Source organism: Scleropages formosus, chromosome 4, assembly GCF_900964775.1.
Source record: "Scleropages formosus chromosome 4, fSclFor1.1, whole genome shotgun sequence".
NCBI lineage: Eukaryota > Metazoa > Chordata > Actinopteri > Osteoglossiformes > Osteoglossidae > Scleropages > Scleropages formosus.
In genome coordinates, this window is record NC_041809.1 from 4,825,076 (window position 1) to 4,896,444 (window position 71,369).

The 71,369-nt window shown below is 43.9% G+C and overlaps 2 protein-coding genes across 6 annotated transcripts; one reads left to right on the forward strand and one right to left on the reverse strand.

Moving 5' to 3' along the window:
- Positions 1-3,821: 3,821 nt before the first annotated feature.
- On the reverse strand, positions 3,822-12,237 carry LOC108932763 (sulfotransferase 6B1-like). The gene is made up of 7 exons (XM_029250804.1): positions 11,953-12,237; positions 11,417-11,535; positions 10,911-11,000; positions 10,156-10,282; positions 9,326-9,420; positions 8,835-8,991; positions 3,822-4,177 (listed from the first exon to the last, which is right to left on the reverse strand). The coding sequence occupies exons 1-7, from the start codon at positions 12,107-12,109 to the stop codon at positions 4,050-4,052; spliced, it is 873 nt and encodes a 290-aa protein (XP_029106637.1). The 5' UTR covers positions 12,110-12,237; the 3' UTR covers positions 3,822-4,049.
- Positions 12,238-15,833: 3,596 nt separating this feature from the next.
- On the forward strand, positions 15,834-58,784 carry slc30a6 (solute carrier family 30 member 6). 5 transcript variants are annotated; one of them, XM_029250927.1, is made up of 15 exons: positions 15,834-16,036; positions 18,160-18,206; positions 19,277-19,363; positions 21,819-21,903; positions 35,055-35,097; positions 35,213-35,278; positions 38,771-38,851; positions 40,708-40,743; positions 41,859-41,953; positions 48,417-48,465; positions 53,353-53,472; positions 54,571-54,673; positions 55,224-55,271; positions 55,485-55,553; positions 57,007-58,778. In XM_029250927.1, the coding sequence occupies exons 1-15, from the start codon at positions 15,850-15,852 to the stop codon at positions 57,556-57,558; spliced, it is 1,668 nt and encodes a 555-aa protein (XP_029106760.1). In that variant the 5' UTR covers positions 15,834-15,849; the 3' UTR covers positions 57,559-58,778. The 5 variants fall into 5 exon arrangements, with proteins under 5 accessions (XP_029106760.1, XP_018605009.2, XP_018605013.1 ...); XM_018749493.2 differs by lacking the exons at positions 15,834-16,036; positions 18,160-18,206; positions 19,277-19,363 and adding an exon at positions 20,789-21,290 and having other exon boundaries at positions 57,007-58,784; XM_018749497.2 differs by lacking the exons at positions 15,834-16,036; positions 18,160-18,206; positions 19,277-19,363; ... (5 more) ...; positions 41,859-41,953; positions 48,417-48,465 and adding exons at positions 49,516-49,831; positions 50,400-50,584 and having other exon boundaries at positions 57,007-58,781.
- The last annotated feature ends 12,585 nt before the right edge of the window (positions 58,785-71,369 follow it).

Here is a 71,369-nt window from a genome sequence, read left to right on the forward strand (position 1 = left end):
GTCAAGTACCCCCATCCCTTACCGTTGATCACTTCCGCATTGGAAGACATTCATGGCTCCACCTGGTTCTCGAAGTTAGACCTTCGTAGCGCGTATAATCTGATCCGGATCCGTGAGGGGGATGAGTGGAAGACAGCTTTTCCCACTACGCTTGGTCATTATGAGTACAGGGTCATGCCTTTTGGCCTAGTAAATGCTCCCTCAGTCTTCCAGGCATTCCTGAACCATGTGTTGGGTGACTTCATTAAGCACTGTGTAATACCTTATCTAGATGATATCCTGATTTACTCCAGAACCTGAGAGCAACATATCCAGCAGGTGCGGGCTGTCCTCCGGCGACTCTTGCAGCACCATCTGTACGTCAAGGGAGAAAAATGTGAGTTCCACAAGTGCCAGATCTTGTTCTTGGGTTACATCCTGAGCCAGGAAGGAGTCTCCGTGGACCCCCAGAAAGTCAGCGCGGTGACGTCCTGGCCACAACACACCACGGTAAGGGCTCTCCAATGCTTTCTTGGATTTGCCAACTTTTATCACCGTTTTATCAGCAACTTAAGCACCATGGCCGCTCCCCTTACGGCACTGACCTCCAGCAAGGAACAATGACTCCCCTGGGGAGCGGAGGCAGAGATGGCCTTCCAGGAACTGAAGTCCCGGCTCACCTCTGCTCCGGTGCTGAGACAGCCTGACCCGTCCTTAGCCTTCGTGGTGGAGGTAGATGCATCGTGGGTAGGAGTGGGGGCTGTCCTCTCTGAGACAAGGGGATCCGCCGAAGTTATACCCTTGTGCATTCTTCTCCCGAAAGATGACTCCGGCCGAGTGTAACTATGACAAAGGAAATCGGGAACTCCTTGCTATTAAACTCGCTCTAGAAGAGTGGCGTCATTGGTTGGAAGGAGCTGTCCATCCCTTTCTGGTGCTAACCGACCATAGAAACCTTGAATATCTTGAAACCGTTAAGAGATTAAACTCCCGTCAGGACCGGTGGGCATTATTCTTTACCAGATTCAATTTTACCGTGTCATATTGCCCAGGTTCCAAGAACTTGAAAGCCGATGCCCTATCCCGGCTGCACGACCCCGATCATCTGCCCCCTAATCCAGAGGGGATTCTACCCAAGGGGTGTGTGGTTGGCCCGATCCACTGGCAACTGCTTCAGGACATACAAGAAGCTCAGGCCCGTTAGCCTGAACCTCCCGGCAAACCTGCTGAACGCGTTTATGTGCCCAGTACACTCTGTGCGACAGTGATGAAATGGGCGCATGAAAGCCCAGAAGCGGGACATCCAGGGATCCGGCGCACCCTTTCTCTGTTGCAGGGACGTTTCTGGTGGCATTCCGTGTCAGACGACGCCCGAGACTTTGTGCAGGCCTGCGCTATCTGCACCCAGACCCGAACCCTGCCCGAGAAGGTCGCGGGCCTCCTGGAACCCTTGCCTATGCCGACCAGACCCTGGACCATGTGACCCTGGACTTTCTGGTTGACCTCCCAGTCTCCGAGGGTAAGACAGTGATACTCTCTGTTGTAGACCGCTTCTCCAAGGCCTGCAGACTGGTCCCTCTTCCTAAGTTACCCACTGCTTTGGAGGTCGCGGAAATCCTTTTCGAACAAGTTTTTAAGCTGTACGGGCTCCCAGAAGATATCGTTTCAGATAGAGGACCCCAGTTTACTTCCCGGGTGTGGAAGGCCTTCTGGAGGCGGCTTGGAGTAAAAGTTAGCCTTACCTCGGGGTACCACCCGCGGGCCAACGGCAAAGTAGAACGACCGCACCAGGATATAGCACGGCACCTCCGAGCCTATTGTTCCCAGCAGCCGCACCAATGGGCCCATTACATGGCGTGGGCCGAGTATGCCCACAACTCCGCCCAACATGCTTCCACAGGGATCTCACCCTTCCAATGTATTTTAGGTTACCAACCTGTTCTATTTCCCAGAGAAACCCCTGAGAGTCCGGTCCCAGCCGTGGAAACCTGGCACAGCGAGAGCGCTTGTGTGTGGAGAACAGTCCGGGACCACCTGCTCCACAGTGCGGAGAGATACGAACGCCAAGCCGATCGACACCGCCGTACCCTCACCTTCGTTCCAGGTCAAAGGGTATGGCTTTCTACTAGGGATTTGAATCTAAAGACTCCTTCGAAAAAACTCAGACCCCGATACATTGGCCCTTTCAAGGTCCTACGCAGGGTCACACCGGTCACTTACCGCCTCCTGTTGCCTCCTGACCTCCGAGTACATCCCACGTTCCATGTCTCCCTGTTGAAGCCAGTGGGAGTGTCTCTACACCAGCCACCAGGAAACACCGCACCCTCCCCTCCGTTGCCTCTGGATGGTGACAACACCTACAGGGTCCGGGCCATGCTGGACTCTTGCAGACAGAGGGGTCGGCTGAAGTATCTGGTTGATTGGGAGGGGTATGGCCCGGAGGAACGTTCATGGGTGGCCCCTACTGATTTCTTGACCCTGAGCTGATAGCTCTCTTTCACAGGGACCACCCGGAGCATCCAGCCCCTCCTTCTAGGCCCTCGGGGGGGGGGGGGGGGGGAACTGTCACGACCTGCACACCCACCTCATCGGTGACACCTGCCGTTTCCTGATAGAAGGGAGCATAAAAGGGGACACCGAGGATGCCTGGGTGCGGAACCAGTCCGTCGCAAGGCACCCCAAGCGGGACTCAAACCCCAGACCCACTGGACAGCAGGACCCGGTCCAACTCACTGCGCCACCATGCCCCCCCTTTCTCCCTTTTTTTAATTAAAAAAAAGCAATCAGAAAAAACAAGCATCTGTTATCTAAAATTTCTCTCTATGGAAGCCAATATTACATTCACATGTATTTATTTAGCAGATGCTTTTCCCTATCTCATAGAAAATACAATGTGTTCATTACATTAGCAGAAAGAGACATTTAGATGCATACATGTGACTCAAGTACAGTTAGTTTATTTCTTTCCACCATATGAACCAACGTTCATCACACGAGTCGCTGCGTGAAGGTTTCTCTGTCATTCACAAGTTAAGATTTCAAAGTTATAGAGCATGAACATTTACACATGTACCGAAGAGATCAGTTGAAGCGACACCTCCATTTCTGATGTACTTTCACTGGAGCAGCGTCCAGACGCAGTGAGAGGTAGAACTGCGTGCACCATGTTACGTACATTCGGCCAAAGCACGTACCACCACAGGCTTGTTATGTAACGGCGAGATTTCAAGAACAACGAGCAGTAATGGCTCAGAGGAGCAATTATAAATGTCGCCAAGTGGACATAAAGCCTTGCTGTATTTAGACAGGTGAGCCCTGAGCTCGCTTTGGTTTGCCTGGAGGTTCAGCACCCTCTACAGCTTCTGTCTTGCGGTGGATAATTTTAGTGGTGCAAGTGAGAACAGAAACGGAAACAAAGCAAGAACAAAACGAAAATGGAACTAAAGCAATTTGAAAGATGATGAATATTTTCACAATTGAAATTTTTGACAGCAGCTCAAAAAGTTTTTGTTGTCTTCAAGAATTTTTATTTGTCACTTCACTTTAGATAGAAGCTAGAAGTTAAAATAAGCACGTATCCCAAAAATAAATGGAGGGATGTCTTTATTACTGACACTTCATTAATTGTGACTGGGGTAGAAGTAATTTCAGCTGAGGGCAGTGGTTGTGTCCTTTTGCAACACAACAATGCATTGTCATTTTTACTAATAGTATTTCCTTAGGGGGTGCGGTGACGCAGTGGGTTGGACCACAGTCCTGCTCTCCAGTGGGTCTGGGGTTTGAGTCCTGCTTGGGGTGCCTTGCGATGGACTGGCGTCCCGTCCTGGGTGTGTCCCTTACGCCTTGTGTTGCCGGGTAGGCTCTGGTCCCCCGCGACGAGCGGTTCTGAAAATGTGTGTGTATTTCCTTAATTTTTGCAGTTATGCATATGAGGTCTCATGTTTTTTGTATTCTTCTCAGCTCTTCCAACTTCTGCTCCTTCATTGAGGCTGGTCTTCATTAAAGTTCTTCCCTTTTCTCACTCCATCACCACGGTTGTGCTGCCACTGAGCCGCTGTCTAGAAGTTACTCTACTTGCAGTACGTGTCGTATTTCAACAGGGCCCCCAGCTTGGTGCCGGCCAGGCGCTTCTCAAACTCCACATCCATCTCCTGGCTCTGGCTCTCGCTGAAATGGTTCTTCCAGTCCCCGACCTCACCTGGAGTAAAAGCATCAACATGCAGAAAGCATGATACCGTTGTACAAATCACAGTACTCCCGCTGACCAGGTCACACTGAACTACATTTCCCAAATGAGAAAAGATTCACATTCTATCTTCAGAAGGAACTAAACCACAAACAGCCCATTCTAAATCATTTATATGATGATACAATTCTAAAAAAAAAAAAAAAAAAAAAAAAAAAAAAAAAAAAAATGATAAAAATAATTGTGGTGGACAGGAGCTTTTCACACCTCCATTCAAAGGATTTGACAGCCACACCTGGAATTTATCATTAAGGGGAAATGAGCACTAGGTGTGCCCAGTTCACCAATTAAAAATTTCTTTGTAAAATCTGGACTTTGGAAATTAAATAATTTTGTGTTTTGGACAGTGGAGTTTTAAATTGAGTTTCAGAGTGTTATGGGAGGTATTTAGACTTGGCAGTAGATTTGAGTTTGTTTTGTTGCATTAAATTCCAAGTAATTATTTTACAGCCAAAAGTCCATTTTCAGGAGGGGGTGCAGTGGCACGGTGGTGCAGTGGGTTGGTCTGCGTCCTGCTCTCCGGTTGATCTGGGGTTCAAGTCCTGCTTGGGGTGCCTTGTGATGGACTGGTGTCCTGTCCTGAGTGTGTCCCCTCCAGCCTTACGCCCTAAGTTGCCAGGTTAGGCTTCCGTGACCCCGTATGGGACAAGCGGTTCAGAAAGTGTGTGTGTGTGTGTGTGTGTGTGTGTGTGTGTGTGTGTGTGTGTGTGTGTGTGTGTAAGTCTTCTAGCTCATCCTGGCCACTGCCAAGACCAGACACACCCCTGTGTGTTGCAAGATATGAAAACATGGTGCCCATCTTATATGGGGGAATTGAATCATCTTCAGACAGATGTTAACAAGCACAAGCAGGTCTTTGGGTATAAAGTATAGTATTAACAGGAGAGCTGGTAGTGTAATGGCTTGCGCTACTGCCTTTAGATCCAAAGGTTGCAGGTTTGATTCCCACTTCTGGCTATGGGACCCTTAAGCAATGTGCTTCCCCTAAATTGCTCTAGTAATATTACCCAGCTGTATAAATGAGTAAATAATTGTAACCTTAACATTGGAAGTCACTTTGGAGAAAAGTGTCAACTAAATGTAATGGGAGCTGCATCCACACACACACACACACACATTGTCTGAACTGTTTGTCCCATCTGGGGTTGCAGGGAGCCAAAGCCTAACCTGGCAACACAGGGTGAAGGACTGGAGGGGGAGGGAACACACCCAGGACAGGGCACAAGTCCATTACAAGGCACCCTAAGTGGGACTTGAACCCCAAACCCACCTGAGAGCAGGACCTGGTCCAACCCACTGCACCACCATGCCCACCCCAAGCTGCATCCTATGTAGACAATTTCCCAGCTGTACCTTTCCTGAAGATGACGTTAACCATCTTCCCATATTTATCCTTGCTGCCGTCCTTCATGGTGGTGAACATGCTCTCCTGGGAGATGGTCTGGACCTGCTCTTCACTCAAGGTGAAGCCAAAGAAGTTGGAGATCTGTCGAATCCCTTCAGTCAAATCCTGAATATGGTGGAATGATGAGGGGGCAAAAATGTCCTTATAGATCGTAGTCACACAAAAAGCTGTTAATGATCTGGAAAACATCTAACATATCTGATAATGCTGTTGTTAATGCATGATGTTAGGTTCGTTGAAACCAACAAATGTTTCCCTAAGTTGAAACCAGTCATTCCACATTCAGATTAGAGATAGAGAAACCTCTGATGCTATCAGAGGTCTTGCTACTAACACGATGATCTACAAAGGGTTGGAGCTCATCCTGGAGTGGCGTGGCTGCACTCTGCAAAGCAGCTATGAAACTCAACAGCCAAAGTCTGCCTTTCAGCAGAAATTACCCTCTTCATCTCCTCAAAGGTCACAATCATCACATTGGGGTCATCCATGCGTTTCTCCCAAGCCAGAGCATGGTCAAAGTAAGAACCCAAACACACTGTCGAGAGGAAAGCAGAGAGAGGCGAACATGAATGAAGGACACTTTTAGTTCAACTTACGAACACAGAACTGTGATCATAAATTCTTTGTAAGACCAAGCACTACATCACAATTGAAGTTTACTAATTGAATTTAATCCCCCGATTTATTCAAAATGCAGGTTAAAAACATTAGACAGTGCTTCAATTAATTAAAAATTTGCTGCAAGATTTTTATTTAACTTCTTTTTTTATTTCTTATTGTTTGTTAACATGAAGCAGCATTGAAATTAATGATACTGTAGAATGCCGGAAAATAAAATACACACAATGTTCACGATTTCCTATTGAGTATGTCGTGATCGATTTTGTAGCCCTGTTTGATTCTCTTCATTCTAACAAAAAAAACTTAAAAACAGAAGGCAATACATTTGTTAGATAGTTTTTCAAAATTGTTTGCATAACTAAATTATACAGTTGCTAAAGTGCACAATTTCCACTAAAGCACATAGCAAACATACAAAAATAGGATTTACGCAGCCATTTCGTTATTTCCTGCCTTTTTAATTTCAGAATGAAGCTGCCGATCCAGAAGTTTCAGAAAGGATGAGGAAGCTTTGCATTGCACAACATTCAAATGATGTATTTTCTATACGTAGAGAACTCTTCTGTCTGCATTTTACTGCACCGACATACCGTCTCCACGCATAAACTCCTCGTAGAACTTGTCCCAGGATTCGGCAGTGGGCAGCATGGGACTGGAGTTGGTAAAGTGGTAGTAGGACACCATGGTGTCTTTGGGATTTCGGAAAATAACCAAAATCTGAGGAGTGATTAAAAGCACATATGTTAGAATACATTGAAAAACGAGGTAAAGCTCAAGGTGCTATGTTAACCACCTTAGAAGGATTAGTGCCGGAATTATTTCATTTGGACCGTTTAATTACTTGGTAGAAGTTTTCTTCAAAGCAATTCGAACCCTCGACTTCTCCATTTCTAATGGTCACATTTCTCCTAGCAATGCTCTTTGCTGCAGGCTTTGTTTGTACAGAAAACACTCAATCTCTTACATAACAAGGACAATACTTGTGTGGCCAGGATGTCAAGCTGGATAAAAACCCTTGGAAAGGAAAACTACACCTAATTTTTGTCACCCTGTCCTCAGGTTACATAAAACCACAACTGTGAAAATAAAGCAAAATAGGGCAAAATCAAGTACTGGAGTCCATAGAAATGCAGGAACGGTGCACACAGACCTTGGTTTTCTGGGCAGCGAAAGACGGCGGGATGTTGTCGGGGTGCATGTGTGTTCCAAGTAACCTTGGAGATGGAACTTCGCTCAGAGACTAGAAGGCAAAAGAGTGAAAGTCACTTGAGTGGAGTAACACTGCAGTAAGAACTGTTGCCTGGGGCACTCTCCTCCTGAGACCATCACAGCATTACATTTACTTATTTATCAGACACTTTTCTCCAAAGTGACTTCCAATGAACTCTATGTAGTGTTATGAGCCCACACACCTTATTCACCAAGGTGACTTACACTGCTAGATACACTACTTACAATGGGTCACTCATCAGTAGAAGACACACACACTCTCTCTCTCTCTCTCTGTCACTCACACACCCTATGGGGGACCTGAACAGCAGGTCTTTGGACTGTGGGAAGAAACCAGAGCACCCAGAGGAAACCCAGGCAGACACAGGGAGAACATGCAAACTCCACACAGACTGAGCAGGGATCAAACCCACGTCCTCTCCCACCACCGAGGCACTTTGAGACAGCAGCGCTACTCGCTGTGCCAACATGCCACCCAGGGAAAGTCTGTAACACAATGAAAGTGGTGGGATTCGCTGTGCTTAAAGCAGAAAGTTGCGCCTCACGACAAGGTCACGGAGGATCTTCAACGCCCTCTGGCGTTGCAGGAACCTGAGTTACTGGCTGCTTGCTGAGGCCAAATAGCAGGAGGAGTAGGACTACGGTGAGATGGTACGACTGGTGTGTAACCTGAGCGCTGAGTCATTGTTGCGCTGGTCCTACCGCATGGAGCAGTGCAAGACGGACATTCCCAAACTCTCAAGTCACGGAAGTGCTTACTCATGCAATGTTTGAGTTTCAGAGTGTTATGGGAGGCATTTAGACTTGGCAGTATATTTGAGTTTGTTTTTGTTGTACTAAATTCTGAGTAATTATTTTCCAGCCAAAAGTCCATTTTCAGTTTGGTATCACCAAATTTTTTTCTTTTAGTCAATTAGTCTTCAGTAAATTAGTAATAATGGAGAAATGTAAGTCTTCTAGCCCATCCTGGCCACTGCCAAGACCAGACACACCCCTGTGTGTTGCAAGATATGAAAATATGGTGCCCATCTTATATGGGGGAATTGAATCATCTTCAGACAGATGTTAACAAGCACAAGCAGATCTTTGGGTATAAAGTATAGTATTAACAGGAGAGCTGGTAGTGTAATGGCTTGCGCTACTGCCTTTAGATCCAAAGGTTGCAGGTTTGATTCCCACTTCTGACTATGGGACTCTTAAGCAAGGTGCTTGTCGTATCTTGCGCCAGTAATATTACCCAGCTGTATAAATGAGTAAATAATTGTAACCTTAACCTTGTAAATCACTTTGGAGAAAAGTGTCAACTAAATGTAATGGGAGCTGAATCCTATATAGAGAATTTTCCAGCTGTACCTTTCCTGAAGATTACGTTAATTATCTTCCCATATTTTTCCTTGTTGCCATCCTTCATGGCATTGAACATGCTCTCCTGGGAGATGGTCTGGACCTGCTCTTCACTCAAGGTGAAGCCAAAGAAGTTGGAGATCCGTCGAATCCCTTCAGTCAAATCCTGGATATGGTGGAATAATGAAGGGGCAAAATGTCCTTATAGATCGTAGTCACACAAAAAGCTGTTAATGATCTGGAAAACATCTAACATATCTGATAATGCTGTTGTTAATGCATGAAGTTAGGTTCGTTGAAACCAACAAATGTTTCCCTAAGTTGAAACCAGTCATTCCACATTCAGATTAGAGATAGAGAAACCTCTGATGCTATCAGAGGTCTTGCTACTAACACGATGATCTACAAAGGGTTGGAGCTCATCCTGGAGTGGCGTGGCTGCACTCTGCAAAGCAGCTATGAAACTCAACAGCCAAAGTCTGCCTTTCAGCAGAAGTTACCCTCTTCATCTCCTCGAAGGTCACAATCATCACATCGGGGTCATCCATGCGTTTCTCCCAAGCCAGAGCATTGTCAAAGTAGGAACCCCAAGGCACTGTTGACAGGAAAGCAGAGAGAGGCAAACATGAATGACGGACACTGTTACTTCAACTTACGAACATAGAACTGTGATCATAAATTTTTTGTAACATCAATCACTACATCACAATTGAAGTTTACTAATTCAGTTCAATCCCTTGATTTATTCAAAAACATTAGATAATGCTTCAATGAATTACAAATTTCCTGCAAGATTTTTATTTAACTTATTTTTTTTAATTTCTTCTCTTTTGTTAACATGACGCAGCATTGAAGTTAATGATACTGTAGAATGACGGAAAATAAAACATACACAATATTCATGATTTCTTGTTGAGTATGTTGTGATCTATTTTGTAGCCCTGTTTTATTCTCTTCATTCTAAAAAAAATCTTAAAAACAGAAGGCAACATATTTGTGAGATAGTTTTTCAAAATTGTTTCCATAACTAAATTATGCAGTTGCTAAAGTGCTTTCAGAATCACAGCTCCAACCAACACCCATCTTAATGTTGAAACAGTGCACGATTTCCACTAAAGCACATAGCAAGCATACAAAAATAGGATTTATGCAACCATTTTGTTATTTCCTGCCTTCTGAATTTCAGAATGAAGCTGTGTTTTCAAAAATTTCAAAAAGGATGATGAAGCACACCATTACGCAGCATTCGGCTGTCAGACGTGTTCTGAAGTTCCCAGTGCAGCTGTAGAAATCACCCCTGCGTGTACATCAGCACACTGCACCGACATACCGTCTCCACGCATAAACTCCTCGTAGAACTTGTCCCAGGATTCGGCAGTGGGCAGCACGGGATTGGAGTTGGTAAAGTGGTAGTAGGACACCATGGTGTCTTTGGGATTTCGGAAAATAACCAAAATCTGAGGAGTGATTAAAAGCACATATGTTAGAATACATTGAAAAACGAGGTAAAGTTCAAGGTGCTATGTTAACCACCTTAGAAGGATTAGTGCCGGAATTATTTCATTTGGACCGTTTAATTACTTGGTAGAAGTTTTCTTCAAAGCAATTCGAACCCTCGACTTCTCCATTTCTAATGGTCACATTTCTCCTAGCAATGCTCTTTGCTGCAGGCTTTGTTTGTACAGAAAACACTCAATCTCTTACATAACAAGGACAATACTTATGTGGCCAGGATGTCAAATTGGCTAAACACACACACACACACACACACACACGGGGAGCCAGAGCCTAACCCGGCAACACAGGGTACAAGGCTGGAGGGGGCACCCCCGGGACAGGACACCAGTCCATCACAAGGCACCCCAAGCAGGACTTGAACCCCAGACCCACCAAAGAGCAGGATCCAGTCCAACCCACTGCACCACCACACCCTCCTGGATAAAAACCCTTAGAAAGGAAAACTACATCTAATTTTTGTCACCCTGTCCTCAGGTTACATAAAACCACAACTGTGAAAATAAAGCAAAATAGGGCAAAATCAAGTACTGGAGCCCATACAGAAATGCAGGAATGGTGCACACAAACCTTGGTTTTCTGGGCAGCGAACGACGGCGGGATGTTGTCGGGGTGCATGTGTGTTCCAAGTAACCTTGGAGATGGAACTTCGCTCAGAGACTAGAAGGCAAAACAGTGAAAGTCACTTGAGTGGAGTAACACTGCGCTAAGAACTGTTGCCTGGGGCACTCTCCTCCTGTGACCATCACAGCGTTTTGGACGGGGTTAGTCTGTAACACACCGAAGCTGAAGGGATTCACTGTGGTCATGCAAACTCCAATTTACTTATTCTATTCAAAGGCCTTAATTTATGAGGTTGGCAAAGCATGAATCTGGTCAACTGTGAACCCTCTGCCATCAACCTAAGTGACTGGCTGCTTGCTGATGCCAAAAAGGCAGGAGAAGTAGGGCTGCAGTGAGATGGTGCAAATGGTGTGTAACTTAAGTGCTGAGTCATTACTGCGCTGGTTCCACCATGCAGAACAATGGCAAAAGGACACTCCCACTTTTTGTGGTTTTCCTGGAGTTGCACTCACCTTCTGCTTCTCTGGGTCAAAGAACTCTAAAATTGGCACAAGGCTGTCTTTGATTTCTTTATTCCCAGCTTTGGCAGCAGCCATGATCTTCAGCATCACACCCACCATCCAGTTGAACCCTGGTAAAGAGTTGTGGGAGAAACACCAGTGCGGAGTGTTGCTGGTTCAGGTACACGGAACAACCCTTGGAGTTAAGCGCTGAACCTTAGTTGTTCCACTAACAATATTGTTGGGGTCTCTTTGGTCATCTCACCAAGACACTACACATCTAACCGATGAGTCGAACACGTAGACTGAGCTGCTATGCAGTTTCCCTTCTTACATATCTTGAATCCCCTGGCTCATACAGTTCTCAATATCCATGCATCATACATTTTCATTCCCTTAATGGATTTTCTTTACTGTTCCAGCAGTTAAGCACGGCAGCATGAACAACAGACAAAAAGAAAGACCGAGAAGTGTGTGTCAGCTGGTGCAAGTCTTTCTTAACAACCCCCTACCCAACAGAACTATTTCATGGGCAGTGACATACTCACCACACTTTGGGTAGGCCACCAACATGATATCATCTGGCCTGGCTTCAAAACTTTCATAAGCTTTCAGATTCTCTTCTGGACACCTCAGTATGGGGTACAGGATGCCTTTGTACCTGAAGACTTTCTCTTCCTCTTTCATCTGATTTGCCTTTTCCATCCTGGCTTGAATTTCTGGGCGCTTATCTTTATCCGTGTTGGAAATGTACAGTGAATTCTATCCTCTTATTCTCAGGCAGACTCGGTTTGTACAGCAGGTGCGCTACGACACCTTTTTGTACTTTTTGCTCTGTGTGTGTTTGCGTGCCTCTGGGAAAACGAGCTCCTCCTACTTCCAGATAAAGCTTGCGTGAGAAGCTGTCGCTAGCTGACTTGCGCTGGCATGTCACGCAAACCTGGATTCCTCCTCGTGGCCAGTGATTGACAAGGCGAAACGTTCAACACTTGGTCTTCAAGCTTTGTTTGCAGGCTTCGTTCTCAATAGTGTTGTGGGTGGAACTTCAGTGGGTAGTTATTTCTGTGGCTGAGGTCTTTTGGGAAAGTGCAGCTGCATCCTGGACAGAAGGGAAGGGGAGATTCGTGCCATTGCTCTGGCGGAGGGAAGCTCTGCATGATAATGGCTTGAGGTGAGGGGAGAGGGACTGGATCAGGCGACTGTAGGTCTGGCTTACCACGCTGTTTAAACAAAGTCCCATCTCTCATGAGGCAGTGTGATGTGTATTACTGGGAGTTTTCAGATGGTCCCTTAGATCTTGACCAGAAAGCAAAGCTGTCTTCTAAACTATAAACTAGGGAGAGAATCTTTTAAGTAATGTTACAAAATTTGTTAAGTCTTGACCATTCCAGACCGCTCACCCAACTGTTATGTAACAAATCCCATGAAACATCATTCCTTACGTCATTTGTCTTTTGGTGAGGTGTTGTGTATCAAACTATAATTCATAGAGAAGTTACATCTTGAAGAAATTAGTCCATGAATATTAATTGATTCCGTCTGGATATTGGCAACAGTGTGGCAGTTGGCTTTCCGTTAAAGGACCAAGATTGGGATCCCTTCTGTTGTTCCTTTGACGATCTACCCTGAACTGACACAATAAGAATTAACCAGCAGTGTCAACTGTTAAATCATTGTAAGGTGCTGAACACTGAAAGTAAAAGTATCAGTTTGCTAATATTTAAATGCAGCACATACAGTATGAGTTCCATGAAACCAGAAATAAAATCTTTGGCTTGTTACTGAGGATTGTAATGAATCAGGGTTTCCAGTGTACCCTGCTTGTGGACACTTGGTTAAGCTAATTATTACCTTAATTTATCCAGTGTCCTATCAGTGCAGGCAGGCCCCGGTTACGAACGTCTCACTTATGTACAACCCATAGTTACGAACCCCCCCTCCAAAGCCTACTATATTAAAAATTTGAGTTACATACAATGATTCGTAATAACAAACGGGCGCTACTTTGCAAAGCGCATCAAAACATTGAGTGTATACAGGAGTTTGTTGGCTCTTGGTTGGGGCACGTGAGCCCAAGGTAAGACAAAGACCTTGTCCTTTTCAGTTGGACTGTCATGCCCACGACCTTGCCCCAAACATCCCTACCTACCAGAAATCAGAGCAATGGGATATGACGAAGCCGCACCTGCACACCCTGGTAGTGGAATCTCATTTCAGAAACCCGTCTCTCCAGAGCTCTCGAGTGAACCCACGACAACTTACCCATCTTTCCAAGTCCTTCGTTCTCCTCACTCCCTCATTCCCTCGTTCCTGCTCCTGACATCCACAGCTCCCGACACTTGCATCACCTCCTTGACTACGACATCGGATTCTCCCCAACACCTAAGTTTGTGTATCGACCAACCCACGCCTGTCCCCGACCACGAATCTCAGCTGCTCCCTTGTGTACCAACAATAAAAATCCCACAAATGGGTCCACACATCTACCTCAGTCTCCTGCCCGCTCAGTATGACATGGACCGTGCTGCTGTTAACAGTCTCATGTGTTATTGTATTTGGCTTTAATTTTTTTGTTTTTACCCTCCTATCCATGGCACCAAAGGGTAGATGTGATGCAAGTGAAATAGTGATGGATCAAAGGAAAGGGAAACGATCACGACTCAAACTTAAGTGGAAATAATAAAGCGATCGGAAAAAGGTGAAACGCCAACGAACACTGGAAAAGTAACCATTAAAGTTTCTTTAATGTTTTTCATACCTAAACACACATTCTCTCTCCCCCTCCTCCTCTCTTTCTATGATAAATACTATAGTAACATTTATTATTATCTCTTTCTATGTCTTTCTCTCTATTGCAAATACTGTAGTTACTATTATTTTTATCATTATTATATTACATTTATGTTTACATGTATTCATTGAGCAGACCCTTTTGTCCAAAGCGAGTACATCTCAGCAAAAGTACAATTTATGCATTACATTAAGAGAAAGAAACATAGCTGCAGACATGAAAGTCTCAAGCAAACCTAGTTGTTACCTACCACTTGCTGTGCCGAGGTTCATCGTTCAAGTAGGTGCATAAGACACAGGACAGACAAATCCCGATACCCACACCAATTTTTTTTTTTTTTAAATTAAATATTATAAGATACACAAATGCGCAGTACAATACCAGAGTAACGGCTGAATAAAGGTTGTATCTGGGCATGCTTCTGGAGTTACGATGCATGAACAGTTACACCATAGACAATCTGAAGAGATCTTAGGCGAAGTGGATCTGGAAAAGGTGGGTTTTCATTCCCTTCTTGAAAACAGACAAAGTTTCTGCAGTTCTGAGTGACAGGGGAAGGTCATTCCACCACAACGGACCCAGAACCGAGAACCTCCGAGCTTTGCCTTTCGTGCGCGGGACCACCAAGCGAGCAGAAGCAGATGAGCAAAGGGGCCTGGGTGGGGTGTACCGGTTGATCAAATCCTGTAAATAGCCGGGAGCAGTTCGATTGATGAATTTGTACACAGTATCCAGGGTTTTGAATTTGATTCGGGCAGCTATAGGAAACCAGTGCAGGGAGATGATATTACATTGCATTATTATTACTGTGTTGTTATATTAAATATGTGTTTGTGTATCCAGATGTGTTTCTTCAATGTTTTTTTTTTTATGCATAGAAAGGTACACAATATACTATAGGCTATAGTAAGACAAACATTTGACTAACTGACGTTAGACACAAACCGAACCCAACTGTTCTGACTTACATCAAAATCCGACTTAAAAACAGACTGAGGAATGGAACTCGTTTGTAATCCGGGGACTGCCCGTACTGAGATTTCCTTCTCTCGAAAAGTGACAAATTCAAGCAAAATCACAGCAGACTGCCAATAATAATCCAGGGCAGAGGACAGGGGACACTGTGGACAGGATGCCTGTCCATTGCAGGACAATCAAACGCGGAAGGCCATTTAGGGTCGCAGTGGACCGGCATTAGACACCTGCGCTACTTGCTGTGCCGCTGTTGTCCCTGGCTAGAAGTCAATTAAAGTTAAGAAAGTGATAAAAAGAGTTACAGAATATTTAATTTAGGATGGCCATGGCATGATATCCTAGGTTTTTACAAACACTAACTGAGATTAAAAGGGTGTTTCTATTGTTAGCTTTTATGGACTGTTGAGAGTTTGAGTACAAAACGGGGGAATCTGTGAATCAGGGTAGAGCTGCTACGGTGTGAAACAAATTTCAGAGAACTCTGATAGTGGAATTTTATTGTATGATATAGCATCGTATACGCCAACAGGAGTTTGTTTCACGAGCACCTTTTTCCACCCCGCCTTTGTCGCCGCCGCACTGTTTGTCCCTCCTTGAACCCCGTCCTCCACTCTGCTCCGCACCGTTTGTCCCTCCACAGGTGCCGTAGCCGGACATCGTCGGGCAGCGGACGTCCAAAATGGCGCTGGACGGTTCGTCCACGTCTCCGCTGGTGATGCCTTACCACACTGCTGGGGACTATTATCCCAGGAAACTGGGGCCGAAACCCGACGTCGTCCCTTCTGGGGTGACGGAGAGGAAAGTGGGCCCTTTGGACAAGCCTGACATGATGGTGTCCGTGGACATCATCAACATCAAAGAGCCGGGTAGGGCCGCCTTTGGCGCTAGTAGCTTAGCTCCTGCCAGAGTAGCTTTCCTTTCGTAGGAAGCGCTTCTTTAATTACCCACGGATTTATACCATGCTTAACACCACGTTTCATTTTATCTCCGCTTTTATCGGTGTCTTCTGACATGTTTAAGGTTAGCCAGCTAGTCTTAGCGTTTCTGTTAACCTCGAGTCGACTAAACGTAACGGTAACGTCTCGACCGACGACGTCGACGAGCTGAGTGCCGGCAGAAAATTTATCATGAAGAGAAGTTCAGAAGTCAAGTGGACAAAAATTACCTCGTTTTTATTCTGAAACTAGTAACTGTTTAGGAATATTCCCCCAGACAGCTAATAAATTAAGGCTAGAATCATGTAGTTAGACGTAAACAACATCATGATGTAGATAGTAGATACTTGCGTTTTTATCTTCATTGTGATTGATTGGCGCGTCAAGTTTACTTAAACTTTAAAGTCTTACGTTAACCAAAGTGACTTCCAACAAACTCTATGTAGTATTATGAGCCCACACACCTTATTCACCGTGGTGACTTACACTGCTAGATACACTACTTCCACTGGGTCACTCGTCCATACATCAGTGGAACACACACACTATCTCTCTGTCACTCACACACTATGGGGGAACCTGAACAGCGTGTCTTTGGAGTGTGGGAGGAAACCAGAGCACCCGGAGGAAACCCACACAGACATGGGGAAAACGTGCAAAGTCCACACAGACTGAGCGGGGATCGAACCCACGTCCTCTCGCACCACCCTGGCTCTGTGAGACAGCAGCGCTAGTCCCTTGGACCCGAAGGTTGCAGGTTCAATTTCCGTGTTCAATTGTAATAACCATGTACTTTCCCCAATTGCTATAGTAAAAAATGTGAAGTTGTATGACTGGGTGAAGAATTATAGGTAGCTTAACATTGTAAGTGGTTTTGGAAAAAAGTGTCAGACAAACATAATTAGCAACAATTGCGTTTCAACAGCACTTGGAATCTAACTACAGGTTCAAGTCTCGAGAATTAGTGACTGGCGCATTATTCATCCTTAAATGAGAAAGCTAAGACGTGATATGGTCGTTATTTACAGATATTTCTCCAATGAAACCTAACACTATTGAAACAAGGTGAGTCTTCACCGTTTTGGAATTGTGGGAATATTTTAATAATGAGCTCAATTAAGCTTTGTTCATGAAGTGTTGGGTTGGAAAGAAACTCACAAACACAGCGCTGTGTTCCACTGAGATGAAAAGGTTCAAGTTTGGGCCGTCAGCAGTGGCACCGAGTGTCAACACCAGTCAGTATTCGAAATGAAGAACTCTCAACGCCAACAGTTAACGTCGCGACGGAACAACGGTAATACCCCGGTATCGCAGTGAACGCCGACAGCCCCAACACCAATGCTCTCAGGTGTGCTCACAAGCCGGAACCAACACGCACGCTGGTGCTCCGCAGGATGAAAAATGATTTTATCAAAGACTCTCGGTAACTGAGGAAATGCATGCAGATATGGGGAGAACATGCAAGCTTCACACAGGCCGAGTGTGGATCAAACCTATGTCCTCTCACCACGCAGGCACTGTGAGACAGCAGTGCTACTCAGTGTGCCACCATACCGCCCTGCCAGCCGACAGGAGTTCCTTTCTCCTGTCTTAATACTTATCGTCGTCATTGAAGCTGCACAACTGTTTTCTAGTAAAGTACTCAGTCCAATTATTGATGAACCACCCAGTGTGTTTGTGTCCATTTTCTAGTTTGACACTACTGAAGTAGAGTCTTAATGATCATACAAACAACTACTTTAATAAAGAGGATGGTCTTTATAAACATTAGAATAATGTGTTTGCGTAGTGTGTGCTTTAGGTTATTTTTAAATATGTGTGCATACATCTTGAAACAGATTAGTCTTTCCAGTAAGAAATAATAGTAGCTCTTTTGGTATCCAGATCAGTGCATTACACACAGATTATCAGGGGACTGGGGAGTGGACATAGTAGAAAGACGCCGTGAGGACAAATTTTAATTTTCCCTTAGTTTACATATTCTTTCAGGTATATCATCTGGGCAAGGAGTGAATTACTGGGGAATGAGACATTGTGTCGCTTTTATTTTTCAGATCCTCCCATGCACCGGAAAAAACAAGAAACGGACACCTATGTGTTGGTCAGTGTGTACACTTTGCTGTAAACTTGAGCAGCTAATTACAGTTCTCGGGATAATTCACTATGACGTTTCCTGCATGTTCACCATTGACCTCGCCATCTTCAAACCTTATAAAAGCGTATATAAAAAGTATAAAAGTGTAACGGTGGTGAGAACTGTCACCTGGCACTCAGAGGACACAGATTTGAATAAAGCTTCTTGTTGTACCTTTGGTGGGGGTACTAAACTTGAATTGATGGAGTAAAAATTACCCAGCTGTACAAATTTGTAATTTCTTAACCATGCAAGTTGCTTTGGAGGAAAACTTAACGTAAATTCATTTATAAAAATAATTATTTTATCATCTGCATGATGAGGTGTTTAAGATAGCTATATGCAAACTATCTGATAGGACTGTATTTTTTAAAGTTAAAAATATAAACAAACCAGGCTTGAGGAGTTTTATTTCTGGACACTAGATGGCGGAGTTGTGCAGGTTAAAACCAAAACATTGAAATAGTCCGCTAAGTCGTTCTTCAATGTACTGTGTAAATGTTGTGCAATAAACTTAAGACTTACAGAAGAAGGGGTTTGGCAAATGAATATAGAAGTTCTAAAGTTAAGCATAAGAACATTAAAGCCTTCGTTCAGCTACATTGTGCGTAGTAGTATTTGATTTGGAAATGCGTAGAATTTCTGATGTGTAACGGTTGAAGTCATGCTGAGATTTTATTTTGGAGATAAACTCCGGATAGGATTATTTGCCAAGTCAAACTTTTTAGTAGTTTGATAGACCAGTTGTTCAAACTGACTTAAATTTGCAACTGAAGTGATTGTTATATTAAATTGCATTGTACGTAATTTAATTTATCCTAGAGAAAAAAAATCTGTTCTGTTCATATAAACTCAAGGCATATATTTCTGCTGTTGGTTTTTTAGGAACAGAATAAAAGCATTGGTTAAAATTTCCTGTGATCCTTAAAGTTTTTGCAGTAAAACAAGACTTCAAGAATGGAGCAGTGCTGTATCTGTGTGGTCCTCAGTGGTGTGTGTGTGTGTGTCAGTGACAAGGTGCTTGTGTTTTTGTGCAGGGCACAATTCATCCGTTCCGTAAGTCGCACAGGTCTGTCTTTGGCAAGTTTGCACAAGAGTTCTGCCTGGTGGCCTCAGACAGGCGGGTAAGTAGACCTCGAAACTCATGGAGTCTGACATGTGAAAGCTGACAAGGGGAGCCACTTTCCAGGGCTCCCCTGTCGTGTGGAATGCCCTAATCGCCTCGCTCCTCTGCCTTTGAGGTGTGTTTAGAGTTGGGACCTCTTCAGCTGCTTGCACTCTGAAAGGCATTACCCACAGTTTTTTTTTGTCCAGTGCTATTGTGTTTTCTGTTTTTAGTGCATTCCTTCACTCTGATATTTTATTAATTGGTTTAAAGCTTAAGCTGTTTATTCATCTACTGTTAATGCCTATGTCCTGACCTCCCCCTCCCTGCTTCTGTTGTTAAATGTTTTTAAATGTTTATTTTTAATTATTATTTTAAGTGGACAAGGTCTCTGCTCTTTTCTGACACTTGGTGGTTGTGCCAGTAATGAATGCTTGGGGTGCCTGAGATGTGATAGAACTGTGGATTAGTACGGGACCCAGTACAGGGGAGGATATGTAATCCACTTTTGGCTTACACAGGAGCCCTGGTTTACCAAACAAACCAGGATGGGATTACAGGGCGTAGATTAAAGAGCCGCCGAAGTTCACGGAACGTTGATTGAAAAGGGAGAATGCCCCCCCCTCCCGGTCTGGGTGCATCACACCAAAAAAGGAATGAAATGGAAAATCACACGGGTGTATGATCACAAACCCACACACCCTGATGTACTAGTAAATGTCTTGCATGTGTCTGTCAGGAGTGTATGGGGAGTGCTCCTCTGCTGGACAGTCTCCCTGCTGTCCTTCTCGAGACAGACTCACTGAAACGTTCTTACGTGACCTCGGCCAAACCCAGCAATGCAGCATTGAGAGCACTCCGAGTCCCCAGCCTCGGTTGGCAGTTGGGGGAGAGTGGACACCGTTCCACTGAGTGCACAGCCCGCCCCTCCCCTCCCCCAAAATCCCACTGACCTGCTGCTGGTGAGTCAGCGGGCAGCAGCACTAATGATCCACCTTTGATTTGGGAGTTGCTGGAGACGCTGAGCCTGATGAGTTGGAGCAGGTCATGTTCCTCATTCTTCTCTAGAACTTGGCGTGTCTTAGGTTTTGGGCGACAGTGCTGTTAATGTGGGGCCAGTTGGTACGCATCCATCCAGAGTTTGAAAGTGGATTTATCTCCTTGTCTTGGCTAAGAGGGATTTGTGACCCGGGTTCTGCACATCCGAGGACCTTCTTGTCGAGGCGGTGGCCTGTCTCGCCTGATCCTTTTGTGTCTATCCTTTCTTGCCCTGCTGGTTAGGTACATCCAGCTCTCTGAGGCCATGCTCCCTTCAATTCCCTCTTTAGGAATTATCTGGGTGCTTTCCATCTGCCAGTGCACCCCCTCCCCCTCCTCGCTCTGAGTGACTGGGAGAGGAGGCCCCTGGCTTGGCCTCGCCTGGGCCGGGGATTAGCAGCCTTTGGATAAAGGATGCGTGAGCAAGCTTTCCATATGTCAGGGTCTTGGTCCCGATGTGGCCGGCAGCCTGGCTCTTGCTGCATTCAGGACAACCAGGAGAGCGGCAGAGTGCAGGGAGGGTCTCCGATCAGAGGTCCCACTGACCTAGAAGTAATAGCCTGCATGCTCTGCCTGCCACCTCGATGCCGATTGTATTGACAGGCTTAATTGCTCGTTTCACAGCAGAGGACCTGCACTTCTCAGCTCCTGGTAGGAGAGAGGAAGGCGAACGGAGAGGGCGCAGGTGTGCCGTTCGGCCTGAAGGAGGACGGCACAGGTCGATAAATGTTGCAAGTGGGTGTGCAGCAACACCTTGTAGGAAGCCCTTTGGCTTTTTTTTTTTTTGCTACAGGGGGTTCACCACCAAGCAGAGCAGCAATGCAGGAGTTCTGTACCATCTCCAGAACTTAGCCCACCTACGTGACCCCCTACATCCATCTGCTGCATGGGGTGGGAGGTGGCTTGAGGTATACTGCAGGAAAACTTCCTCTAGTGACATGTGCAAGGTCACTCTGCCCACCCCTTCCCTCAGTTGCTCCCCCCTTAATGGCTATAGTTGCCATGACACTGGACGCTGCAGGCCCATATACATTCTAACCCCTCGTCTCCCACCCAGCTCTCTGCCTGTCATAGGCGGCTGCAGTTCCTGTCATAATACTGCCTACTACAGTAATCGTATATTTCAAAGTGCATGAAGGGTCACGTTGAGCTCAGATAAAAAATGACGGCTAGTCACAGTGGCATTTGCAGCAAACTTGAACCCAAAAAAGTGTGCTCACTGTTGATAAATTTATGAAAATGTGTTATTCAAGGTGATTTATGGACCCTTTTTAATAAGAGGCGAAAGTTCATTTCGGTCTTAAAGAGAAAACTGAAGTTTCTGGGTGGCAATTGGGGGAAGGACTTTGGGTTGTAAGTGTGCAGGTTTTGCTGGTCAGTACAAGGCTGTGTGGAGACTCAACTTGACGTCGTGTTGTGTGTGTGTGTGCTTTCAGTCCTGGAGAATCCTACTTTTCGGCGCCCTCAACGTGATCTGCACCGTCTGCCTCCTGATGTGGTGCAACTCCACCAACAGCATGGGTGAGTGGCCACCTAAGGGTTTCGTTGTGTCCCATAGTATCGTCAGCAGGACACTGCCACCTCTATTATTGATAACTAATATGTCTTTTAGCAGGTGGCTTTGTCCAACTCCTTACAGTCATTCATCCATTCTATACAGCAGAGCAGTGTAACACACACTAAGAGCAATTTAGAGTCACCAGTTGACCTGAAACACACATCTTTGGGCTGTGGGAGGAAAGACACGCAAACTCCACACAGACTGAGCTGGACTTGAACCCCATGTCCAAACCCACAGCAGTACCGCTACGCATTTGTGCCCCTTCTGATGAGTAAACGAAGCCCACTTTTGTGAATGTTTTTGTAAACTAGTAAATCAACATTTATTTCACAGAAATGAAAGCTTATCCTCCCGTTTGAACCAGGCTGCAATCTCCCCCCATTCTCTCTCTCTCTCACACACACACACACTGAGAAACATGTGCGTGGCGAAGTGGAAGAAGACGCCCTTGTATCGAGTCTCAGTGCTGCATGGAAAATGAGATACAAACGTCGATATTCAGCACAAAACAAACAATAGTGCTAAAGCAAGTGAGGCACGACAGAGAAGAGGAGCGGAATAAATCCGGCACCCTTCCGCCGTCATGTTTGGAAACAGAAACGAATGTTGTGCTCACATGTTGGACACTCTTCCCAGAGTCTGTTACGTTAAGTGTATTATCCTCTCTGAGCTCAGGCTTATTCACCCTTTTTTCATTTGGAGAACAGAGGAACCCCCCCCCCCCCCCCCCCCCCCCCGCCAACACACACACAACATGCTGCTTTCTGCCAATAATGACTTCACACTCACTGCTTCCTCAGTCTAGAACCCACTACAACACCAAAACCTCTGTGTGACCCCAAGTTACTCTTTTTTTCATTACGTTTGTTCCTTTTGACTCCTTCCTTCAAAGTGAGTTTGAATTTTTTTTTGCCATTTGTACAGTAGGGTATTTTACAGGAAGAATTCAGGTAAACTACCTTGCTTAGGAGCACTACAGCAGTGGTGGGAGTGATATTTGAACCAGCAGCCATCAGGTTACAAGTCCATGTCTTTTACCTGTTACATGACCCTTTGGGGCTTGAACACACACATCAGAACTTGGTTTTGCCCTGAGCTCAGTCCTGAGATGTGGTAAATGACATTTTGTTTTAGCCTGGCGACAGGGTAAATTAGATCTCTTTCATGTCTCTGGAGTCTGTCCAGTCAGCGGGTGAAGACCTTGCTGCGCTGAGCTCTGCGTTCAGCCCTCAATGCCTGGAGTGTAAACAGAATGTGGCACCCCCTCCCTGCACGGCAGAGCCACTGTCATGATGCAGTAGTCCAGGTCCTTCGACGGCTGGAATTGAGAGAGCTTCTCTTTTCCACAGCTGCCTTTTGGTTTTTTAATTATAATTTTAATAGGCCGGTGTCCTGGTGATGTTATTTGGGGCTTTGAGCCTTTGGCAGTGCAGCCTGTCGAACGGACCCTTCTGCAGGAGGAAGCGCTCAGCGTTGGCTCACTTGTTTATTTTTTGCCTCTCATCTTGTCTGCTAAGAATAGACGAGCACAGTACCAAAAGCTTTCCCCTCCCATCTCCCCAAAACTGCATTGGTGAAAAAGTACCGTAACGGTGCTAATGTTGACAAACAAACGTCTAAATGCACATCCTCCCTCTGGGGCCATAATGTACGAGTAATTGAAAATACAGGCTGGGGGCTTTTCAAGTGAACCGTGAACTCCAGGCCAGCCATCGCCCTCCCCCCCCCCAGCAACCCAGCTGCTTGTTTCCAAGTTCATCGTCAAGGGCGGTCGCCATTCCAGCAGCAGCATGGAATGCACACAGAGTTTGCCTCTTTATTTATTTATTTGTTTTTTTTAAAAAAAAAAGTCCCTTTGCTTGTTTCTGTTTACAGCCGTCTCATAATTTGTGCTGTCGTCGTTCTGTTTCTCAACGGCGCGTCTGAATATTTCACGGCACAGGAGTTGACGAAGCCCCCGAAGCAATAAACGAAACGATAGTAGGTGCAGTTTTCGTACAGGACGAGTCGTCTTCTGCAAAGAGCACGAGTAACCGATCCTGGACCTTCAGGTGCTCCACAGCCTGGAAAATGTGAAACGGATGAGTCCGCAGGATGAGTTTGGTATCGTCAGCGCACCCAGATCACATTTTGCACCGGAAGATTATATTAAGTTACGAGCTGTTGAAACTGTATGTACTTCAACTTGATATGCGTATCCCTCTTTTGTCAACACTTCTTTTAGCAGGATCAATACACTTCCTGGCCCCAAAGCGCTTGTGTAGGTCATTGCAAACAAATGAACAGAGAGATGTTCATCCTTTATTCAAAAGCCTAACCTCTCCAGCTTTTTGTGGGGTGCGAGAAGGTTCAGAGAATGGACAACAGCTATTTGTAAGGTTCTAAGGGGCCAGCAGTGAGTGTAGCAGTTGGAGCAGTTTTCTTGCTCTCTGAGGTTCCCGGTTCGAATTCCACTTCCCACTGCAGTACTCTTGAGCAAGGTACTTAGTATAAATTGCCCTTGTAATAATTACCCACCTATATAAATGACCAAAGCAGTATACAAACCAAACATTATTAGCTGTTTTGGTGAAGAGGTGTCAGATAATAAAAAATATATACTGTAGACCTTGGTCTTCTTTTAGGTGGCATGTTACTGCGATGTGTGAAATACCCACTGCAGACCTAGTGATGGAGAACATGCTGGACGTGCCCCCCAGCTGCCTGTGGCCTTTGAGCTTTGGCCGTGCTGTCAGGCAGTAGGCACATAAGTGACAGGTCAGGTGTCAATAAATTGTTGCTACAGACGTAAAGAAGCCCTTGTGCCATAGCTGAGTCTTTTTAAGCAGTGATCTTGAGTCATCAGTGTCTAGGTCGGACAAGGATGCAAAGTCTCGCTAACACCCGGAGGTTTGTACTTTGTAGACACTGCTGTCTGCAGATTTTGCATTAATCCTCGTTCAGTTTCCATCCAAAGTGACCAAACAACGAAATGGTGATTTAGACCGAGGAGTAAATTGGCGTCCCTGAAGCAGTGTTACTGGTCACTGTTAGTTTGCTGGGTTGTGTGTGCATGGAAGCTCGCTTGAAGTGTGTATGGGGAAAAAAAAGAAATGACCACATTCAGTGTTAGTCCTTGATTTACAAGGGTGTTCTGTTCCATCGCCCTTGTCACAAAACCATAAGTCACAAAACCCCTATACTGAATTATGTAAACCATAAAAATATAGAAACATTGTATAACAGGGCTTTGTAACATTTCTAGCTGATTTTACGCATTGACGTGAACCAGCTTTTCTCAGGTGGTCAAGTTAAAGCAACTGAGATTTTACTTGCAAAGTACTAGGTTCAAATCATAGCTACGTGCTAACCCTGAATTGATACAGTAAAAATTACCAAGGTGTATAAATGGGCAAATCGTTGCCACTAGGTTATCTTTGTAAATAATGTTTGACATTGTATATGTATCGAAAGGTATAAAACATTTAAATTAAAATTTAGAAATTAAAAAGCTTTCAAAAAAAGTTTTAAATTTCACACTACAGTAAAGTTATAAGGAATGAGCAACTGCAAGATCATCATTCGCAATCAAGAAAATGTCCCAGTTTGCTCAAAGGTGACACCTGGTGGAACCTGTCTGGCAATACAGTCTATTGGGCGAACGCAAGAAGAAACCGAATCTGGACCCGCTCTCGGAACCTCGTCATCACAAGGATGCCAGTGAGTGCTGGTCGGACGAAGCCTGCAACTCCATAGTTCTGTTTGGATCAAATTTACTTTCCCTGTTTGCACTTTATATATTGTATGTGGGTTTGTAACGCATAAAAACTGCATAATTTAACTCTCGAAGCGGCCATTTGTTTTGGAAAACAGCTTAATTTTCTGTACTTATTGTTTAGCGCAATGCAAACGCTGCACTGTGCTGTGGGCCAAGAGCTGTGTTGTGTTGCCTGATGTCAGTGTTTATCCCCTGGAGTCATTGCTGCGGACGGGAACATTGTGATCGTGTGCATTCATATGGAATCTTTAGCAGCAACTGGGCTGGGTGACTTGAGGACACTGTGTCATCCCACTATAGTACATGGTGTACAGCTTATGCCCTATATCTATGGCTGTAATGCGTCACCGTTGCTGTGGCCTCACTGCTCAGGCTGTGGGGATTAGAGAGAGTGGGGAGGCAGTGACGTGACATGGGCGGGACATTGCCGGATGTCTCTGCACCTTCTGTTGCCTTTAACGTATAGCATTGATGCCAAGCTAACAGCAGAACGGGTCGTTCGCCGATCGAACCGACACAGCCACGTACGTCTGGGTGCCGGTGAGTATTAGAAAGCACCAGGTCTCCAAGTTACATGGCGTTGGTGTGTCTTCAGGCTCTACACGCTCTGAAACCCGATGTGTCCTGCTGTAACGTGCCCTGTGTGTGTCGCCTCCCTGCTGGACAGAGCAAACTGTTTCTGAACAAAAGTAATTAGATCAGCACTCTGCTCCCCAGCCCAGTGCCCCCCCCCAGCTCCAAACACATTTATGTGCGCATAGTTAATAAACATGCTCTATTTGGAAACAAACATCACTTGTGAGTGGCGGTTGCCTGGCCCAGTTGGCTGCTGGCATTGGCCAAACGGGCGGAGGCTGCGCACTCCGGCGAGTGGCACTGGTCTCAGATACACTGTGTTCCCGTGTCTGCCTCTCCCATTTATACAGCTGGGAGAAGCCAAGCGAAAGGAGGTCAAGTGCTTGGCCCGCAGGCCCTACACCACTGCCCCACGCTCCCTCCCATTCCTCCTGATCCCACGTGATTGCGCCGCTTTGCGCTCAGGCTTTTAACCCTGCCTTCACCGTCTGCCGCTTCCAAGGCTGGCTTAGGCTCGCTGTCCTCGTACCATCACAGAGGCTCGATAAACTTGTCATTAGAGCAGATTGCATTGGTCTTTTCATTCCTAGAAACCCCGCGTGCGGCACGTGGCTTTATGAGGAAGCAGGCATGCGGGCGGTCTCTTACACTTGAGTCACGTGCATGTGGCTCCAGATAAGCACCCAGGGCAGTTGAGTGATTGTCGCTCTCAAGCCTTCAGCACGAGGACTTGTGTTTTGTGGGAGTTTTTCTTCCTAGAAATCTGCAGCATTAACGGTGGTACTGTAAAGCTTGAAATGAGTTAAACTTGTGCACCAGCTGGCGCGGAAAGGGGGGGGGGGGGGGGGATACTCGGCACGCGGTCGGCTAGTTTGAGAGAAATGGACAGAAAGTGGGCGGCTGTGACCGTTGGTTTGCTCATCGGCCTGTCTGCAGTAACCGAGAAGCCTGGACACAGAGTCCTTGGGCTTAGCTCAGTGCTATTTACAATAAGAGAGCCATGAAACACCATCCTGCTGTAAGGGGAATTTGCCTCTGGGATCAGAGACGTGCTGTCTGGTGAAAAACGAGTTGTAGTAAGCAGCGAAAGCGATCAATTTCCCTGAAAACAAATGCTTGATAACTGCGTCAGATCACTTTATACTGTTTGCAAAGCGCGTCCGCTTCATCAGGAGAATGCTCATGTCACTTGTTTGCCCGTTTGTGTTCCGTGCTAAGGATAAAAATGGTTCGTGTTAATACCCTGTTTTAATAGTCATTTGTAGTGTTTGTAGTAAAAAAAAAAAAAGGGGTGGGGGGGTTAAATTGTTAGCTGCCTTATTGCACAGCGCATCGCTTGAAGGGGAAAAGTTGAGTGCACTCAAGTAATTTTAAGGAAGGCAGCAGGTCGATTTCACCATTTGGGAGTTGGGAGAAGTGACCTCATCGGGAATCGCCATTAATACTTGTCTAGTTTTGCAGGTCCTGGGGGGCTTGTCTTCTCTACCTATTCATTACTGTTGGGCTACTTAAAGTGTAAGGTTTTCCTGACCATCTGCTGCTTCCAAGCGACACGAGTCTACGGTTTAAATGCCACGCAATGCTTTCGCTGTTCTTGGTTCATATCCCCGTTCTAGATATCATCCCTCACTGAGAGTTTGTTGCAGATTTTTCAAAGTCCGGTGGGATGTAGTTCAGGAAACGTAGGACTTTAAGTCACGTTGAATCCAGTCTGCCTGAGCGTTATTACTGGAGACTGATATTGTTTTAATTAGTGTCGTTGTTATAGTGCCGCATTGTGGTTAAAGTAACTGTCTTTGATCTCAGAGGATCTAGGTTCGAAACCCACTTCCTGTACTCTTCTTCATCAAGGTACTTACCCTGAACTGCTCCACTCAAGATTATCCAGCTGTATAAATGGGTAAACCATAAGTAGCTTAACATTGTCCATCCCTTTGGAGAAAAGCGTCAGCTAAATGAGTAAATGTAAAAGACGACTTCGGTCCATCTGTTAGTTTCAAGTTCAACTAATGGACACTAATTTTGTGGTAAATGCTCATATTTTTGTAGTGGTTAATACTGCTCTTTATGTGAACTGCTACCCTGTGGGCATTGTGCTCATTGTCTTTATTCTCAGTGTTCAGATTTCCCAGTGCCTCTCTTGGTTTGGGCCAAAAATTTGCAAACCTGTAGTGGTGCTTCTTAAAACTTTTCACATACGTGAGTGCCAAGTGGCTGGAGAAAACTCTGCCTTCAGGGAATGTGCCTGCATTCTCCACCATATTTGTTGACAGCTGGGGGTCTGACAGGGCATCTCGGGCCACTGAACCAGTTATGTGTTTGTTGCAGGATGGGCTTTTGAGCACCAGGCCCCAAAACAACACTTAACCAGCCCCCACAACCAATAATGTTAAGTGACAGGCGGCAATGGCGTGTTGTGACAGGCTGCCGTATTGTCCTGCGCGTGGCAGAGAAGAAACTGACGTGGAGCGAACTTTCGATGCAGCTTCGCAAAAGCAGAAGGAGCAGCGGCAGGAGCCGGATCAGCCATAGAATAGCATCGGCAGCACCCGCACAAGCTCACGTTACGTGGACTGAGCTCCCAAGCCGCTAGTGTCAGCGCGGGCCAGCGGTTCAGCCAAGCCGCCGTTTCCTCTTACCGGCTCTGATTTCCCCTGCCAGGTGCTTCTGTGTAGTCAGTCAATAAAGCTTTTAGTTTACATATGGAGGGATCTATTGTTTTTTTAAAAAAAAAAAATACGCCACATCGGCGGACACCCGAGCCCAACCGTTCGATGCTCGTCTCGGAGTGGAATGACAGCGGAATGCTGCGGTTTGCAAATCCCTTCCCTGAAATATGAAAGCGGTCCTCGCCCGCTCCATCCCAGATCGAATGTGTCCTCGCCTTCAGTAATGGGTGCAGGTCCATCCCAGGGGCAGCAGGAGCGGAAACGTGATACCCGCACTTGCCAACATGGGTCGGGTGGGGGGGCTATGGGGGCTGTGCCACGACTCCTTTTAACTTTTGCTTATCCTTCTGATAACCAGCCAGCAGTTAATGCCAGTAATGGATTTGGTCTCTGGGGCCGGAAATAAAATGGCAGGAATGAATTGAGCTGGCGGCCCGGGCGTGTTTTGTCTCCTCTTCGGCAGACGGCATTAAAAATTCAACTCGAAAGCTGGTTTCATTTACCTTGATTGGGCGCGTTTCTTTGATCTTTCATCTTGATTGATCTGTTCTGTAAACACACACAAGTGACCTTAATCTGCTCATAATATGTTACAAGGTTTTCTATTCTTTTCTAGCCCAGCTGGGGGCTTTTTAATTTTTTTTCGTCCCTTCCACCCCCACCCTGCTTGCAATTGTACAGATTTAAGACTGGCACATTTTCACAGTCGTCGTGTCGTTCCGCAGACGTGCATTTTGCTCATCAGAACCCGGTCTGGGTTTCGGCTCCAGACTTACGGATGCTTTGGTGGTACATGAATTTCAAATGTGACTTCATGCTTCCAGCATTTTGTAGCTTTTGGGGCTTTTTATACTTTGCATATAATTGTCTGGCCTTATAAACGATGCCAAATGCTACGTGTTTTGCGGTCAGCACGTGTCAGTAAACGTATCTTCCTTGACCAAACAGAGAAATGTAGCATGAGTTTGTATTGTCTGTTACAATCACCATCTCCCAATGCATGAGGAGTTGTGCGTGCTTTACAGCATGAGCACCAAACAGGAAGCACTTGCTGCGTTTCCAGTCGGAGATAAATTAGACCAGTGTGAGGTTTTTAAAATATTTCTTTTGAGAAGCATGGAAGAGTCATTGAGAATTAAGTGCTTTGTGTGAGATGACTGTGTAGTTGGTTAGAGACGTTTCCCTTTGTCTTAGGTCGTTATTCTGTTAAGAGCCATTTGTTCACTCCTCTTCAATAAACATTCATTCTGTTGGCTGATCTTCTCTCATCCCTCTTATACAGACCCTGTAAAGTGACATTGACTTATCTAGACATCAGTAATTTATATCACTTTTCTAAGTTGGACATTTTGTGGTTTTTTGGATTTTTGGGTCTAGAAATGTTCCAAATCTTGGGTGACGCCTCCCTGATCATACAAACCGAATGAGCTGCCTGCTCAGTTTGGTGACTAGTCTTGGCCGTTGAAAATGCAACCAGCTGTGCGCACTAGCTGAGGATTCTGGGAATGGATGCCATCTGTTTGTTTACATGAAAGGATGTGTTGTGTTGTCCTGTGCACATCCGTTTTTTTTGTTGATTTTAGTGTTTTGTCTTTCTTTACATCTTATTATAAGCCAGAAGTGAAAAAGCTTAAAGTACTAGCAAAAATGTTAAATTCCCAAAAGAAAAGGAACTGCTTATAACTACCAGGTTGCATCTTAGAGCCTTGTCAAATGTTTTCCAATTAGAAATCCCACCTCTCTTGTAGCATCCATGATCAAATTACCCTTGTACCACAAACATCCGATTTACAAATTTTCAAGTACTTTAAATTGTATTTTCCTCACTATTCCATATTTTGTGTTGCAAAGCAAAAAATGGCCTCAATCAGAAAGAAAAACACGATTAGAATAGTAGCTCAAATGGTGCACTAGGATAAGGGAAGAGGGAGCAGGAGCGTTCAGATTCACTGATCAATTTGACAGCTCTTATTTTTGTAGTATAGCTACATCCAAGACTTTTACACATACGTCCTATGCTTTTTTGACTGGAAACTGAAACAAACCTGATGCTGACAAACATGTTTCTGATTAATTGGTTGCTTCCTCATTTCTTTATTTATTTTTTTTATTTTTTATTTGATTTTTATTTTATAATGCAGAACGAAAACATGCTAAATGGGAGGCTGTGGAGATGTTTCTATTTGCAGTCATTTTAAAGTAGACTTTAATGTTGTTTTGTGCTAATAGTTGTTAAATTAATCTGGTGTTCTGTCCACACTGCATCCTGCCTTATTGCCAGTGTTTCTAATACAGTGCAGGGTCTTAGTGTTCCTCTGTATGAGCACTTGATGAAAGTAGAATGTCTTGTATGAAATTATAACTTCAACTTCATCTAATTATTTTACAGAATATAACCTGTAAATAAACTTAGGGGCTAAGTTTTAACATTTTGTACTTTGTGATGTAATGGTTGCACTTGAGAAGAATTGAGCTTGTGAAGTCAGTCCCCCTTTTGTTAGTAAGTTGAGGTGCAAGTTTACTTGCTATTAATTGCTCCAATAAAAATACCCTGCTGTATGCATGAGTGAATCACCGTAAGTGAGTGGATTATAAAACCAACATTGCAAGTCACCTTTGGCAAATCTCAATAAAGATAAGCATCAGAGAAATTGAAAAAGTATGGTACTATATAGGGTACTGTTTTCCTACTTTTTACCACATTGTTGGTTCTATTTTTAAATTCAGTTTAAAATACGTCTACAAACGCATTCTTCAAACAGCTGTCAAGTAAGCTGTTAAAACTGAGTCTTTTGCTACCACGTCCATGTAACAATGAAACTTGTGCACCACTGGCAGAATATCACTGACGTTTTATGGTTCTCTAGGCATTAATAGGCATGATGTGTGCTTCCTCCCTTTTTTTTTTTTTTGCACTTTCGTGCTATGATGTCATCGTTTTCTGAGGCATCAGCTAGCAGCTTACTGGTTAAGGATCTTGACTTATGACACAAAGGAATGTAACCTGCAACGCCATTTTCCTGACACCAGCTGCCTTCAACACGTTATGCTAGTGCCTTTTGCGCATCTTCAAATGAGAGCAAATAAAACTAAGCTGTGTGGACCTACATCGTGGGGCAGCGTCGTTGGACACTCGGTCGTTCATTCCCCGCTGCCCGTGCCACTGCCCTGTGGCTCCTGATCAGATCAGTGGAGTTGATAAAACATGTCAACGTGATGTGTGAAAACAAAATTATGCCTCCATGCAAATCTTAGTTAATCTGTCCTAAAGCATATCCAGCTTATCCAAAGCTGGTCGACTGCCAGACATGAATGTCAAATTACCATAATCTACCAGGTAGCTGCTGCTTGTAGGGCAACTGACCATGTGGCAGTTAAGGAGCTACCAGGAAGGAGCACTGCAGGGGTGTGCAAGGGTTCTGACCAGGGAGAAACTTGGTTCAACAAAATGCCTGTACAGTACATGTACCCTTCCTCTCACTCTGTGCTTTTGAGAGAGGCTCTGGACCACTGTGGACAAGAGGATGTTGATGATGCACAGATTTTATTGGTTACCATTTTGTGTTGAACATTGTTTTGATTATCTTGCAAAATTTCCATGGTTTTAGTTTTCAATACCTCCACATTCTCCCTAAAGGATAATTCCTGAAAGAATTTAGAGTGAAGTTGAATCACTCCTGCAGTGCCACTCTTGCAGTCTGTTTGGTATGTTCTTTCACAATTTAAGATGCTTTTGGAGGTTTTTGAAATCGGCCTCAGTAGTGCTAATTTTTCTCAGTATGTCGACATTTCACAACCCAAATTATAGGAATTTTAGCAGCCTTCCTGCAACAAAAGTGTTTACCCGTGTTGCTGACTCAGTGGCATTTTGGCGGATTAAGTGTTTGGGGGGGATGAAGCTGTTCCTCTGCTGATGGGGCGTCCCAAGAAACTCGTTACGCTCTCAAAGCAGATCAAGTAGCTCTTTCACACAGTGACCTTCCAGCTGGAAGAACTTTTGCTGTGTGTGTGTGTTTCCTTCCATTTGCTGCAGTTTTTTTCTTTTAAATTCCTTTAAAACTTTTGTGCTTTGTTTTGAGGACAAATAATTGCATCAATCAGCACAAAGGCAAAAACGTGAGCGACCGTTCTTTTACGAAACGAGTAACGTTCCTTCAATTCGGATAAGGCCACCGTGTTCCCTGATGTGTTGAGAATTAGTGCATTTGGCAGCGCTATAGCGTGGATGCAGTTTTTAGTTTTCCTGTTGCCATGACTGTCTGATATTATACATTTCATCCAGGGTTTTCTAATAATTTTATTCCTTTCATTTGCTCACCCTCAGTTGATTTATCGTAAACATGCACCAAATACTTAAATTTTGCTTATTCTTTTGGCAAGAAGTCCAAAGGCATTTGGTCATTAGCAGTCCAGATTTCCATGTTTTCTTCTCACCATAATGGAAGTTTTGTCTGCTATTCTCGTGAAAACGTTGTATCTTGTGGAAAATGGGTAACTGACCAACTGCCGTGAACGCATGGCTATTAGAGAGTGGTGGTGTAAGAAAGAGAACATCTTTGGAAGAAAAACCCTTTTTCACTGTTTATTTATTTAGAGAAAGACATTGAGTGCCCAATTCCGGACTTGGGCTCAGTAATGCTTTCTTATTTTTAGGAAACACATGTGTGAAATTTTATATTTAAATGTTATGACATGGTTTGGTCTTATTTCCAGTGGGTTTTTTTTGCAGATATAAGCCTCAGTGTGTTTGGGTTAGGGATTTTTAAGATTATATGTGCTATATGTCCACTTAACTAGAGTGAGCTAAATAGAGCCACATCTCATCTGTTCAATTGTTGTGCGTTATTCTGTACGTAATGCGACCGTGAACTTGCCATGACCTCGCCCTCCAACTCTGTGTGGGGTGGGGTGGAAACACAGCTCTGCCCCCATTAGCGATGGACAGCTCTGTTTTCCCCCTGAAGTGTGCAAGGTTCATCCTTTCTTCTGCTTTACATGGTATGAGTTAGGCGTGAGGGATGGGGGGCATGGGGACAGGTAAGGATGCTGTTAGCATCAGCTGACTTTGTTTTTTTGTACCATGTGTGTCTGCATATGTGTGTGCACATGCTTGCTTGGCCATGTGGTCGTGAGCTGCATACAAACAAGAACTTCAGAGCCTGGTCTGGGCAGCACTGAATATTAAAAGTTCCTTCCATGAACGTTGTCCTCTAATGGGGACCGTAAGATGCTCTCCAGGCTGGAGGCAGACTTGGTAGCGTCTGAGAGCAGTCCAGCCATGAATCCCCCAGAGGTCCTGTAATAGCGCAGAGATCGGACCCCGACAGTGATACTGCAGGAACTGCAGGCAGTCGGCGGCTCAGGAGCGGCCTGCAGGGACGACTACTGCTGAGAGAAGCAGCTGGAGAAAATAAGCAACGGTGCCCTGGCGACAGGGGTGCACGCTGAGCACGAAGGGAATGCAAGTTGAAAAATGGAGCCCGGTCAGCACTGATGTTTATTATGTATTCAGACGGGCTTCAGAAATGCTCTGTGATTGACATTTTAGCTGAAGGTGATTTCATCCACAATCAAATTTGTGTTATTTTCAGCTTTGAGGAGCACTTAGGGTTTTCTCAAATAGGTCTGAACTCTATCGGATACAAACTTTCCACTCAACAAACTGATGCATCTCACATTTGATCATTAGTCGCTTAGTTGGAAGTTATCAAGCATAATTAAGGGTTGTGGGTTAGGCTTACTAGCTGATATCCTACAAAGCTTTATGAAAAAGGATTTTCAAATACTTTCCAGGATTTCCAGGAAGCTGTTAAACCACCACCCCCAAATAGTTAAAAGCACAGAATGTCTCCTGTCAGGTGCTTTTGGACTCAGCATTGTAGTAGGTACAATTTGGGAGAACTTAAAATATACTGTATGTCCTCTAGAGTGGGCAGAAGTGCACTGTAGTAAGTAACTGTGTCTCAAGATATTATATTGTGTTTTCAGTTTTGTCCTATTGAAGTTTCTGAGCACTTCTTGCATGTTGCTTATATGTTGTATTGCATGACTGGCAAACCAGTATTGATTGATTTTTAGAAAGTAACCTGTTGTTTTTGTTTTATTCCAGCCTTAACTGCATACACCTACCTCACCATCTTTGATCTCTTTAGGTAAGGTTTCCTTTTCATCCTCACTGGGCATCTTTGTTTCCTTCATGAATTCCTAGTGGTTTGAGAACCTGCAAATAGTAACTGTAGTAACTGTAAAAAAACTCTTTCTCTCCAGCTTGATTACTTGTCTCATTAGCTCCTGGGTCACCATGAAGAAACCCAGCCCAGCCTACTCTTTTGGGTGAGTTCTCTTGAGTATATAGTATGGACACTATGACAAATACAATGCACAAACTGGGGATTAATAAGAGACCTAAAATTGTTTTTTTTTTTTTTTTTTTTTAGCTTTGATAAGGTGAAGGATTTGAATTCAGTTCTACTCACAGCACTGATATTCTTATGCAATTTTTTGTAGGCAGCACTCTTACAATGCAGAGACAAATGTCCGAATTCACTTCTTAGTAAGTGTACTTTTTTTAAGGAAAAAGTTAATAAACCGTGGTTCTGCATACTCGGACTGTCAGCCATACCTGGCTGATGAGTCAGGTGCAGCAACAGTATAAATAGACACTCCGAGGACTGAAGCTCTGGCCTGGTGTGGGTGCAGATGCTACTCAGTGCTGCTATTTTGTTTTTTGTTTATGTTTTTGTTTGCACTGCTGTTTTTTATTATTAAAAGCTCTATAAGTCCACTCCTTTCTGCCACCTGCCTGGTCAATTCCCAGAACCGAGCACCTGCTGTGTACCACGCTTGGACTGAACCTAACTATCAGGTTTAAAAAATAAATCAAATGATCACAGACTGAGGCAAGACCCAATCAAACTGTGAAAATGTTACCCACTAGGGTTAAGCACATCATGAGATACTGTGTGCAGTCGGTGAGTAAAACACACAAGCAGATGTTTAGACACACTCAAGATGATCAGCGACTAGAGGGCCTTCCGAAGGTGGCGTAGAGGCAGGTCTGCTAGCAGACCTGATGTCGAGCAGAGGCTCATTCCACAGCTTCAGGGCTAGAAGAGTCAATGAGGTAAAAGTGATGTTTTTTGAGTTTCAGGGATTTTCCCAGATTTCTTTTAAAAAAGGGTTATGTTTGTTTGTTCAATATGAATAAATGGGGGCAGCTGGTAGCATAGTGGTTAGCACTACTGCCTTTGGACCCAAAGTTTGCAGGTTTGATCCCCATCTCTGGCTGTAGTACCTTTGAGCAAGGTACTTACCCTAAATTGCTCCAGTTAAGAAATGACCCAGTTGTATAAAGGGGTAAGTGATTGTAAGCGTGTAATAACTGTGACCTTAACATCGTAAGTCCCTTTGGAGAAAAGCGTCAGCTAAATGAATAAATGTAGATACATTTTAATGAATGGAATGAATGTGATTTGACCAATTAAGAAGAAACAAGTAGGCTGCAATGGCAAGATTTCAAGTGGAGATGTTCAGGAATGTATAAAGAAAAAAGCTGTAGCAGCAGCACCCCTCTGCTGTTAATCATGTCACTCGACAACAAAGCACCACAAGACAAGCCACCCAATTTTCCCAGTTACTAAGTCTTCCAAACGTATCGATGTCAGCGATTTTAGCAACGCATTTCGATCCAAGTGTCTGTCGCAGGGAAATATGACATACATGCTGCTTCTGGGTGGGGCTCATACTTGTGTCACTTGGGGGAAGAGCCAAAGACACGGAAAGCTGCTTTTACAGTGAGACGGAACCATAGGGGTTCTAGCTGGCAGAAGAGCTGTTTGTTCAGTTTATCCTGGCGTGAACCTGGAGGCCTGGGAAAACATAAGAGTGAGGAGACTGCACAGTTGGAGGCAAGGGGAGATGTGGGGGAGGGGGGCTGTTTGTGCCTTGCAGCTATCGCACAAATAATGGCTTCCCCCTGTACATGTTAATGGCGTAGAGCTGGGAGGGGGTGTGCCCTCTCATTTGCCCAGCACTCATGGCCTCAGGGTGTCGGGGAGCAGCGATTTGCAAGCCTCAAAGCTGCTTTTCGGCTTCAGTTTGGCCTAATGTAATCACACCGGGGCTGCCGCAGTAGGTCAGCCGCAAGCCACGCGGACACCTCACGATGGCCACCTCGTCTCATCTCATTTAGTGCGCCTTTCCATCAGCAGCTTTAACTACAACCCATTTTAGGATTGTTTTTTGCATTACATTAATTGAAACCCCAAGTTGGAACTTCGGGCCGATACGAGACCCGCCCCTTCCTGTCGTATGGGCGGCGTGCTTTGCGGACGGCGACGCCACCCGTCCTTTCTGCCCCAGTAATGAGCGGTAACAGCCGTGGCTGCCGAGCTGGCGGGGATTCCGCTTAGACCCTTTGTTTTCAAACATTCCTCAGCTTTTGTTTCCCAACGTTTCTGCGTTTGCCAGAGAGCCATGTGGTGCTCCTCTCGTCCGCGTCCCGTGCCCTCCCCCCAGCACTGGGGCGCTCTACAGCATCTGGACCTCTGTCCTCCTGCTTCGTCATACACCGTTCAGCTTGGGGGGGGCAGTTAGTGGGATTGGGAGTCTGCGCCACTCACCCACTGTGATGCCATTTTCACAAGCGATTCCCGCTATCTCGGCAAAGACTGAGTACCGCGAACCAGCCGCCATATGGATTTTTAAATCTCAGCAATTGATCCAGTCATGCGATAAAGAGTTCAGATCAAATACAGGTGCAAACGAGGGAAGCTTTCTTTTCCCCAGAACGCTACTATGTATAATTCGACTGTTGTATACTTCATGAGGATTTATGGGTGCTTTTAGGATAAACTTGGAGTATTCTATTACTTAAGAATTTTTTAGATGTAACCTTTTTATTCAATTTGTTTTAAGCCATGTGATTTTGTTTTGGAATAGTTTCAACTCTGCAGCATTTGCACCCCGAGCACATTACTCCTCCAAACACCTGTAATCTTTACCACACCTGTTGGTACATGTAAGTGTTTTAGTGTTGAGCTCAGTGTTTTGGAGAAGTAAACATGAGTTTTTCGCAAAAGTAAGGAGTTTGGCATCGCTGTGCAGTTGGGTGACTGAGCTCATCTTCAACGGAAGTGTGTCAGATTAGGGAAGCACTCGCTCTGTGAGCAGACACTCCACCATGGAAAAGCCGGTTAAGGATCTGGTGCAAAGATCCCTTCATTCAAGGGGTCTAGCAGTAGCAGTAGTGGTTAAAGGCATTGTTTACGTTCTCAGGATACAAGTGTATGGTACTTATCCTGAACTGATACAGCAAAAATTACCCAGCTGCGTGAATAGGTAAAACTTTGTAAGTAGGTTAATGTACAAACCCAACTTTATAAATCACTTTGTAGAAAGTGCCAGATAAGTGATTAAATGGAAAAACCATTTGAGGGACAACCTGGGGTTCCCACTTTGTCATGGTTAAACCATTTCCTAGATTTCACTAGTTCACATCCCACCGGGGGATTGATTGTGTTGCAAGTTGTGTTGTTTGTGTCCCGTCTTACTGAATTTCACTCTATTTTCTTTAGGGTTTGTCCATTTGGTGTGTGTTGTAAAATATTCGCTCTTTTGATGAATGAGTACACTAGCATAACTTGTCAATGTCCTTTTAAACTATTTTCCAGTGGATTAAAAAGAAAAATTGCAAAGCAGAATAGATGTTCTGTTTTTTTTTCTTTCATTGAGGAGTTCACAACGTATGTTGCTGTATGAACACAGACGCTTGCAGGGTTTAGAGACGCGACTGAACCACTCTGCCTCGTGATGTTTTTGTTCCAGGTTCGAGCGATTTGAGGTACTGGCGGTCTTTGCCTCCACGGTGCTCGTCCAACTTGGAGCGCTCTTCATCCTCAAGGAAAGGTAGCAGGTTTCACAGTCCTCTTTTCCACGCCCCCGCGTGCCGTTCTCCCTCGTGTCTACTGGTGTTTTTCGGGGCCGTGGGAAGGCCCAGCCCAGCCTGGCCCATGAGGGTGCGCCAGAGAGGGGTTTACCTCTCGGTGACCTCACAAACACCATATTCTCGCGCTCATTACCAGCTCTGACGGGCAGCTGGAGGTGGGGCCGAGGCTACTTAGGGACATGAACACAGTTCAAACGCAGGGCAACCTGAGCTGAAAGACTTTCGCAACCATTGGGAATGTTTCCCTTTTCATAAATTTGATCTCCCTTGGACAAGTTCTGAAAGAACTTACACTCTGTGATACATAGATGGAAAATTTATTTTTGTATGATTTATCCGGAAGAATACAAACAGTTACAAATAGCCTGAATACATGCTTAATGTAAATGGTATAATTCCATGGGCAAGATATAAAACTGGATTGAAGATTAATCTTTTCTGATTTATTTGTGGAAAAATAGCATTATTCAAGCGATTTGTCAACACATGTAATTACAGTACACCAAACACGTTTTCATGTGCAACAGAGTGCACTGTCCTGCATGAAATCGTATTTAGTTTTGTTGCCTGCTTTCAATGGCTGTTGTGTCTTATTAGAACAGAGATGTTGCTGCAGACCACCTTCAGTAGCCAATTAGTACTCAGCATGTTCCATCATTACCCATGTGCATCATACCCCCCACACACACACACACACACACACACACACACCATTACCAATGTATTTGTCAGCCTATATGGACTCCATAGTTCCAGTGGTCTTGTACAGACTGCCCACCTTAGCTGTCAACTCTCTAATAATACTAATTCAGGAAACAAAAGCTTCCTACTGGCTGGGCTACAGCGGTCAGCTAGGGCCTGTGCCACCTGGGGACTGCTGGCTAGCCCAGTTTCACCCGAACCATCCAGGATTGCCCGCATAACCGCCATGTGACCCAGCCCCCGTAGCTTCGAGGTCAGTCCACCCCACTTTGAATGGGTGTTCAGATCACATGAGCTATTTTGGGAGCCTTATTCAGAAAGTGTGGCGATCACATCAAAACAGTGGCTGAGAAGAGGAGGTGGGGAGTTAGCTGAAAATTTACCCACATTACTTAGATTAACGCACATCTAGATTTCATGGTTATTACTAATTACATTTCTGCGGACTTACACTTTAGTTGGGTACAGCAGAACAAGAGTAAGCTCTGAAAAAGCCTCATTATTTATCATGTCAGAGTACAGAAACAAATCATAGCAGTCTTAAAGCGGTAGGGAGTGCAGTCTTAACATTTTCTGCAAGTACAAGTAATTTCTGCAAAGTTAAATTTCTGATGCCATAAAGAGTGCTGCCTCTTGCATTCATTTCATTTATAAATCAGGTGACACTGAGAAGGGAGAAGTCGTTCTGCTGTTGCAAACTTGCCGTTCTGTTGATCTGTCTTGTCTGTGTTCACAGTAATATAGCAGTTAATTTTTCATGTTGGAGCAGCTTTTTATTGACTTGTGATGTAGTATGTCCTCATTTCCTTTATGTTTTAAGGATGCTGTGAGAGTAACTGTTTCATTTATAAGTGAGCTAACATACCAGTGTGTGTTGAAGCCCTTAAAACTCTGTCCGTGCACCTTTGTATAACCTGAATTGTACGCTGCTTTGGAGAAAAGCTTCCTGCCTGATGTATAACTCTAAATGTGTCTTAAGTCCATAGCTTTGCATAACTCGCGCCAATGATGCCTGCAACACTTCCTTGCTTGTGAAAGTGAACAAGGGCTAGTTTATAGTCACCAACTTCTCGGAGCTAACGCTTGTTTTTTGTCTCCCACCCGGTTCGTCCAGCGTGGAGCGATTCATGGAGCAGCCAGAGGTGCACACGTACGTATGCGTCCACCGCTCGCCTCTAGAGGTGCCACGATGGCTATTTACCCACTAATCCCATCTCACACGTCGCCTCTGTAATTAAAGTCAGCTTGCCCACGCATGCTGATGGCCTCGCTTGCCGCTGGGTTACGGCGGTAAACGTTGAGGATGGCCAAGCAATAACGGCATTATAGTCAGACTCGGATTTGTTTCTGCCCCAAGTGACTTAAAGGCCTCATCCTGTTAAACTCCTGAAATGAGATTTTCAGCTAATCATTTTGGCATCGCTCATCATGTCATGCCAGATTCTCATTATGGAACAAAGATTAATAGTTTGACAAAGGAGGATGTGCTTAAAGCTGCCTACCTTGCCATAATTGCTTTTCAGGCCACTGGAGTGCTCGAAATCCCTGACCTGAGAAAATACTAGAAATAACTCGCATCTTAAAAGCATTAAAAGGAAACACTGTTTTAGGTGCTTAGACATCATAAGCAGACACACATCTGTTTTGAAACCTCTCTTGAGCAACAGAGCTGGTTGTTTGCCATATTCCGTCATTCATCTTCCATTGATTTGTTTTTATTGAATTTGTGAATTATTATTACATGTCCTGTCGCCCATAGCAGGGATCAGCGATCTTGTTACTATGTGTGTGTGTGTGTGTGTGTGTGTGTGTGTCATAAATACTCCTGAAGGTGCTAACAGCATCATACATGCTAGAATCCAGTTGGATGGCTGACTAATGGCAGTTTTAATTCCCAGCATTCCACTCTGAAAAATGTGAGCCTGACAGTGTAATTTAGCATGTGTTGTATTAATTTTTATAGCTTATTCTGTATGATACTACATTGACAGGTTTGGGTGTAGTGTGAGATTCTTGTAGCTGCAGGCTGCCTTTCTGTCATTCTATTTGATTACATTTGAAGTGTTTTGAGCGCTAGAGCCAAACATGTAATTTAATGGACCTTCAAGGACTTGATCTAATCATGCTTATATTCCATGTAAACAGCATGTGTGTGAGGGAGTATTAATAGCTGGCGATGTTGGTGGTCCCGTTTTAAACATTTGATGTCCTTTGTCTGGGTCTGAGAGGAACAATTGAACATTGACTGTTCCCCGGTCTCTGTAGGGGTCGTCTGTTGGTAGGAACATTTGTGGCGCTCTTCTTTAACCTGCTCACCCTGCTGTCTGTGAAGAACAAGCCCTTTGTTTACGTCTCTGAAGGTAAGAGCGTCTTCCGGCTCATTTTCACCCAACCTGCCAAACCCTTGAATGTATGAGACAATGCTTGAACTACAGCTATCAGTGTGTTGTTTTTAGTGAAGCTGAGCAGTTCCCCTCCCTGCAAGCAGGTTCTCAGAAGATTTCGAAAGTTGCTCTACAAGTCTTACCAATGCCTGAAACCCTGCTTCAGTGCTATCTTTGATTCATACATATATATGCCTGTTGCAACAGGATCTAGATCACTTTGATTATTTAGTTAGCTTGTGGTTAAGGTATGCATGATGGGCACCGTTGACTGATCTTACACCTGCTGGTAGCGCCATAGTCAGGTGGTCCCAGCTGAAGACCTGAAGTAAACGTAGGGGTCTTTTTGCACTATCCTGAAAGGTCACCAGATGTCTTAATGCGTTTTCTCCTGTAATTGTGTGGGGGTTGTATCTTGTGTTGCGCTACCGTGTTTTCTGCATACCTAACAGTCAAAATACTGTAGTCTTCATTTTTGGCGATTTTGACCAGCTGCGCTTCCGTTGCAGCTTTTCATTCCTTTAGAAATGAATGCTTTACAGCACAAGTGTGAATAATTCTCCTCTGGAGGACAAGGTAAAAGTTATGATTTCAGGAAGGAGTTGTAAAGGAATGAACAGTTGCCGAGAGCCAATGAATGATTTTTTTAAATTATTTGAATTGTCCTTTTGTATAATTCTACTTGTCCAATGGATTTATAAATAAGGGCATATTATTAGGTATATGAGTTAATGCATAGTCCCTGTGATTGGGTAGTCTTGTAATTTATGAATGAGTTTGTATTTTTTTTTAAAACTCGTATATGAATGCATTGGATGTTTAATCAGGAGCTTCTATGAATTTATTGTTCCGTTATTGTGCTTAGCGTATGATTCAGTATTTTCATCTCTGTCGATAGAAGAGCAATTATTGCTAAAACAGCACCAAGGACAACATTGGCAGCAGTCATCCCCACCAGAGGTTCCTGTCCTGCTTCAGAGCAGTGAGAATGGCCATCACCTGCAGTCTTTGTCAGACAGTGCTGCTTTCCTCAATTCAGTGCACACCACTACGTTCCAACTGGAAGCTGCTGTAAGGCAGGGTGAAATGTGTGTGTTAGCAACACGCAGAGCAAGTGAGGTGGCGTAGACTTTATTACTCACATCATTTCTGTATTTTATTTGCTTAGCAGGAATTTTAATCTGAAGCAACACTCTGCTCACATTTCCTTGATGGATAGATAGGTGGATAGATAGATGGAAACGTTATCGATTCCAAAGCAAGTTGCACATGTCTACAGCATACCTTCAACAAAAGTAATGATAAGTCATTGTAATAACCTTTGCATAAATAGATGTCACATAGAGACCGGTGTAAAAGATTTCAAATAGAGTGCACAAATAAAAAGGAGGACAGACAAATGAGCAGCACTTGGACAGTGAGAGGACTTTGTATAGAGCTTGATGGCTGTTGGCAGGAATGACCTCACGTGGTTCTTGGGAGCAGTAAGCCTGGACCGGCCTGGTGCTGAAGGTGCTTCTCTCTTTGTGCAGGGTGGCATGCAGAGGGTACGAGTCATTGTCCGTAACGTGTAGTAGGTAGTTGAGGTTTCCTCTCAGCAGCAGGATTGTCATTTTTACTAAAGCAACATAAATTAAATATTCACCCCCAGGCGTTCACCATCAGGGCTCTAACTTACAATCTGCTAGCCACACCGTACATTTATCACAGTATTCATAAAACACATAAATGATTTAAAATGTGCAGTCGATTGTTCTCGTGTGGTGCATTGATATAGAATGCAGTCATTCCCCCCCCCCCAATTCCACCACCTAAGTTTTCAAATGGTAGTATTTTTTTAAGATGGAGGTATGCAGTTGCCCTTGCTAAAGTGTCTCCAGTTCTTCCTCTCTGTGTAGATATCCACAGGGTTTGTTTGGCCTTCGCTGATCCGCTGCTCCTGCTCCTTTTGCACAGTTTGCCCCTTAACGGAGATTACTTCCAAGGCCCATTTGGTATATGTCACACCTTAAAGTGAGTAATTGGCTTTGGTCTATTAGGTAATTAACCTGTATAGGAGAATGTACCGGTAGATTAGCAGTGCTGCTATTGTCTAGCCTCAGATTTGGATGTAATCTGCTAAGCAAGCCTTAAAGGGCCATACTGTCTTTGAGTGGACATTTTTTTAGGGTTGTACACATCTGCTGCTCTGTTTATTTCCCATTCATACATCTTGACATTCTTCCATGTGTCTCCCAAAGCTCCTGTGTGAGTCCTACAGCTGCTTCCACTGAGACTGTGGTTTGAGTTCAGTCAGCCTCATCTGCTGTTTTGGACTAGATGTTGATGAGCGTGCCCTTTACGTATACTGCTTCTCCAGTTGGTGATTAAGTGTGGAAATTGCTTTCAGGTCAATGTGGTGAGGCATTGGCAGGATACAGAGTTTCACACTTGTTCTGAAATGGAGGTGCGTGAGCAAAGTGTATTATATATTATGCTAAATGGAGAGTTAGGATCTTTCACATCACCTGGCTGAGTGTTTGGAACATTAAATACCCACCACAAGTCAGAGGAGTTCAGCCATTGGCTTTGTTACGTCACCTCTGCAGATCAGAGACAAAGCATAGCCAAGAACACTTGATGCTGTCCCTGTTGCCCTTGCTTGAGGGTCCCTGGGGTTCAGGCTGGTCAGGCGCCCCCGCGAAAGCCTATGATGGGCCTGTGACAGCAGCAGCAGATAAGGTTGCAGCTCCCAGCTGCTGATCCAACTGTGCTTGGTTCTCCCTCTGTGGAGCAGTACATTCCCAGAAGGACTGATTCAGGAGGCCCTGTCTTACAGCTGTGTGTGTCAGCTATAAAACACTAACACTTAATATGTGAGTTTTCAAAGCAGCGTGAGGCAGCCAATGGAGTCTGAAGAGACCAAATAATCAGTGCCTAAATTGTAGATATATCATCCTCGCAAACTGCATTTGATGTGTCAAGGGAACCGCCTGAAATGGGCAACATATGTCAAACATGGAAGAACCCACTGGCAAAGAGGAAGAAATGTCACAAGTTGAACCTCACGAACAGGGACAGACACCTCACAGGGAGGTTCATAAATGCCACAAAAACACAATCTCAGAAATGAAGACATTACTGAGTCAGCACCTCCATGACCAAGTCTCAACAAACACTATATGCTGTGAGCTTCACAAAGCTGGAATTCAGGGCAGGGCTGCCTTTTGGAAACCGCTTCTTTCCATGGCCTGTGTTCAAAGAAACATAACTTGGTGTAAGGAGAACAAAACTTGCCCATCTGAGCAATGGAAAAGGTAGTGTGGTCTGAGTCACATTTCACCTTATTTCCTTACATCCAGATGGGTTTACCTGCGGAGAAAGCCAAAGAATATCTGTGACCCACAATGACTGTGACTAACTGATTACTGTGGTGGGAGATCTGTAATGGGGGGGAGTGCGGTGGCGCTGTGGGTTGGACCAAGTCCTGCTCTCCGGTGGGTCTGGGGTTCAAGTCCCACTTGGGGTGCCTTGCAACGGACTGGCGTCTCGTCCTGGGTGTGTCCCCTCCCCCTCCAGCCTTACGCCCTGTGTTGCCGGGTTAGGCTCCGGCTCCCCGTGACCCATATGGGACAAGCGGTTAAGACTGTGTGTGTGTGTGTGTGTGAGAGATGTGTAATGGTAAGGCCGCCATCTTATTGGAGTCAGTAGGTCCAGTGATTGTTGTTCTTGGTCATATAGCAGCCAAGGAATGAGACATATTACAGGGCCAGATGCACCCTATAGTGCAAAACATTATTGAATCTTTAGAGGATGTAGACTTCCACCTGAATGAGTCTTACTGTCTGCTCTGAATTCGTTTGCCGTGCATAAAGCTGCACAGAATAAGAAATGTAACTAAGCGAGTGTGCAATTTAGAAGCACTCAGTCAATATCTATTTTAGTGGGGCATAATGTTTGGATGGCTGTGGAATGCCAGGGGTCATAGAAACAGTACGGCATGTGCGTGTGTTCAGCACCCACAAGTTTACATCGTGCATAATGACATTTGTCAAACACAGGTGGTCTCTGTGCAGTGCTTATGTGTCTAGACACTCAAGTACCCTAAGCGCAGTGTTGGCGCTTGTTCCTCTGACAGTGTTTTGACACAGCAGGTGGGGGGGGGCACAATCACATCACTGTATGCCTTGCAGGCAGGGACCCTGACAGCGGCACTCTAGCGGCCTCTCCACACAGACACCCCAACGGACGCACGCACACACACACACACACTCGCACACCATCCTGATGCCGTAGGTGTTAAGTTTGTTATCCAGTCTTTATACACACACACAAGGCATTGCATAAGCATGATCCAGACATTACCGCCTCCAGGGCTCCAGACAGACAGGCCATGAGTACAAAAAAATCCACCAAGATTGGCTTGGTCTTACGGCCGCGCTGGCAATAAAGGAGTCTTTGTGCTGAAATGTGCCCAAAATAATACAAAATGTCGTTAAAAGCTGATATTATTTATTGTTTTTGCTGAGTAGAAAAGCCTTGTAACTATTAAAAAATTGAATTTAAGAAAACACTTTGCACACATACAGAATTTAATGTGGTGGATGCTCATTCAGACACGTTTAACAAAACTAATTAAAGTACCATAATAGTAAACTTAAAGTAACTCTGTTTGAAGAAAATACAACTAATGCTATACAAATAGTACAATTAGTACATTTATGGCAGTATGTCAAATTAGCACACTGTGATATGTGCACATGCATCCTCTCCACTCTGCACATCTGTTGCAGTTCTCGTCTCAGAATGTAAGTGTTTGGATTCATCGAAAGTGAAAGTGTTTCCTTTGGGTTGCAGTAACTAGGCCCTTTACCTCATCTGACACAAAATGAAGTATCCAGCTAAATCTCCTGTTAGTGGTGCGTATGGTTTTACAGATCAACCACTTGCTGTTCTATCAGTTGGAGGGTGTTGCGTTTTCCCTCCTCTTATTGACTCGTGTGCTCTCTCCCTCAGCGCTCCTGCCCCCAGGGGCCAAGTAAGTAAAGCCTGCCAGGATTGGCCAGAATGTAGGAAGCGCATCACATACATTTCAGGCTCATCTTCTTAAGGGGTAACTCAAGTCACAATCTGCTTATCAGTCTTGACATTGGCTGTTTCTCCTGATTGTGCTAAGCGTTTGGCAGTGTGTTAAACTGATACTGCAGCCCTTCCGTACCTGTATTTGGTGCCAGCTGAACCCGCGGAATGACCTACTGACATGTGTTTTTAAGATGTTCCAGTCAAGAACATCCCACGGTCTTACCGCACACTCTTAGGTCGAGGTGCTGGAGTCCACTGCCGTTGGGGGATCATGGGAGGGGGGTCGGAGTCGGATGTGGTTTTGTTTTCATTGCACTGTAGTTCTTAACTAATTGAATTAATTAGTTGCTTATTGGATAGCAGTGCCTTATTCTTTTACCATGGAGTAACTGGAATGTGGAGATGGACAGATGTAGTGTGTTTCACTTACTGCTACAACGGCATTGCGTGTCCCTCTTTTCTCTAGTCTTGTGACACATGTCACCTGGTGAACGTCCTCTACTGTCGTCTTCTGGTTCCAAGAGTACAGGCTGGGCTGTAGGCCTAGGTTTTTTTTTTATTTTATTTAAAGGCTGTGCTTTAGTGATAAAGGTCAGAGCTTGAGGCAGGACCATCCCCTGCTATGAACCATTAGATATTGTCATATCAGCACAGTTTAAGAAGCTATAAGGGCGGTACGATACAAGGAGATAGACTTCCTCATGCACCAGTTTATCATCTCTGGCCTTTCACGTGTCATTTCCTTGGGGAGGGCGGACCCAGGACCAAGCGGGTGCCTTCGACACGTTCTTGTGTTTCGAGAGTTGCTCTTGCCACAGGGACTCTCCGTCAAAGGCAGGGTGTCAAACAAAATCGGAGGTCTCGGCTTTGATTTGTTTGGAGGCTGAAAGGGCTTGATGGCTGGGGTTTGGGCCGTTTCTTTTTCTGAGACGGCCCCTGTCTGGAGCACAGGTTAGAGGAAAAAGTGGTGGGGGTGGCAGAGTACGGGGGGCAGCCCGGGGCTGTTGGGCACAGTCGGCCGGCTATTTCATTCTGTGTTTCAACAAAACAAATTCACTCTGGTGTGCTCTTCTGCGCCACTTCAAATTGAATGCAGCTAAAGGGCCACAGTTCCTCTCGCCTGTTTGGCCACGTCTTCTCAGAATGCTCCTTTTGCCGCCATATTGGACAGATGGCGGGAGGCGTGCTAAAAGCATATCTCAGCTGCTTGGTCATCTGGTGATGTAACCAATACGGGCAGACAGCAGAGGAGGTTGGCTCTGCACGCGATCGAATGGCACGGGGTTTCCTGTTACAACTGCAACAATGGCTGCCAGCGAGGTCGCGCACGTGTGGATATGTAACTCCTACCCCTCTGGTTTGTTTCCCTCCTCCACAGCTGCCAGCACCAGTTGGCTTCAGGAGCACGTTGCAGACTTGAGTCGAAGGTAAGATCCTCTTTCAATTATTTATTCTCTCCGCCCCACATTGATCTATATAGTTCCTCCAACTGGCAGGGGAGGGAGGGATGTAGCGCTGCGGAAATCCACGAGGAGCTCAGCGGAAAAAATGCAGTTTAGCAGAAGGTCAACGTGTCCATTGGGTGTAGAGCATAAAGTGCAGTCCAGTATACATGTTAAAATGAGTCTCTTGCAATCATCTGCATGCGACCTGACCTGCTTTGAAATGCAGCATGATTTGTTAAAATTTAGGCCTCTTTCCTGTTGAAGCACCTGTATGCTGTCTGTGCTTCCCTCGTGGTGCTTCCTACTTAAGGCCAGAGTCCATGACCGTTTGCTGCCACTATACCCCCCCGCTGCCCAACCGCAACAGCATCTCAGCCTTCAAAGGTCTGTCCACAGCGCTGATTCCAAATGAATGGCTAGCCCCAGGAAGAGGAATTATTTTCCTTGTTTACCTCAGTGATGTTCACAGGGGCTTTTGTTTGTTTGTTTGTTTTTTGTGCGCACTTGTTTTTAGCTCGCAGTACAAAGATCACTTCGCATGGCTGCTTCACAGGTCCCGAGGCTGCCTCCTTTCAGGCTGAAGTATAGGAAGCGACAGCTGCATTACAATGGCTACTGTATCCATTCAGCGGCGTCCGTCTTCACCCGCGGACGCCAAGGCCTTGTCGATGGCGAGGCTGAACCGACGCAACGGTTCCCGTCACAGCGCCAGAACATATTGTTTTCCTACTTTATTTATACACTTCCTCTGTGATGTATGCAAACGGGAACAGTACAAGCCAAAGGGCTTTAGTGTTGGCCTAGGAATACAACCTAGGGATGGGGAATGGCTGCACATGCACAGAAGATGTTGACTAATTGTGGAAAGCCGCAGGGGTAAACAGTGTGACCTTTTTAAGGGATATAACTGGTGGGTGTCCCTGAAAAGTGTAAACGAGCAGATGGCATGTATAAAGAGTCAAGACTATGGTGCATTTTATGTTTTATAAAATAATATATATATATATATATAACTTGTGTTTTCTTGTGTGTTTGAAGTTGAAGAACTGCAGTTGTCTTCCTTACACTGGTGATGATAATGTGCAAATAGGTCAAACATGCATGAGTAGAGGGATTTATTTTTGGATTCCCCTAGCAAAGTAAATGAGAAGTGCAAAACAATGCAAGAAGCAGGTGTTTCGTGCTTTTTAACACTTTACCACCTTCATTTCAGCATCCCAATCCAGCAGTAAATCATTTGAGTAAGAGAGATGCAAGAGAGTGAAGAAAGCTGTTGCAGAAGCAGCCATGAATAGCTGAAAGGGCACGTGTGAGAAACGCAAATGTGTTGTGTAGAGGCGGGTATCTGGTAGGCTTCTTCGCACAGTCCAAAGATGTGTTTCGGGTGACTCTAAATTGCTCATGGTGGGTGTGGTGGCACGCTGGGTTTGGCCTGTGCCTGCTCTCTGGTGGGTTTGGGGTTCGAGCCCTGCTGGGGTGCCTTGCAATGGACTGGCGTCCCATCCAGGGTGTGTCCCCTCTCTCTCCAGCCTCCCACCCTGTGTTGCCAGGTTAGGCTTCGGTTCACCGCGACCCCACTTGGGACAAGCAGTTTCAGACTGTGTGTGTGTGTAGGTGTGAGTAAATAAGTGTGTAATTCCCTTGTGATGGACTGGCATCCCATCCAGGGTTTACCCTGCTTCAAAGCCTGTTCTTCCAGGATGGGCTCCGGACCACCTTGACCCTGCACTGGGCAGGCAGTTATAAACGAATGATAGATGAATAGATGGATGAATTTATTAAATGGATAATACTGTCACCTTTCTCTTGCATGTGTATGTAGATTTTAAAAAAAAAAAAAAAAATTTTAACTAATTTTAGTCTTTATCCTACATCCAAACTATGCCTTTAATTAATCCATCAAATGCTGCATGCAGCAAAACCCACTTACCAGACAGGACCCCTAGGTTGTGATTGCTGACCCTGGTCTACAAAGAGAGGACACAAGACAGCTCAGGCAGCACTAAAATAGCAGTGAAGGCGCAGAGAGATGAAAGCCGCAGCCACTGCAGGAGGGATGGCAGGACTGAGATGGGAGATGCTGTTCATACTGGTCAAAGAGGTAGGGGTCTTCCACGCGTGTTTAGTACACAAACGAAGAACAGAGATAAGCTGCCTGTTAAACTGGGAGATGGCGCGTTGTGACGTTTATCCGAGCAGGAAGGCAAAAAGGTTTTGAAAAGAGTGTTTTCAGAAAGATAAGGAAAGCTTAAAGACTTGCCCACATCACCCTGGTAATGATCTGGGTCGTACCGGCTTCAAATTTTGGGCCGTCTTTTTTCCCTCCCTGCCTGAGGTGTGTCGGCACAAGCAACTCAAAGAACCCCATCAGCTGACATGCTTCACGCTCGGCTCTCACAAAACTGTCATTGTCGGCGGCTTTCTGAGCTATACGCTGTGGAAAAGCAGCTGGTCGATAGTGTTGATTGTGACTATTCATAAGTTCCTCTGATACACACACATTTGCTGAAACCGCTTGTCCCAAGCAGGGTCGCGGCGAGCCGGAGCCAAACCCGGCAACACTGGGCGTTCCTCTGATTGTTCACCTGAAAGGATGCACTCTGTGACTTATAACATTAAGCTACTTCCAGTTATTTACCACCTGGATAATTTTACTGGAGCAATTTAGGGTTAGCACATACCTTGCTCAAGGGTACTACAGCTGGAGGTGAGACTCAAATCTGCGACCTTTGGGTCCAAAGGCAGCAGTTCTAACCACTATGCTGCCTCGTTTCCAGGTACTACATCAAGGTGCCTTATATGACTTTAACTGTCCACCTTCAAGCTCCAAGGATTTGTCTTTATGTCCTGCTACTGCCTTCTGTTCCCTAGTACTGTGTGTGAGGCTCCTCTTCCACGATTGTAATAAGGTCTTGTACATAACCTCGCTACCTTTATCTGGAGGTAGGAGTCGTTATATAAGTTTACTTAAAATTTTGCGATACTCAACTCTTTAGGAGTTTCCCTGTATGTACCCGAAGGACATCATATCAAGTGTTTTGTTTGCCTCTCCCCTTAATCCTGTATTTTTTGTCTCAGACCTGGGGGGATTAAAAGTCGTGCTGTGGTGCTCCGCAGACAAAGCCCCAATGTTCTCATGATGCCAGGCCCTGGGCTTGAGGTGGGGGCTCCGCCGCGGAGGCGGTGCCAGCACCTCGGCAGGCCAATGGCGGACACAGGCTTGCCTCTCACCGACGGAGGCTGGCACACTAGGCAGAGTATTATGAAATGGGATTTTAATTCCACAAAGAAGAATGCTAAAAACGCTGCTGCTGTTATTAAATTTAGCGGATTTGAAGATTTTTAAAAACACCATTTGGCAATTAATCAAAATATTTTTAAGTTGTTCATGCTGTAGAGAGTGGTTTATGGGATGTTTGCCCTGTTTTTCCCAGATTTTCCTTTGATTCTCATGTAGGATGTAGGTCTTGTTTTATTACACTGCAGGATATGGTGAAAGATTTTTTTGTTTCTTTTCTGGTAAAGGAATATGAATGTAGATTAAGAAATGATGACTTGAATCATGTAACGTCAAAATCCTTCTGTATAACTGAGCAAAACAGTGGTGCAGCAGGTACCGTTTTCTCACACCCCTGGGCTGTGGGTTTGGACATGGGTTTGAATCCCATTCAGTCTGTGTGGAGGTTCCATGATCACCCCTTGTTCCCATGGGTTTCCTCCCACAGTACAAAGATGTGTTTTAGATATGTGTCGCTTTGAAGAAAGGTGAACTGACTAAATAATCTTAATATAAAGTGGTATTAACTTTTGTACATATAAGTATTTTCAGTGTTAAGTTCAGCCAGTTTGTCCTTTCTGATCTATCAATGTCGTTCCAGACAGGAAGACACCAATCTCGTGTGTCTGTCACTTCAGGGCAGTGAAGAGCTACTGTTTGGTATGATCTTTACATTGAAGGCCTCTCTAAGAGGTTAATCATTTAAGTACTTTTAGGGATGAGTATGGTGCCATTTTTGCCCAGTGTGGAAGGAGTGGCAAAAAAGAGATTAATGCTCATTTGCCATCGCCATGGCAACCCCTTTGGATCGCAGATGGTTGGCACTGGTGCTTGCACCGCTGGAGCAGGGAATGTCGGTTTGCCCTCTGGAAGACAGGAGGGTGGTGTTTTCACGGAGCATCGGTTTACATCATGAGGTGTGGCTTAACGTTTGCGCCAACCGCTTGCCCATGTTAGAGCTGCAGTCCCGCGTGCACTGTTCACGCTGCCATGTCAGCAGCAGGAACACATCCCTGTGCACAACAATTGTGGTTGTCAGCGTTGCCTGCGGTGCCCGCTAATGTTTCTTTTTATTATTATGAGCAAAAACAATGTCTCCCCAAACACGGTGGTCCTAGGTCTAGGTTTTGATACCTATAAATGTTTCATACAGGGAACAAGCACAACTGAAGGAAAGGCAGCCAGTTAATCAAATAACTCAAGCATTCCCTGTGATCAATAATTCATGAACTTGAAATGGTCTGTATCTTGCCCAGAAGAGGCATTCCAAAAACAATAGGCTGCCACAACACCAAAAAGCACGGCCTGTGTACGTAAGGGCAGGTCTTCGCGTGTACGTTTGCTGTTCTAAAGGAGTCCTGTGAAAGAACACGGTTGTGGCAGTTCGGCTGCATCACCGTTTCCTTTCAGTCCGCGTTATTTCCCCGCGCAGTGGTTGTCTTTGACGGAATCCCTGGCACGGATGCAGGGTCTTCCGCAGTCCTGCGCCTGCTCCGTGTCGTGTTGCCTGAGCTACCGAGCGCTTCTCTCCTGTGGCAGCAGCCCGCTAGCCAGGCGCGTTCCCGTACGCTAATCCTGTTTATCGCCGGCAGCCTCTGCGGGATCATCCCGGGCCTCAGCAGTGTGCTTCTGCCTCGGATGAACCCGTTCGTCCTGATCAACCTCGCCGGGGCCCTGTCGCTCTGCATCACCTACATGCTCATCGAAATCAAGTGAGTGCATCGTCCTCCTTATCTCTCCCTTCTCCGTGCTAATGACATGAGCTCCTGTCCTGTCCGACAGCTGAGCCTGTGCGCTGGAACCTGACCTTGGTCAGGATAGTGACCTTGATCGACAGTAGCATGGTGGTCCCTTGTTCAGAACTGGGAATCCGATTTCCTCTTTAGGCTTTCGCCAGAGATCCGGAATTAATGTCCTCACCATTTGCCCACACTGGTGCTCATTCATGCGCATGACCTAGTGGTAAGAAAACACAGCCATACGACTCTGTTTGACGTTCACTTGGGTAGCGAACGTTATCTGGCCCGTGTGCAGTCCAGCAGTCTTAACACTTGCCCTTAACTGTTCACTAATGCATTTAAGCACAATCACTTGTTTTCCTTTGCTTTCCCAACATTTGGCTTCTGTTGAGCCAATACTTCTAAGCGCAGACAAGTTTTTCTTAGCCTTTTAGTTTAATTGGGTTAATTTATTTATGGTAAGGTTATACAACTCTTTAAATATCCGGGCTTAAGAATGTTCTATTAGGTTATAAACCACCTGTGAAATGTTTCAAATTACATTTTGTTTCTGTCTGTTTGGGAAGGTTAAAGCAGCTGGACTACAGATTTACTTCGTAGTAAGAGCTCTCACAATACATGCTTAACCTAATTTTTGCGTTTTGTAATTTTCAAAATTGGAGGTTTTTAAAACTTCCATTTAAGGCTGAGTATATCCCAACGGAATATGAAAACAAAACTAAACAAAAAAAAATGTTCCGTATATTTATACCCCTCCAAATTCTCAGATTAGGCTTTAGTTGTTAAGAAAGCTCGTAAGCCATAGTGATAATAATGCTGGCTTTACTGTTTTTGAGCTCTGAATGTACAGCAATTTTAACAGAGACCTGCACCTGTCTGTAAAAATAAATTAATAGGCCAGTTAGAACTGAGTGGAATAAGATAAAATGTTACAGTGCCATGTGGGGAAATGTTTTGGTTATTTGTTCGGGGTACTCTGGATGGCGCCTGTTGTTTTGGTAACTGTGTTTGAATCTCTGTGCCTTTTGTGAAATGTTCTTACCAGACTGAGGTCAGTTCTCTTTCTATTAGCAATTACAATGCCGTTGACACTGCTTCTGCGGTCGCTATTGCCCTGATGACCTTTGGGACCATGTACCCGATGAGCGTCTACAGCGGAAAGGTGCTGCTTCAGGTATGGACGTTTAAATGATCTGCTGAGACTATCAGTGGACTAGTAACATCTCAAATGCAGATCTTAAGATTGGTCTGGACAGTTCCTGACATTGCTGTCTCCGTCTTCCTCAATAGACAGAGTAATTTGTCAGACTAGTCTTTTCTTTGCATTTGCTCGTATAGTGTTACACCCTGTAGCATCAATATGCCATCCAAACATATTGTATATCTATCCATCTGATACTTGCACGAGCACCACAAATGGACTAGCAGATATAGATTTGTGTATAGAGACCTCTGAGACCTTTGGTGTGATTGCACCAGATGGCTTTAACTACATGACTTGATAGGTTTGTCGGTTGATTGGTTGGTCTGTTTAGTCTGAGCAGTTTGAGCTGAAGGTCAAGTCAGTTAGTGACTGACCCGAGGCTGTCCTCACTCCCATTACATCGTAGGGTCTCGGTGTTTTGATTTCATGCTGCGTGCCCAAAAGCCTGACCTCGTGGAGGTCACTGAGGCCTAAACTCTGGTGGTTTAATGCACTGCTCTGCTGTGTTCTCCCTCTTCAGACCACACCTTCCCATGTCATCGGCCAGCTAGATAAACTGCTCAGAGAGGTAAGGTTGCTTCCACAACTGTGACTGTCCTGTCTCACTCAGTTTAATGATGCAGATATGTTTCCCTCCACTTTTAAGTCTTTTTTTTTCTGTTTTAAAAAAAGATATTGATATTTGGTAAAGTACTTTTAAGACTGGAGTATGGCTAGAGATGTTAAGATAATATCTTGACAGTTTACAGTCAACGTACATGTGCACCTTTGTGTCACTCAGGTGTCCACTCTTGACGGCGTCCTGGAGGTCCGGAACGAACACTTCTGGACCGTTGGATTTGGCTCTCTGGTTTGTTACTCTGCTGTCACCCTTTTTCGCTCCAACACATGCAGGGGAATAAATTATTATTCTTTTCTCTAATTCCCCAGCCTCAGAATAAACTGTTTTTTTTTTAAAAAGCACTTAAAAGCACTGGGAGGAATTGTGCTGTTTATTTAAGTAGGAGTGGTTCTAGATGATCTTTCAATACATTGCTCAGGTGTAACATGTCCTATAGAACTTATTTCCCATTAAAGTAAATGAGACTGAAGTTTTTCTCAGACACCTTTACTGTCTTGGGAATATATGCCACATTTTGTGGACCACTCCACAGCCTTCTTTCTCTAGATCTCTTGTGCTTTCTACTACTGGGTCTGATTTTCATCATTTTCTGACTATGTTCCACATCTACGTTTCTGGTCAGAAGGGGGCGCTGTGCCGTGTTCATCTCAGAATTGAACAGCTGTGCTGGAATGAGCTCTGTTGCTTTAGTTCTTTTTCTCGGAGAGCTATCTGCCCATGGTCACATGCCAAGGGACTCATAATATCCTCACTCTGACCGCCGCACACAGTCTGTTTAGCAAGTCTGGTCTTTATGCTGTGCACCATCATGGTTCATAGACATCATGGTTCATAGCAGTAGTAACTTGAATAGTTTGATGGAGAGGAAATTGAAACATGAAATGTGGAAAAATTCAAAACTAAAAAGAAAATAACAAATACAAGAATAAAATACTGTTTTCTTTTCAAATTAAAAGTAAGAAGTATCAATGCCAAAAGCACTCTGGAATGTACAACTTCTCCAAAAAGTTACTTAAGTACAAGTAGCTGAGCAAATGTAATGCTTTACTACCCACCTCTGTGTTTGTGTGGCTACCCTGTGATGGAAAGGCATTCAATCCACGCTGTACCCTACCTGGTGCACTCTGCTTCCATAATAGGCTCCGCACCACCACAACCCTGCACCCTGCATTGGACAAGGGTTTATTGATAGTGAGTTTCCACATGGGATGAATCTCACAGGCAGTAGCTAAAGTGCAGTTTGTATGTTTGTGTGTAAAGGCTAGGTATGGCCACAAATACTGGAAAGCTGCAGCAGATGTAAATAATGCAATATGTGATTTTCTGTTACAAACAATTAAACCATTTGGAAAATATTCATCACATTCCATTTGGCTGCCTTTGTATCTGGTTCATCAGAGTGACATTGTTCTACTCGCTGCAGTAAATTTAACCTGACGCAGATGAAAAATGTAATTGTGCATGTCTGTTGGTGGCGAAAAGGGACACTGGCTTGCAGCACATTGTACTTCAGCAGAAAGTGGAGTGCTTTGAACTCCTTGTCTTTGTTAAAAGTGCTGTTTGTACAGGGATACGGTTACAGACTGTAGTGATACTGCTGTCCCATATAGGAGCCATATCAATCTGCAGTGTTATTTAAACATGACAACTGAATCTTTATCTCACTGTCCTCCACCGGCAGGCCGGCTCAGTCCACGTCCGCATTCGCAGGGACGCCAACGAGCAGATGGTGCTCGCTCATGTGACCAACCGCCTCTGCACCCTGGTCTCTACTCTGACGGTTCAGATTTTCAAGGATGACTGGATCCGGCCATCCCTGATGACGGGCAGCCTACCGATGGGCATGCTTGGCCCATCGGACTACAGCGGCCCGCCCCCAGCCCCCAAGCCCTTGGACGCACTAGACCCGCTCACCTCCACTCCAGCCAAAGCCAGCAGCCCGCCCCCTGAGTTCTCCTTCAACACACCGGGGAGGAATGTGGCCCCAGTGCTGCTGTCCAGCACACAGCCCCAACGGTCTTACGGCGCAGGCTTTGCTTACGGTGCTGCCCCGTACAACAGCATGTTTAGTCATGGCTTGACCAGACCAGGCTCCGGACTTGGTGTAGGTATCGGCCTAGGAGCAGGTGCGGGCATGGCCTCCACCCAAAATTTCAGAACTGCCTTCAGTGCAGCACCACACAGATACGGCTCAAACGTCAACCCCACACAATTTGGGCTGTACAAACCCTGACGTGGGAAATACTGTAGGACAAGCAGAGTTGAAGAAGAAGATGAATGAGAATCTACGGTAGTATTTATTTTGACGGGACCAAGACTTTGATTTTATCCATTAAAGGTTTTTCTACCTTTTTGTTATTTGAAAACAAATGTTGGAACTTTTTTCACTGCAGGTGGATTGCGGTGCAGGATGCATTACATTTTGTACTGTTCTGCTTGACAAAAATATTTCTCCAGATATAGAACATACAGTATTTAGATCTTTACAGTGCTGGCCTGGTTATAGTGTGGTAAAAGGGAAAGCCAATACAACTGTCATTTACTTAAAATATTCCTTTCATATTGTTGCCATGAGTAGAAAATGTAAAACTGAACATTAAAATACTGGTTGGCGTCAACTTTCTAAGTTGCTTGCTGTCAAAAATTGCCTGTTTTGTAATTTTGCATTACAGTACTGTGGCTAAGGAGCAGCACATCTTAAAAGTAGAATTATTTTTTAAAATTCTAAATTTATGAATGTCACACCTGGATCATGCATTAACTGGACTGTTAGTCTCGTTTAGTGTCAATGTGGTTATCGATATGAGGTCAGAAAACAAAACTTTACAGTGAATTATATCTATATTATCATAAAAGGGGATTCATTGAGTGCTTTAAGACTTTTTATGATCAGCATCAGTTTATGGAAGCAAATCATGCTGAAGAGGCATGCTCTACAGTACAAAACTGCCAAATATAAATGGGAGTGTTGGACTTTCTCCGAATGCAGAAATCAGAACTGTAACACAAGGTTACGATTTGTGTGGGGTTTGATTGCTCTTTTGAATTATACGGTTAAATTGTTTGCAATACATGCTTGACTATCTGAGCCATCTCTGGAAATGTGGAAACACTTTCTTCAACTGTCTCCTCTGTTTGGCCCTAGTGTTTCCTCCCCTCGAAGCTTCAGTGTCTCCAGCTGACTTCAAATCCTTGTTCAGTTAAAATGCAGGACATCCTTGGGAATACCTTAAGACAAAATGAAACGTGCTATATGCTTTATAATAAAGAGTATAATATAGTGTTAAGTGAATTCTTTGTTTTCTCTGTCAGGCAAAAAAATATTTTGTTCTGTGTCCTAAACGGGGACTTTATCTTACAAATTATTAAGAGACCACCATTATTAGATTCACATTCCACTCGTTTTATTATATTGTCTTAAACTGGTCTCCGCTTGTCTTTTCTCTGGCCTTTTTGATCATTAACCAGTTTCACGCCAATCGACCGCCATTGCTCCACCAGGGCTCGGAGAACCGCCAACGTCGCGAGCTGGAGAGCCGCAGTCACGCGACCTTTGGGGTTGCCGATCCTCCAATCACGTTGCGCCGAAAAGTTTCCCGCGGAAAAGTCGTTACTCGCGCTGCACTCTTGGCGGTTTTTTTTTTTTTTTTTAATTATAAACAAAACCACACAATTTACCCTCTCGAAGCCGAGTACGTTCTAGTACCTTTCCACGGCGCTGTTTCTGCGGTAAGTGTATTATTAATATTCATATAGATAGTAAATGTGTTTATTAAACATTGCAAATGTAAGCCATCGGAGAGCAGCGAGTGACGGGCGGGGAAAATATTTTTACCTCAGCCAGGTTGATGTTCACGTCTTTAAATTACGCCCCTATTATTTTCTCTGTCTTTTTCTGCACTTCCCACCACTTTTTAACGCTGCAAGACGCAAAGGCTTGCAGTTCCCACCTTATCTTCCAAGGCCACAAACAGAGCATCCATCCATCACACTTGTCCTGTTCGCATTGTTACTGTGTGGCGAGAGCCTGTACTGGAAACACACGGAGTAAAAAAAAAAAAAAATGTGTATATATATAATATATTCCAAGGAGTATATTCTATATGCCGGATATCTGGTAGGTAGCTGTTAGAGCTACTGCCTTTTGGACTCAAACGTCACAGGTTTGAATCTCACCTCAGGCTGTGTCATACCCTTGCTTGAGTAAGGTACTTACCCATTCGGTCTAGTAAAAGTTATTCACCTGTACAAATGGATAAATAACTGTAGGTACATTAACATTGTAAGTTGCTTTGGAGAAAAGTATCAGCTAAATAAACATAATTTTTATCAGAAACTTTACATTTCTTTTGAGAAATGTATATGTAGATTGTTTCATTTACACTATAACTGGTTCCCAAGGCGTACTGGAGAACTTTGCTGAATGGAACAAGTTAATTTTATGTATACGTAAGATTGTGGTGAAGGTTAATTTTCTCTGTTGTTCTTTTATTTGCAATGTTTTGTGAAGGCAGTGGGGTGGCGCAGTGGGTTGGACCGGGTCCTGCTCTCAGGTGGGTCTGGGGTTTGAGTCCTGCTTGGGGTGCCTTGGGATGGACTGGCGTCCTGTCCTGGGTGTGTCGTCCCCCCCCCCCCAGCCTTACGCCCTGAGTTGCCGGGTAGGCTCCAGTTCCCTGCGACCCCGTCTGGGACAAGCGGTTCAGAAAGTGTGTATGTGTGAAGGCAGTTGAGCAGATGCATGAATGCACGCATCTGCCGGTTGGGCTGCTGTCCCTGATAACAGTTGCTTTCTTAATGCCACCATCTGACCGAATCCCATAAAAGGACCTTGTGAACAGGACCCAATCTCCTTAATGGGCTTTATGGGTAGAAAACATTGTGTTCCGTTAACTCCGCATACAGACAGATGTTCTACAGATACAAATAGTGGTTGGTTTGTTTTTTTTTTTTTTTGTGCTGAAGTGTTCAGAGAATTTTACAATGATGTTATGTATTATTCAAATGTATGCCTGCCAATGAATGATAGTTGAGTTTATAGAAAACTGCAGCATATGTGACAATCAGTAATTCAGTTAATTATGATGTAATTCCATTAGACATGTCATCTTTTCCATGTATTGTTACTTGCTGAAGTGCAAGGTTTTATTCAAACCTCTTGTTCACATTTGTTGCAGCTTAATTGGTTCGCTGTATTTCAATTTTTGAGTTGTTCATGTTTAGCATTCTTTAAATTTAATAGGGAAAATTCTTCCCTTGTACTGATGCATGTACTAGATTGCCAACATCCAATACTATGCAGTCAAATGAAAATTAGCATGCCAAGCTAAAACCTTTGCAGTAATAGGATGTCTGCTTTTCTCCACGCATTGACTTTAATGCTCAATGATGCAGCTTATCCATTTTTGAGTGTTAAACCATATCTGATGACTGATAAAAATTCATTGACTCATGGACTGAAGTTTTGTTAAGAGAACTCATTTTGCTTCGTGTTAGTGTTGCTTATTGTTAGGGCTACTGCTTACAGGTCTGGACATTGACCTTTTCTGTCATTTAACTTTCAGTATTTGCATCAAGTACATGCTACTCTGTGATTTGACTCTCATATGCCAATAGCACTACTGTTGTAATAGGAAAAATCCACATTTGAACAGGTAATGATGACTTGAAAGTAGCTCTTGCCAGAAAAAGGTTCTTCTACTACTCAGTTATCTTGTCTGTTTCTGTTGTGGTAACGACTATCATATTGACTGAAGAGTAGTATATTTGTGTTGTAGGCCAAATATCTTTTGTACTGTGTAAATTAAGAGGGCTAAGCGACGGGGGGGGGGGGGGGGATGTTGTATGGCTTGGACTTGGAGAAGGCCTCTACAGGATCTAAAAGCTTTGCCTAAAGGAAATTTTAGATGCTTTGTTCTTTGCTTGGGGGGGGCACGGTGGCGCAGTGGGTTGGGCTGCAATCCTGCTTTCTGGTGGGTCTGGGGTTCGAGTCCCGCTTGGGGTGCCTTGTGGCGGACTGGCGTCCCGTCCTGGGTGTGTCCCACTCCCCCTCCGGCCTTACGCCCTGTGTTACCGGGTAGGTTCCGGTTCCCCGTGACCCTGTATGGGACAGGCAGTTCTGAAAATGTGTGTGTGTGTGTGTTCTTTGCTTGTGTATGACCATTTTCTCTTGTAAATTGAAGGGGATACTCAGTGTACCATGATTAAATGAACTATTGATCATCCTAGTGTTTTCACATTCAGTCACAGCATGACTACCAGTAGAGGGAATCCAGGGTTTGTACTGACAGGCTTTTGATCACAAAACAGGTTGTGTTTTTGGAACCCTTTTGAATTTTGAAGCACTTATGGCAGCATGACAGTTAAAATCCAGTTTTTCTCGAAGTTATATTTGTTACTTATTTTCAATGTGATGCTAACCTTGTATACCTTCATCCTTGGCAACAAATGGCAGGTGATGTAGCTTCCGTTAAAATCGGTGAATTTCACTTGTAATTAATACGGGAGCAATTAGAATTGCTCAACCACTAAGGAACCCTCAGAAGCACAGGTTTTGTAAGCTGTTATGCAGCATCACATAGGAAAAACCTAAAACTGATCTAAGTTCATCAAAAAACAATGATAGGCTTTATGACATAGTGAAATGATGCTTATTCCATATTTTTTCAGCAAAGTGACCTTGTCCAATGTGAAAATTGACAGTGGTCTTTAAAGAGCAGATGTAATCCTTTCATCATTTCCCACTGAAACACTTAGAAGTTGTTGAAATGCTATGTTTATCCCAATTAGCGGAACAAATCAATTGGCAGCTTGACAGCCCCATCAAGAATACAACGTTGATCCAAGTTTTGCAGTCAAATCCATTACGAGTGTGGCTTCAGTGCTGAGGCAAGGCTGAAACACAATACAGTCTTAAGTGCTTAATTCTGCAGAGCTGAAAACAGCCTGTACTGAGTAAACGTTCTCACTTACGCTGTCTCCATTCCTGGTAACAGATACTGAATTTGTTTTCAGTGACCCAAACAGTTTCTGGGACATTTCAATGGCTTTCCCATGATTTTGTTTCATGTCAGGGTAAATGTATAATGGAAAAGAATAAATGTCTGCTCTAACTGCAGTGATCAGAGGTTACAAAATGCAAACAGTTCACTGCGTGTGCAAAGCATTGTGGGATGTCTGGGAGTGGGATTCTGGTAATTGCGGTAGTCAAGTTGCTGCATGTTAAGCTCTTATTTTGACAGAATGTGCATTGAACTTTTACCACTCTGCCGTACCAAATCCTGTTTTGGTTTTGGGAATGCACAGGTGAGCAGCCAGCCTATTGCTTGGTTTCATATGACTGCTGCTTGATGGAAGCTTTGGCATAACGTTTGTATATGTTGGCACTGCAGAAGCTTACACCAACAGTGACCCACAGTCAATTTTCCGTGCACGTAGACATCTAACAGAAACACTCAAGGCTTTATGAGTCTTTGTTTGTTGTTTGCAAAATATGGATGGGACTGCATTACCCTGTTGCTTTTAAATATGCTCAGTATGTATGATTTATATTGTTTTTCTTAAGTACATTGCGACTCAGTCAGCAAAATGATTATGGTCTATAATTGTTGCACTAGTGTTACTGCAGCTCCTTCGTCAACATTTTTAGTCAGATTCAGCTATTTTGGAAATGTAGATATGAAGTTGACAGTGTGTATGTAGGTAGCATAACAATGGACTAATCAGATCCATTAAGGCAGGTGTATTGGTTGTAGGCCTATTGGTATTATTGCAGCAAAAATTACTGTACAACAGACATCTTTAGACTGAGACAGTTAACTTAATCACGCTGTTCTCCATCAGCTGCTGTAAGGTCATGTTTTCAGTCCATATACGCATAAACGACTGAACACCAGGTCAAAAACACAGGTTTTGTTGGATGTATGCTGTTGTTTTGTAATATTTGACTTTTTGAAAGACCAGTAAACTCAACCTAACAGGATTATCTGTGTGTATAAAATAGTTGTTGCAAAGCATTAGACTGAAGCAAGTCGGAGTACAGATTGTTCCGCACGTACAGTAGGAAAGCCTCTGGCAATTCGCAGATGGCCTGTTTGTTTACACAGCTTTTAATGTGCTTTGATGCTTGAATGGCAGTCAAAACAGAGCAGGGCCATTGGTGACAGCGGCAGGGGAGAGAGATGTCTGCATCAGTGCTCCAAGAACTTGAGGGTAACAGGTCCCAGCTGCTCAAGATGTGCACAAGACTTTTATTTCTGTTCATCTCTGTAAATTGCATCTTAAATGACACCGAGTGCAATGTGGGGTCTGTTTTAAAATCTAATTAATTTTTTTTCTTAGTTGTGTGGAGTGAGGAATTGCTTTGGAGTAGTTGCTCTGTGTTGCTGTAACTGGACTATTTTGTTATTCACGAAGAAGCAGTTTCCATCAGTCTCCTTTTGTGAGTCAAGTATCTTCCAACTGAGGCTGCCTTAAAATAATCTGAAACCTACCAGTGCTTACTGCCTAGGGTTTTATCATGAACCAGGTGATTGCTATCCTAGGTCCATGAGCTAGCATTGTTTTTGACACTCCGTGACCTCAGTGGCTGCTGGGAAACCCACTGCAGTGTTCTGTCACATAATATTTAGATGATGACAGTTTCCCCGCTGTATATTAACACATGAGAAACAGCCTCTTCATGGCCAAGATCTTATGTCCTGACCTGCTGAAAAAGCTCTGTGTACTGGGGTTCAGGTGGAAATTGCCAACCATTATTGCTTCAGCTTATAAATTTATTTACGAATTTAGAAAACACAGATTTAATTCCACACATGGATTGGTCACATAAGTCATGCTATCTCTATGAATGCCTTAGAAAAATGAACTGATGCAGTTGTTAAGAACAGTTCAGTGTTAGCCCTATATGTCACTGTATGCAAAAATTACTTAATTAGTAATTAATGAAGTAGTAACACTTAGTCTGGTAATATTTTGATAATGTTTATGTGTAGTTCAAGGAGTAGTAATCTCAAATCTTACTGTAATATTTCATATTTACATCTGATTTGTAGTATTAAACTTTCCACGTTCTATGTCAACTGTGTTTTCCAGCTCTCCATATGTATGGGATTCATTTTCTGAATTAGTCCAGATTTTCCTTGTTTAATATTCCTTTTACTGTGAAAAAGGCAATATTTAATGGAATGGATTTTTTTCCTCACAGAATGGAATGTTTTGGAAATATTGTGTATAGGATGGAGCCAAGGGGAGATGGGCTCCCAAAATCTGCTCTTTACCTTTGATCATGCTAACAAGCAGTGAAGGGACCTGTTAAAGGCAGTGCAGCTGGTGTGAAAACTAGTGCTCGCCCTCGGCAAAGCGCTCAGGTCGCCCCAATATGACACAAAGCAAAGCTGTCACATTGCATAAAGTGCAACAGAAGTGCTAAAGAAGGATTTCCATGGAGGTGGCAGTCGGCTGACCAGCATTCGTCTTTACAGCCAACAAGCCCCCATCCTGGAAAAGTGCTGAACGAAAGAGCGCAAAAGAAGGGGGCTCCTTGTCGTCGCTTCCCAGTTACACTCAGACATGACCCAGCACTGACCCAAGCGATCCGAAGCCACCCCCCCCTCCCTGGGAACTCGAGATGGGGGATCACTCGTTCTGTGGCGGCTGGCGACAGGGTGCGGCGAATCACAGCTACCCAACAAAGGTTTGCATCTCAACCTGAACAGGCGCAGGGCACTAAAAGCCCTCAGCTTGGTTAAGAATGCACACTCCATGCCTAGCGATCACGCACAATGAAAACGTGTCTCCATACCCTAAACCATGGACAACATGTCTGTTAGCAGCCCACTATTACTAATGATCTCTCTGGTGGTCTCGGGTCAGCGCAGCAAGTTGGCTCGCGCAAAATGAGTTGCTTGGGAACATCCAGCCCTTCAGAAGTTCAACTCTGAGCTCATTTAACCCCCACTTTTAGACTAATACCGATGAGCAGGTTTTTTTTGTAGTTTTACACTGCGTGAGGGTGTTCACTTGGTGAAGCCACGTCATTCGCAAGCAAGGCATCTAAGGTAAGATCAGTACCAAAATGGTGTACAGGTCTGTCATGTTGCGAATACTACAGTAGTTAACTATTAAGCTTCTGTGTTGCGGGATTTAATGACCTAACATGATCCATTGGCTTGTCACAAGCTTCTTGACCCTCCTCCTCACTTCAAGAACTCTCATACTACTTTCATTTGTTTTAGGTTTTCTCCGGGATTTAGCCTGCATGCAAGGCCCATTAATTTAAAGGGCTAGAAAACTATAGCTAGAAAATGCAAATGGTTTTTTTTTAAACTCTCTTTGTGCAGTAATGTTTTTGGGAATGTAGCCTAATGCCTTGTTTTGGCTGAAAGTGTTTGTGGATATTTGTGCTCTGCTGCAGACTGTCAGTAAAAAGACCCAAGAGGCACCGCTGAGTCGCGTGGTTGGGGGAAGCCAGATTTAAACATGTTGGTTGTCTCTGAGCTGTAAATATTGCATAACGGGGATTAGCCTAGTTGGCAAGCTATAAATATAAGTGTACACTGTGTTCAGACGTTAAGAACAGCACATCTGTGACGGCATCGAGATTAGTCATAACCTGATTGCTTTATTGGATTCATATTAAAAGTAGGAATAAAATCTCCTCCAATTAAAATGCTGGTTTGTTTGTTTTTATACTTGCTTTGTAGGTCTGGATATTATTTTAAAAATCTTAAGAGGTGTCACTTTTGAAAAGATGTTCATGCCCTACAGAGAGCATCTGAGGTTGCTTGCTTCGAAAAGCAAACAATAGAAACAGTGCATTATGGGGCATGTTAATGCATTGCTGTATTCCTGCAGCTGTTTTATACAATTTGCTCACAAACATTTTGCGTTATCTCTTGCTGGTGAAAATGTGCTGATTTTTTTTCATAGAAAAACTGGGTGCAGGACAGGAGCTAAAGTCTAGAATGTTCAGACACACACAAAACACACTCACATCCATCAGCACGGGCAATGCATGTGTTTTAGTTAAGCTTATGATAAAGAAGGTGGTAATATACACAGTGTTCTGAGACTGTAAAATGTAATGCTTGTAATTGACTGTAAAAAGCTGAAGGTCGTGCTATATGGCTGTGCACAGCATTTGGCTCGTTAATAGTCTGTTCTCTTCAGGCAGCCCTGCTCTTCATTTTCAGTTGGCATAAGCCATTGTTTACAGCATGCTTGAACAATTATATCTGAAAGCAGATTAGCAGTGGTTTAGGGGAAGGACGATCGGCGCACACTGTTGAACGACTCCATTTCAGTTGGTCAATACAGATTATTGTGATGTAAAACATTAATTCAAAGTAGATCTATTGTTTGCAAAGCACAGATGAGCATGAGGGGTGCACAGCATCCTCATAAGCCTGTCAAAACTTCAGGCTTTGTTCCTTTTTTAAACCATTTCTATATTGCAAGGCACCTATCCCCAGTAGTTATGATGTCTGTAATTACCAGTGGGATAAACATTAGAAACATACAAACATACTGCCTATTGAGAGATCTCAAGATATTTACCACAAAATGATGGGATCTGATAAAACTCTTTCTTACACCTACAAACATTTAGTTAAAATATATTTAAAAAAAAAAAAAAAAACATGGTTATCCCATTTTGGAAATACTTCATTTTATATTTTCATCTTTTTGAAACAAGTACTACAAATACTATATGTATTATCTGTAGAGTATTCTCTGTTTTAGCAGTGCTGACTAAAAACAACTCTTCCCCTGTGCCCCTTTGGAGCATATTAGCAAGCAATGTTAACACATCAATTACCACATTATCACCTTTCAGTGTTTTAAAGTAGATGTACCCTGCAGCAACTGTAACATTTTAAGAAATCCCAAGTTCGTTCATTCAAGCTCCTGTGTACATACTTTGTAATTTTTAGGTAATTGGACTTGAGCTTCATGCAAAGAAATTAACTTTTCTCCTTAAGCAAGGAATGTGAAGGATATACATGTATATTTTTATTATGAATAACTGTCTATTCTAGTAGCCCATTTCAAATCTGCCTACTGGGTACTAGTCATATACGCCAGAAGAAAAATATTATTCGGCAGAATGTCTCTTTGCAGCTGTATGATTTTAACTGCATTTCCTTTGGTCTCTGAAATGATTTTTCAAGATTACAAGATTATTCATCTGTTCACATTCTTTCTCTAGAACTGAAGGTGCTTTTGAGTTATTTAATTCTGTTTGAATACCAACAGTAACATTGCATTCAGTTTACACATATTTCCTCTCAGATAAAATTATAGAACCACCACATAATGGAGGTGACAAAAGGCCAACAAAATGGATTTAACACAAGAGGACAAACTATATGAAGGTATTTTTATGTCAATGAGAGGAGAGTTTTGGACATGCTTGCAAAAAGTCTCACAGTCACAGTTTCTCCAGCTCACATTTTGACAATGTCAGGGACACTTAAAATTCCAACTCACTTCTTTTACTGTTGCGAACCATATCATTTAGAGCAGACCTGTGGCACGTCTATATAATTTTGTTGTTCCTGAGTCAGAAGAGTGTTTTGCCTCTATCAAGAGATATGATTAAGATATTTGTCCTTCATTCATGTAATGTAGTAGTATGTACAGTATTCATTGTAGGAGGGCACCGTAAATCTTGCTGTTCCTCTCTGAGCAGGATTAATGCTTCTAAAGATGTCACAGTATGGCATTCAAAGTATATAGGTCACAGTGATCCAAGATTTTAACTATAATGCTGATATATTCTTTGACTCATCAGTGTTTTTTGAACCACTCTCTGGTAGGTAATGGCAGAATTGGGTACAATAGATATTCTGGGCTTCATAGTGATTGATTTCTATTCAGTCCATTATTTCCAAAACAGCTGGAACACAGAGAGGAATGTCAAGTGTGCTGTGGCATTTCTCTTTCACTAATGGTCAAGTCACTTTCACTGTCGTGGCCAGGAAAACATCTTTGATTTGACTGTTCCTCTAAAGCCACATCAATAATCTATCACTGTCAGACTGTCTTTTTACAACAAGTTTATTTAGTCTTTCAGCCAGTTGTTTGGCAGCATTGGCATTAGTATGCCTCTCTGCAAATGGATCATACAAGGTGAATGCCTTTATTAGTTAGCTAGCCAGCAGTGCTGAGGCTTGTGCAATAAGGTGACAACAACTGGCTGAGTAAAACTCTTTTGAAGGAACAAATCAGATATTTGGATTATAGGAGATCAGTTGCTGTCTCTACCAAGTGGTTTTGTGTTCTCTTATAAGAGGCAAACCAGAAAAATCTTTGTTCACACTCACTCTATGTAATTGCTTGTCCAAGTCAGGGTTGTGCCATTCCAGAGTCTGTTCTTGAAATACGGGGCACACGAATAAGGAGGCTACACAGTGAGTGGGATGCCAATCTATTGTGGGGTAGCCACACACATAAACACAGAGTATCGTCAATTTACAGTCACCAGTTCACCTGAAACACATTCCTTGGGCTCTGGGATGAAATTAGAGCACCTGGAGGAAACCCACACTAACAGATGGAAAAACATGTTAAAAAGTTTTTTAAAAAGCTGTAAACTCCATACAGCCTGAGCCAGGTTCAAATGTACAGTGTTACTTGCTGTGCTATCATGCTGCCCAGGTTAGCCAATAATAAGGAGAATAAACCAATCCTTTCAATGCTGTATAGTTCAGTGATTCTTAATTAGTCTTAGTTTTACCTTTGCTTATAAGAGATGCACAGTGTGTGCTTCATCTTATAAGATACACAAATGTCCCAGTGGGCCAATCCTGTGTGTATCACTTTCTGGGAACTACATTAGCAGGTTTTTGTCATTTTACTTTGTACCCAGTGGCAAGAGCATCGTCCACCACTATGTACTCATGCATGAGGAGTGGTGTGTGGGGCTGGCCTGGGGGCCTCGGCACAGCCATTGTTTGTAGCAAAGTGGTCACTGGAGAGTGATAGCAGAAGGGGCAGCTCTGCATGTATTGTATCCTTTCTGTAGAGGCATTAATGAGGACTAGCTAAGGGAGAAGGGCCAGTGGGATGTGTCTCTCCAGTGCCCGCCATTTAACAGACAACTGAACTGTGATTCTCGTGTTGTGACTGTCATGTTGTTGGCATAATTATGATCAATTACAAGTGCCTCTGGAGCCATATTTGCATATTCATTTAAATGAAGGACTTACCTGTTCTTGTGCAGTCCTTACAGCCCTTTACTTTTGCAGTAGACTTTTAATTAGGTATTTTATCAAAACTTATTATCATCCTGATTTATTCATTTTTTCAGAAAATCTGATTATTTGTATGAATGTAAAATGGAAAAAAAGATTTGCACTGTAATTGAAAAAAATTGGTTATGTAATTTTAAAATGAGTAATTTCAGGCATTTCGAGTTAAATTTCCAGTTATGCTGTAAAGAAGATGCTTTATCAGTTGAAAGTAAAATATAGCTCTGTGTCTCTTTATACTGAAAATTCAAATTTCATGGTTTAGGGCTGTCCTATGCTATATAATTACCTGATTGAGATTCTTTTGTTCTAATATGAAGAGGTCTAATTTTGAAAGTTTCAAAGTAAATGGCAATCATGATAGAAATGTTGGGATTTATTCCCAAAAACTGTATTTAATGACACATAGGGGCACAGAACTGTATAAAGTGTGGGATTACGTGAGAGATTTACCCTTATGGGCAACTACGGATGACTGCTGGATCTGGAACATGGCCGTAATGAAATGAGTACCTTCAGTCGACATGGTAAAAAGAAAATGCTGCTGTTTGTTTGAAGGAAAAGGAGATAAATCTGTGGTCTTTGGATAGATGTAAAGGTTTAAAAGCTTAACATCAGGCCAAAGAAGCATTGATTTGGATTGTGTCTATCCACTCAATGTGTTGCTGCTTATTTGAATGAACAGAGTATAATATTGTGTACTTTGGATAGAACTAAAGGTTTAAAACCTAACATTGGGTCAAGTGTCAACCCTATACAAGGCCACAGATTTAATTCAAATGAACTGGGTTTTGTGGTGTTTGAGAAAAATTTAATTCATTTCCAGTGTGGCTGTGTATGTGTATTAAATTTGACTTTAAAAGTAAATAAATAGGTTCATTTTTTTCTCAATAGTTCAAAAACCTCAAAAGTCTATTAAATGTTTGAATTTTTTAATGCTACAGTATGTGCTCAGAAATCAACCTATCAAATCCCTTTTTTTTTTTCTTGTTTTAAACCTCCAACAAGTTTGTCTACACACACACACACACACACACACACAATGTCTACAACCTCTTGTCCCGAGTGGGGTCGCAGCGAACCAGAGCCTAACCTGGCAACACAGGGTGCAAGGCTGAAGGGGGAGGAGACACAAATTAGATGGGATGCCAGTCTGCCGCAGGGCACCCCAAGCAGGGCTTGAACCCCAGACCAACCACACAGCGTGCCCTGGCCAATCCTGGCCAATCCTCAGGACCACCATAACCATGTATTTTGACAAGTGGTTACTGATAATGAATGGATGAACGAATTAAAGTATATTTTCCATTTGACATGTATAAGGTATGTGGTTGTTTAATGTTATACATGATAATATAAATAATAAATATGTTTTATTTAATATTATGTATACAATTAAATATAAATTATTTATTTGATGATGATAAATGTCTTTATTGGAAATATCTGTTGTGCAGAGGATATGCAACATTTGTGTTTAGAATAAAGACAGTACAGGAAGGGGATTAAATCAACTGTAAAAGTGTGTTCAAGTGAATGCATATCCAAAAACTCTTTAGAAAAAAAAGATTAATAAAAAATATTAATTCATAAGTTCTTTTTAACCAAGTACACCTTAGCATACAAATTATCTGCCATTATGAGGAATTTATTTTGTTTAGCAGACGCTTTTCTCAAAAGTGACTTCAGGTGAACACGATGTAGTGTGATCAGCCCACACCTTTTTCACCAAGGTAACTTACACTGCTAGTTACATGACTTACAATGTGTCACTGATCTATACACCAGTAAAACC

Bases quoted from the DNA above. Each gene is read 5' to 3' on its own strand.
- LOC108932763 (XM_029250804.1), bottom strand. From the start codon at position 12,109: ATGGAAAAGGCAAATCAGATGAAAGAGGAAGAGAAAGTCTTCAGGTAC. The intron at 9,421-10,155 runs GTATGTCGGTGC...TCCTGTCAACAG, and splicing joins GGAGTTTATGCGTGGAGACG to TGCCTTGGGGTTCCTACTTT. The intron at 4,178-8,834 runs GTACAGCTGGAA...CTTTTACTCCAG, and splicing joins TAACGTAATCTTCAGGAAAG to GTGAGGTCGGGGACTGGAAG.
- slc30a6 (XM_018749493.2), top strand. From the start codon at position 20,967: ATGCCGATTGTATTGACAGGCTTAATTGCTCGTTTCACAGCAGAGGAC. The intron at 35,279-38,770 runs GTGAGTTCTCTT...TTTTTGTTCCAG, and splicing joins AGCCCAGCCTACTCTTTTGG to GTTCGAGCGATTTGAGGTAC. The intron at 41,954-48,416 runs GTAAGAGCGTCT...CCTCCTCCACAG, and splicing joins CTTTGTTTACGTCTCTGAAG to CTGCCAGCACCAGTTGGCTT.